This window comes from Podarcis liolepis, assembly GCF_965112155.1.
Source record: "Podarcis liolepis genome assembly, chromosome: 2".
Taxonomy (NCBI): Eukaryota; Metazoa; Chordata; class Lepidosauria; order Squamata; family Lacertidae; genus Podarcis; species Podarcis liolepis.
Window position 1 is genome coordinate 2,885,857 of NC_139555.1, and position 59,123 is coordinate 2,944,979.

A 59,123-nucleotide genomic window follows, 5' to 3' on the forward strand; every position below is an offset into this window, starting at 1 on the left:
ATCTTGCTTCACCACCAAGTCAGGTCTGCTGATGAAGAATCTACAACAGCCTCCTCCAACCTGGTGCCCTCCAGAGGTTCTGGACAGCAACTACCTTCCGTCACAGCCAGCATGGTCAATGGTTGGGGATGATGGGAGTTGTAATAATAACAACAATAATAATAATTTTTATTTTTACCCCGCCCTCCCCAGCCAAGGCCGGGCTCAGGGCTGCTAACAAGCAATAATAAAAACAAGTTGAATGAATGCAACTTAAAAACAAGATTAAAATACAAAAATTAAAATATTGAAACATTAAAATATTAAAATGTAGCCTCATCGCAGGAGGAGAAAGGAAAAGAAAAAAGAAAGAGGGGGAGGGAATCAAATTGGCTCCAAGCCAAAGGCCAGGCAGAACAACTCTGTCTTAAAGGCCCCTGTGAAAAGAAATCAGATCCTGCAGGGCCCTGGTCTCATGAGGCAGAGTGTTCCACCAGGCTGGAGCCAGAGCTGAAAAGGCCCTGGCTCTGGTTGAAGCTAATCTGACTTCCTTAGGGCCTGGGACCACTAGGTATTTATGGACCTTGAGGCTCTCTGTGGGGCATACCCGGAGAGGTGGTCCCGTAGGCACAAGGGTCCTAGGCCGTGAAGGGCTTTAAAGGTCAAAACCAGCACCTTAAATCTGACCCTGTACTGCACCGGGAGCACTGGGTGAATCTGCTCTCATGGCAGAGACCCCATGAGGAGCCTCGCTGCAGCATTCTGCACCCGCTGGAGTTTCTGGGACAGCTTCAAGGGCAGCCCCGCGTAGAGCGAATTACAGTAGTCAAGCCTGGAGGTGACCATCACATGGATCACTGTTGTAGAACAAACAGCTGAAGACCACTCAGTGAGAAAGCCTTTGGGAGGACACCAGGTGGCAGGTCTGGTGGTTTAATGCTAAAGAAACCAACACAGGAGAGCACAGGGTGTTTCTGGGCAGAAACGCCCTTACAAAGTCCAACGTAGCTTGAAGGTTATGAAATCCATGCTGCCTCGTGGGGCTCTGATAATGCTGGAGGAAGCAGCCAGACCTCGCCCCACCCTCACCCACAGCAAAGGCTTTTACAGGATTGTGAAATGTTGCCACAAGGTATCACCACAGATCCTTCCAAACAGCAATTCCTCCCTTTAAGGGTCATGGATCAGCCGTAGAGCACCTGTCTTGTGTGCAGAAGGCCCCTGGTTCAAGCCCCAGCGCCTCTGGGTGGGGCTGGGGGTGACCTGGGGGTGAAACCCTGGAGAGCTGCTGCCAGTCAGTGCAGATAGTACTAAGCTAGATAGACCAAAGGAGCTTTTTGTGTGTGCGTATGGCTTAGTTGAGATTCCTGCTTTGCAGGGGGTTGGACTAGATGACCCTCAGGGTCCCTTCCCATTGTATGATCCTATGTTCCTTCCATCCTTCTTTTCTTCCCTGCCTACCCTGATGTGGCCCAAAGGAAAGCAGAGCCAGATGTTGGGCACCAGCTTGGCAGAAGGAGCTGCTGGAAAGAGGTGAACAAGGCGCCTTCCAGCCGCCTTAGGGACTCCCCTCTGGATTCGGGTAGGGTTTACTCCTTAGCTGCAGATACCTAACCAGGTCTACTCAGAAGCATGTCCTACTGCATTTAATGAGGCTTACTCCCCGGTAAGCAAGGCTAAACCAGGAGCTGAATCTGAGGAGACACATTCGGACCACCAAATAAATGCAGCTCCATTAACTATGAACCCTGAACTTTGGGACCCCCTCCAAACCTTTTGTAGGGCAAATCCCATGTTTTGTAGGGCCCCCCATATGGGTAATTGACACTCAGACTGGGGGTCATAGGTATCCCCCAGAAACCCAACATTGTCCCATTCACTCCAAACTTGTGTCAAAGTTTTGTAGCAAAAACCCTGCACTCTGCAGGTCGGAGCCAACTTCTGGGGCTGAGGGGTCTTCAGTCCCCCAATAAAACATTTGAGGGGGCAGGGCCCCCCAAAGTTGATGGGCATTACCGTTCAAATGGTGTGCGTGCAGCGTGGCATGTGATATGCCCCCCTCCAATATTTTATTCAGGTTGGCACCCGTGGTAGATCCTCCCCCCCCCAAAAAAAACCCCTGAGTAATTGATACTACGTCCCCCCGGTTTGATGGATCAATTATTCAGTGGGTGGTCCTACAAAACGCGGTCTTCGCCCTACGAGAGGTTTGGAGGGTGTCCCAAATTTCGGGCTTCGTAAGTTTTGGAGCGGGAGTAAGGAGGCGGAGGAGTAAGGGACGCTTCTTAACACCTTGCAAAACGCATTCGGCTTGCAGCAAGAAGCCCTTGGATGCGATGGCCGAAGCCTTTCGAAGGCGCGGACACACCTCGGCGCCTTCCTGAGAAACCCGGCGTGGTCGCGCCGTCGCTCCTTCTTGGAAGCGAGTTGGGGGCGTCGGTTCCCGGCCGCCCCTTCGCGCGGCGCCCGGCGGAGGTGGGGCGTGTGGGCGCCGGCCAGGCCCGCCCTCGCGGCGGCCGGCACTATAAAGCGCGACGGGAGGCGAGCGCCGCCGTTCGCCCCTTGCAGCTCGCAGCGCAGTCGGCCTCCTCTTGCCCCGCCGCCGCCATGAGTTACTCCAAGTCCAGCGTCTACTCCAGCTCGTACCGGCCCGTCGGGGGCTCGGTGCGATTCGGGCCGGTGGCCAGCGCGGCCAGCGTCTACGCCGGGGCCGGCGGCTCGGGCTCGAGGATCTCCGTCTCGCGGTCGTCCAGCCTGGGCTCCAGCTACGTCGGGGGCGGCGGGGGCGGCGGCTATGGAGGCAGCGGCTTCTCGCTCTCCCTCTCGGGCTCCGGCGTGGTCCACAACGAGAAGGAGACCATGCAAGACCTGAACGACCGCCTGGCCAGCTACCTGGAGAAGGTGCGCAGCCTGGAGGCCGAGAACCGCCGGCTGGAGATCCAGATCCGAGAGCACCTGGAGAAGAAAGGGCCCAGCACCCGCGACTGGAGCCGCTACTTCGAGCTCATCGAGGACCTGAAGAATCAGGTGAGCGGGGGGGGGGCGCCCAGAGCAGCCTGCCTCCGGTACCGGAGAGGCCGGGGGCTCCGAGCGTACGTGCAGGCTGAGAACCCCTCGCCGCCCTTAATCCCCGCCAAGGCCGCAGCCCTTGAGCCAAGTTTACAGCGAGGAGTTTTGCAAAACTAAAAGATGCAAGCTTAGTAGCTCAGTAGAAAACAGCAATGAAGGAGTAGTTAAAAGTAGCCGGAACTGTTCCGGGGGTGGGAGGCACCTTGCACATGCCCCGATGCACTTTCTTCTCCGTCCATAACATAACTTTATATGTTCCAGAGCTGAGCTCCAACCTTGAAAAGAATGTAGGGTTTCAACCCAGTCGGTGTCAGGTTCAGAGAAGGTCAAGGAGACGAAGTCAGTGCCTCTCCAGAAGTGACATCGTTTGATCCCCATTAGAATTTGCCCTTTGCACATGCATCTTCCCGCCCATACAGTAATGGATCATTGCTCCATGGAATATAGAAGCTCCGCTTTGTCTGATGTGGCCAGAGGCCATTAGCTTTCGGCTTCAGCTCCCTCCCACTAGCTTACGGTGTTTTCTTTAGACAGCCACTAAGAGGCTGCCTAGTGTTAACCACAAACTGTGTTGCCAGATTTTCAAACCATCCCTGAAACTCAGCTTTTAACAGTGGTTTGATATACCAAGAGAGAGCAAACCGCAGAGAGAAACCATATCCCCTGCTAATTCGTGCATATCAAGCCACTGTTAAAGGCATAGCTACAGAAACTATTTGAAAAGTTGGCAACCCAAACGGCAAAAAAAACCCACATTGGCACAGATTGATAGTGGAGAAGAGAGAATGCCTGGAACTTAGCCGATAGTTTTTGCTCTGGGTTCAGCAAGTCTGAAATGATAATCACGAATTTGCTTCCGTTCATGAGGTCAGCAGTGCTATTCAGGATTTCATAAGCATCCACCAAAGTATTTATTTTCTACTAATTCAACTGGTAGCTTCCCTTGAAACCTCTCTGTATCCCAAGCCCCACCTTCTTGTTCATATACCAGGTATGCTAGGTGCAAAAACAGTTAACCATTTTGGGTTTTTTCTTTTAAAAAAATTGAGAATATTATTGTATGGAATATATAGGGAAGCTATACCAGTCTTGGTATGAACCAGAGCTCAGCAGCCCTTGAAACCAGGTTGTCATAATAGCAGAAAGGGTGCTTTGGGGCATGTGAGGATTGCCCTTCTTGCCCCCAAGTATACTCAGTCAATATGTGTAGGTCTTTGGATAGGATTTAAGATTCCAATAACTTGAGTGTGGTACCATGGAAGTGTGAGTTCCAGTGATTTTAATTTTTGAAATTAATCCTTGGATAGGAGAACACACCTCTACATCAGGAAAGCACTCCATTCCCAGTGGTATCCTGTTACGGGTCTAGATTTGCTGCTCTTGTATTCTGTTTAACTGCTTCCTGACAGTTCCAACAGGTGAAGTGTTTCCAATAATGTAGCTTCACATTTTGAATTTCTGCACAGGACCCATATGGAAGCAGGAGGTCCGGGGAAGGTAGCAGAGAACCCATACAAAGAGGCAGAAAACCACTCCACTTGCTCCTATCATAAACCTAGCTCTTGTTCCTTCCTAAGAGTTTCATGACCAGGAGTGATTCCTGGTTCAGTAGCTGCATGTGCATACACAGGTCAATCATGAACCAGACTATGGGCTAATCATTGCCACGTTAGCGATTGCAGGCAGCTGCAGCCCCTCCTTTCCAAGAAGGTTGGGTGTGCGGGATTCACTCTCCCCCCCTAATTCATTCCTGTAAACCCCATTGTCTTTCTGTCTTTGGGGCTAGAGTTATCCACTTCTTTTCCTCTGCCTATACTCCCTTGCACTGAGATCAGTCGTGCACTACATAGAAAGCAACTGAAGCTTTTCTTCTAACATGGAGAAGCAAGAACAGAGGGACAGGGAAAGTCTGCAGAAATCCAGGCGGTTGTGCATCTGTAAAGGCACAAAAAGCTTATTAAGGAGGGAGGAAAGAAACAGGTAGCCAATAATAAGAGTCAGTCTGGCTTACTCAGGAGGAAAAGACACTCTAACCTCCCCCCCCTCCAATACAAGTCAATCAATTTATATTTAGTCATAGGTCATAACAAGGAAGTACTATGCTGCCAAAGAAGATGGCTCAATAAAAAATACCAGGGGAGGGGAACTTGTGACCCTCCAGCTGTTGCCAGAATACAGATCCCATCATCGCTTGCCATTGGCCATGCTGGCTGGCTGGGAGTCCAGCAACAGCATCCGGACGAGACAGTGCTGTACAAAGTGAACAAGTAATTAATATCTCATGTTTTACTGCCACTGCGAGAAAAGGCATCGAATCCTAGAATTGTAATGTTGGAAGGGACCATGAGGGTCATCTAGTCCAACCCCCTGCAGTGCAGGAACCTTTTTGCCCAACCTGGGGCTGGAACCCACAACCCTGAAATCAAGAGTCTCATGCTTGACTGACTAAGCTACCAAGGTCGATACACATTTTTCAAACACGAAACAGGTTTAGGGTCTAAGGCTCTAGTTAAAACTGCCCTGGTTCTAGTTAAAACTGAGAGCTGAGGCTCCACTCCAAAAATGAGGACTTGAATGTGACATGGACAAGAAGCCACCTCAGTCGGTTTCTGTGCCTTTTACAGGGGTGGCCAAATGCAATAGAGGACAGAGCTCCTGTGCCTTTTAAAACACCAGTTAGAAGAAGGAATTGCTTGTGCCCCATATAGTTAAAGCATGTTGTTTCCCCCAGAGAATCCTTCACAGAGTTAACGATTCCCAGCCCCCTTAAGCTACAATTTCCAGGATTTTTTGGGGGGAGCTTTAAATGCATGGTGTCTACACAGCCTTAGTAGGTGTAGTTTGTCATGCAGTCAATACACCATCTGAAATTCCCATTTTAAACTACAGCTTGGGAGCAGTTTACTTGCCCACCCGCCCCATATGCCTGCCTTGCCTCTTCAATGTGCAAAGCGTGCCCTCCTGCTAGTACCACGCATAGGATATACACTCCAAGTCTGTGGGGAGTGGCACTTTCAGTGTGGCAGCACCTGTTTGTGCTGTGTTGTCTAGCACTTGCGGATCCTTTGAATAAGCAGTTTATAGATAAGGGGAGCACTGAAATGTACAGATCTTGTTCTGGTCCCCACCGCTGCATGAATGTGCAAAATCCACATGCAAAGCTTCATCCTAACATGCACATGTAGCAGTGGGTGAAAAGGCTTCTGAACCTTTCAATTTCCTTCATGCCCTGTGACTTCTGGGAAACTGGAACCTTGTGAGGCGGGAAACCAACACCCAGAGGCTATAGCAGTTGGGTTCAAAGGACAATTGTGTGCTGGGAAGAATGACTGAGGGTAGATTAATTATAAAAAAATATGTTTGTTCTCGTGAGTCATGTATAGTCAATCAGCAAACAAAAGGATAACAGTGGAAACTACTTTAGCACCTGGAGAGAGCAGGTGAATGGGACAAAAGGGAAAGGGGCTGGGTTAGAGGCCACAGGTGCAGAAGATGAAAGAGGTGCAGGGAAGGTCTCCTGGGAAAGCTCAAGGAGGAGGGATGCATTTCCAGAAGCAATGCCCCTTCCCCAAAACACAAGGAGAGAGCAAGTTTCCTTAAAAAAACAAAAAAAAACAAAATCAAAACCAGGCTTCTATGCCAGGCATGGGCAGCATTTGCATTTGTGAGGCCACCATGGGACATTTGCAGCCTTACATGTTCTCCAGGCAGCTGCTGACAGGATGGTGGTGAAACCAGAGCACATTTAAGTCCCTCATAGTTTACACCTCAAGGTATGGTTGCCTGGAGCACACCCAATGGCCAGAGAGCTTATCCTCACAACCTTCCCTGTTACCTGTTCCTGCTAAGAACAAAGGGCTTCTTTAAACAAGCAGGATTTCCTACAGAGAAGAAGCAGGGCCCTTTTCACATGAGAGGCAGAGAGGGAAAGGCCAAGAGTCACTGAATTTAAAGAATCAGTCACAGAACTGCAGTGAAGTAGAATCTATGCTTTGGGGATCCATCAACATCCAAGATTACAGGTGGGGTACGATGCATCGTGTTGGGAAGGCAAGGAAACCGTTTTGTCCTTGTGCTTCTACTTGCAAAGGAAAGAAGGTGATAGTCTCACCCACTTTCTTAACTTGAGAGGTGTCCCTTTAAGAATCTCTCCTCCTCTTGTTGCCTTGGGAACTGGGAAGGTGAATTGCACCTGTGTTGGCTTAAGCAAACAATAGGATCTGTGTAGGCTGGCAGGAAATCAGTAGATTCAGGTTGCATTAGCCTTCACTAGACCAGAAACAAAGAGGAAGTTGGCAGTCCTTGGCATAAGGCTGGGAAAATAATTTTTGAGTGACACCAACTTACTCCAAGATCAGTTGGCTTAAGGATGAGGGTTGCCAACTTTTATTTCAGCCCCTGCTCCTCTTCCTTTGAACAGCACCCCAGTTTGCAGATGTTAGCAGGTGATGCTTGCCTTGATGATGAAACTTGAAAGTTTATTCGGCTCAAGCTGCTGTTGGAGGAGCAATGACTGGTTGTGCCCTTTTTTCTGGACAATTGACAACTCTTCTAAAGGCTGGTAAATGTCTTTCACACACTACATTAATTACTAAGTTTTGTGCTTCCTTTCTGTCCTCAGATCTTTGACCAGACAGTGGATAACGCTCGCATTGTTCTGCAGATTGACAATGCCAGGTTGGCTGCTGATGACTTCCGTGTAAAGTGAGTGGATTTTCTTCTTGTTGGTCCTGTTTGGTCCTGGGATCCCTCCAGAGGCCCATCTCTATAGAACATGAGACTCAGGGTTATGGGTTCAAGTCCCACATTGGGCATTGCAGGGAGTTGGACTAGATGACCCCCGTGTTCCCTTCCTTCCATGATTTTATCATTTTGGGACCTTAGGGCCGTCTTTCCCAACACCTTTCCCCAGATGTTGGTCTACAATTTTCATCATCCAAATTCAGTAAGGTCAATGGTCAGGGATAAGGTGAATTGTGGTCCCACATCTGGGGACCCAAGGCTGAGAAAGACTGCCTTGGGGTGTAAAGTATCACTATCTCTATATGTGTGTCATTTCATATTTTTATGTTGTAAACTGCCCTGTGATCTTTGGATGAAGGGCAGTATATTAATTTAATTAATGATGATGGTATCCATAGTTAGAGCAAAAGCAGCAGCCTCTAACTCTTCTTTTTCCATGGGGCGGTAGGCATGTATAAAGCCTACAGATATCAGAAAGGGAGGAACACAAAGGCCAGTGGGTCTCCTCCATCCCTGCCTACGTGATGTTGTGCAGGACTCTGGTTTGCTTCCAGAGCACCTTGCATCCTGGTTCCAGTGGTAATTTCTGTCTCCAGTGGAATGAGGCCATTTGAGTGGCAAGCAATATCAGGCAGATGGGGGTCACCTGCTAGGCCCTTTCTATGTGTTCCCTCTTAACCGTCCATAGCTGCCAAAAAACAGAGTGGAGGGCATTTAAGTGGGGAAGGCCTAAATCCATACAGTCGTTGGATGACACTGGGGTTTCAATGGCTAGCCATGCATCTGTCCAGACAAAGGAAGGCATAAACTCATTCACTGGGCTGAGAAGACTTTGGGTAATCCTGTAAAGTCAGGGTTTAAAGGAACCAGGCACTGAGTGGGTGGGAGAACTGTTGTTGGACTCCCACCCCGCCAGCCCCCCAAAGCATAACCAATGTTCTTGATGGGCACTGTAATCCAGCAATATCTGGAAGGCCCCACTCCTGACCCACAAGTATTCCAGAGTGCTTAAAAAAAAAATCTGTAAATTTTGTGCCAAGAATAGATTAATCCCCCAACCTGCATATGTTATGCACATTCAACAAATTTGCACAATTTCTCTCAATTCTGCAAAATTTGTTCACTATTTTATTTAGCATTTTGCATGCATGAATTTATTCTGGTTTTGCTAATCCCAGAAGAGGGACAAGGAGCAGTATAAAGCACCAAAGATCCACCCTTAACCAATGGAGATCTTACCCAGCAACCTCTTTGGCCTCTAAACTGTCAGCAGGCATTACATGTTTTCAAGCGTATGTTTAGAGTCAATAAGGGCTAGAAACTTCAAAATAAAAATCAAGAAGCCGAATTCTTCATTCACCTGCACTTTTTGTGCATTTACCTAGGATCATTCACGGCATGTGCACACCCCTGCTTCTTACACTCTGAATCCCCCCATCACCAGTGTGCACATCTGTTTGCAAACTGATTATTGTGAAGACCTCATTCCTTCTTCCCTGTCACCCAGGTTTGAGGCTGAGCTGGCCATTCGTCAGTCTGTGGAGAGTGACATTAATGGCCTCCGCAAAGTCATTGATGATACCAATATGAGCCGCCTTCAGCTGGAAGGTGACATTGAGGCCCTCAAAGAAGAACTGATCTTCCTGAAGAAGAACCACCAAGATGTAAGTCTCTACTGTGGTCACTGGGCAGAGACAAGATGGAGTTGGCAGGAGCAATAGTTTGATGGGAGATACTGACTGGGGCCTGTCATGAATGGAATCAATGGCTTTGCACATTTGGGACACACAGCAGCTTCAGAGTCTGTGCTCATTTTATGCCTCCTCTTCCCTTGCTAGGAAGTCAATGCGCTACAGTCCCAGATTGCCAACTCAGGACTGACAGTAGAAGTAGATGCTCCCAAGTCACAGGATCTGGGCAAGATAATGGCTGAAATCCGGGCACAGTATGACACCTTGGCTCAGAAGAACCTTGAGGATTTGGACAAGTACTGGAGCCAGCAGGTGAGCAGAATAACTTTTGCAGCTTGATCCTAACTTTTGCCCCCATAGCATTTCAGGGTTTTTACAATTAGAGAGAGGTTACTGTCCCCAGAACTATAACCCTGACTGTCCTCATGAAGAATAATGTTTCTTCCCACCTTTCCATTAGATCACTGAGAGCACCGTCATGATCACCCAGAATACCAAGGAGATTGAGACTGGCCGTGCTACTGTCACTGAGTTGCGCCGCAACGTCCAAACACTGGAAATTGAGCTGGAGTCTCTGCGCAACGTGGTATGATCTTCACCTATCATTCCAAATATTGCAGGGGTAGGGAGCCTCAGTCCAGGCAGCTATGTGGCCCTTTGGACATCTCTGCCTGGCTCTTGGGAATCTGCCCAGACCAAGCCCCCTCATCTTTCCCTCCTCTAGTGATATTTACCAGGCTGGAATGTGTGATAATAGCTGTTCCTTGCCTGGATGGCGGTGGGGGTGGGTGTCTGGCCAAACCCCCAGATGTGACCACCTTGGAAGGTTGCCCAGAAAGGAATATGGCCTTTGGGCTGAAAGGGGCCCCCGTTCCTGAGCATAGTAATATAGTAATGTAGCGCTTGTTTGTTTGTGGTGCCTTGTTAGTGTTTTAAGTTTGTATTGAGAGAGAGGCACTCTGCATGGAATTATTCGTAAAGCAAAGGTGCAGCCTGTTCCTGAAACGGAGGCAATATATGGAGTGTATGGGATGGAAATACCACCTAAGGACAATCAAAGTGTTGTTGGCTTAGCAAGCAATGACCCGGATCCCCAATCCTGTCCCCTTTTTTATTCTCTCTACAGAAAGCCAACCTGGAAGGAAACCTCCTTGAAGTGGAGAGCCGCTACGGCATGCAGATGGAGCACCTCAATGGGCTATTGATGCGGACCGAGGCCGAACTGGCACAGATGCGGAGCGATGTCCAGCGCCAGGCAGAGGAATATCAGGCTCTGCTGAACATCAAAGACAAGCTGGAGGCTGAGATCAATACCTACAGAACCCTGCTGGAGGGCGGAGATGAGTTCAAGTGAGCTTTTCATTCTTTCATCTTTCTGGGGCAAAAACACAGGACTGGTCATCTGGGCTCTCCCAAGCTAGACACAGATGTTCTATAGATGACCATAGCTCTGGTGTATGTGGCCCTTTCCCTGCTCTTTCTCTGTAAGCTCTGGAACGTCATTTCCCAATCTTGGAGGGGAAACTGCTTCTAGTCACAATGGCTATATGCTACCTTCGGGATCAGAAACCCCTCGATGCCTCCAGCTGCCAGGCATGGGGGAACAATGGCAGGAGAGGGCTATTGTACTCTGTCTTGCTTTTGGGCTTCCTGTAGGTACCTGGTTGGCCAATGAGGATGAGAGAGGATGCTGGACTTGATAAGCCTTGGGTCTGCTTCAGCAGGGCTCTTAATGTTCTTTTAAAGTGTGTGTCTTGACTGAATTAGGATAGAAGGTGTGATGCTCACTAATGCCAGAGGAGATTTACTTTTACAGTACTTAAGAGTAGACCTGTTAAGTGGAAGCCACAGGTCAGTCTTAGCAACTTGAGATGAACCTTGTGCACAGTTCTATTCTTAAGTTCTAGGACATCCTTTCATGATGGACAAATTCCAGACTCCCAAGTACACTTGCCGAAATGGATTGTCACTGGTCCTGGTCTTGCGACCCCTAGGCCCATGAGGCTTCAGGTTGGGCTGCTTAAACCACCTTAAGTTGGCTTAAGATGACTGGATTTCCCCAGGAGGTAACAAGGAACTGGCAGCAGTGTCTCATGTTCATTGTCGGTGTCTTCTGTCTCTCTTCAGCCTGAAAGATGCATTACTGGAAAGCACCATGCAAACTACTCAGAAGATCCACACCACCAAGATCATTGATGGCAAGGTGGTGTCGGAGACGAGCGAAAGCAAAGTGATGAAGCGTTGATCCCACCTGCTGTGTGGCAAGGATTGTCACCCGGTGCAGCTAACGTTGCGCACCTTTTGTTCCAGAGCTGGAGGGTTCCGGGGAGGGACTGGGGTGGGTCTTAATGGAATTCAATAAAGAAATGTTATTAAAAGAAGTGGTGTGGTTTGTATGCCTATTTGTCTACTTTGCAGAGCCCCCTCCCTCCCTCGGTCCTGACCCTGGGAATCCTCCTGCAAGTGGTTTCTGTATTCAGTGGCTTTGCACATGGTGTGCCTTGGAACAGGACACCCCTGTGCCTTGCAGTGGATACCGAGGCATGTTCTAAGATGCTCACTCTGATGCCTGTTGGGCTTTTTGCCACTTGTGAGACAGAAAATGCATCTTAACACAAATGGATTTTCTAGAATAAGGGGAAATCTGGTTTAAATGTTTAAAGAATGACCATGACAATGCATGGATGCACGCCATAAGTTTCTGCAGCCCATAAAAGCTTATGTTGTAATAAGCAATCTACAGCAGCTGCATTAAGTGACCCTTGGTTGCCAACACGCCCAGGAAGGCAGCGTCAGGCCCTCTGATGAATGGAATATCGGTTTACTTACTGGGAGCGAAACACTCCTTTGCAAATATTTGTTTGCAGGGAGAGGGCCATTTCCAGGAAAGGGATCCAGCCATAAAAGATTGCGCAACTTGCCTGCCAAGCCCCTACCTTTGAGGCTGCCCCACCCAAGGAAGCTGAAGTGTTACCCACCCCTGTTCATTACTAGGGGATTTCTATAGCAAGAGAGACGGGGACCAAAGTCCTGGGTCTTGTGCTGAACCTTGGCTCGCCTGTCCTTCACCCCTTATAAAAACCAACCACTATATAGTACTGCAAAGTGCAAGTGTTGAGACTCCAGACAACCACCATTTTAATTCCCAAACCTATGTTTTAAGAAACTCTTTCATGTCACAGGCCTGTGTCCCAAGTGCTTTAAGTACTGTTAGGAATTTGTGGGCTGGGGGGAAGTCCTGGGCACCAGAGACCACTTAGCAGTGTAAAAATGCAGGCTGAATCTGCTCCCTGCAAGGAACTGCTTGGGGAGAAGAACCACCATGTAGTACAAAGGAAGGTAATGGCCCATTGGCACAAACAGTACCTCCTCCCATGAGGGGCTGGTGAGCAGAGACAAAAGCCAGGTTTAGGCTTTCCGTGTTCCATAATGGAAGCTGGGAGGAGGGGGGGGCCAGGTTACAGGGGGTGTGATGTCACACAGGAAAAAGGTGTCCTTTTAAAACTGAAGTTTGGAGGAAAGTGCAGAGCTGCCTGGGAGAGGCTGCATGCAGAGACTGGGAGCATGGCTGGCTTCTGGTCTGGACCCAAGCTTGCTGAAGTTCAGGGAGAAGCAACAAGAGACACTCGGGGTGTAATGTTCTGCGCTTCCACCATCAAAAATCAGATGTAAATCAACCATATTTCTTAAAAACACTGCAGACTCTGCCATGCCTCATTCCAAACCCTGGTTTCCCAGATAATCCTTCAACATGCAAACCACTATACCAACACTGGCTCCTGGGTGTGTCATCTTCAGTCTTGGAAGAAATGGTACTTCACAAGTTCTCAGGTATTGGATTCTTACAGAAATCTACAATCTATAGGCAATCAATGCCCCAAGGCATAGAGCTGAATCATTTGCTAGGAATGGACAATATTGCTGTTAGTCAGCCCCTCTAACATTGCCCTTGTATTCCTCAGCATCAAGGGCAACAGCTTTTCCTGCATGAGTTCACTGTATGGAATGTTTTTGAAACAAGGTGGACTTTGAATTTTATTGTCGGGAATGGAGGGACTATCTGGAGAAATGTGTATGTTGGCAGAGTGTCCAATTACTGCGAAATGTGCAAGGCTCAGGCAGACTCTTGCCAAATAGGGAATTGGATGCCCTAAGCTTCCAAGGTAGAGGGAGGAGCTTGAAGCCAGTTGGACAGAACAGAGATCACCCTACAGCTGTGTGTGTGTGACAACAAAAGAAAATCACCTGGGAGATAGCCTTGAGTAGAGAAGATTAGTAACTCAGATTGCCATGGAAAATGCATATATAAGCAAAAGCCCCTTGTTGCTGCCTTATCTTTAAATACAAGCCTGGGGCTGTTTGCAACCCAGACACAGATAAGAGGAAGTCTGTGTGGAGAAATGGATTAACTCCCACCCCTTGGATGTCTTTGGGTAACTTGTTAGTTCATCTCACTACAAAAAACAGCCCAACCCAGAGATCTGAACCTGCAGCAGTGGAGCACATTGTGCAACTGTGCTTGCTTGGGGACCCAACAGGTGGCTAGCACTATCAGTGTGGCTCCACAAGTCACCTATTTTGTGACATGTTCTCCCTCTGTCCTCCAAGAGGTGACTGATGCTTACAGCAGCTCACTGGTGCTGCATGTCCAGTCCTGATTCAGTGATAAAAAGCTCAAAAAAACCTCATATAGTTCAGAAAAGCTAATAATAATAATAATAATAATAATAATAATAATAATAATAATAATTTATACCCCGCCCTCCCCGGCCAGGGCTGGGGAGCCTGTGGCCCTCCAGATACTGTTGGACTCTCATCAGCCCAACCAGCATGGCCAGTGGTTAGGGATGGTGGGAGTTGGACTCTGGCAACTGCTAGAGGGCCACAGCTTCCCCACAACTGGCTTTCACCATAATAAATGTGTTCCATAGCACTCTAATCGTTTTATCTTGCTCTGTAACAGACTAGGGCCTCACCCACACTTCCACTTGCCCTATCCTTTCTAGGTGTGGGTCCAAAAGGTTTTGCCTTTGCTCTACTGCTTTCTCCTGGAAAACCAACTTTTTAGCACTAAATTGGAGCAAACATTAATCCAGAGAAAACGCAATCGACCTTTGCTCCAACTCAGGCATAAAGGTCGGCTTTTCTGGGGGAAAGTAACGGGATAAACAGAAGTGAGGATCAGACCTAATATTGCCCACCCTACACTGAAGAATAATATTTGTTTGACTTAATGGCTTCTCTATGCTACAAAAGACACAAAGATCATTGCATCTGAGTGTGGGGGGAAATTATTGCCCTGGGAGCCCGCTAAATAATTTAACCTGGCTCTCTTGACGCCTTCCTTCTGAGTTCTGCATTTTTGGGAGGATAAATTTTGTAGAAGGGGCTGCTACCAGGCATACACATGCCAAGGGCCAAAGGATTACTTAAACAAAGCAATCTTTGTGGAGATACAACTAATATCCCTTAGATAAAGTTTCACCGCTCTTCACTGGCTCCAGGAACCTTTAGCAGTGCCCATTCTGGACACTATTTGGAGATTAGAATGACCCTGGAGGATAATGACACAACCCTTTAACAACCAACTCATACTTGGGGCCCATCCAGACTCTGGCTTTGTACAGCCCCGGGGCCAGCCCAGAGGCTTCAGGGAGCTAAGTAGTCGACCCCGGAAGCTTCAACAACTCACACCCACATGCTTCTTTTTCTCTGAAAATCTGTGTCAATATTTAAAAGGACGGGTCTACCATTATCACATATAATAGGGATGGGGAACCTGTGGCACTTCAGATGTTGTTCGACTACAACTACCATCATCCAGTGCCAGATTTAGGGTGGTGCAGGCACTTACCCCACACAGGGCTCTGAACCAAGGAGGCGCAAAACTGAGAAGATCCATAATTGAGAAGATCCATTTGGAAGTGCCAAATTTTGGCCTCGCACAGGGTGCCATGGTCATCCCTGGCCACTTGCCATCCTGGCTGCAGCTGATGGGAATGGAATTCAACAACATGTGGTGTCATATACCTTGGGCCCAAGCCTTTCTTATGAGCTATCTGACACATACATGAATGGCTGCAATACAGATTTAACAAGGCAGAAAATTAAGGCCCATGGAGGAAGACAGATTTGCAATTCTACTTCAATGGACACACACTTTTTCTGTCACCTGTGTGTTCTGTTTAAAGAACAACATTGTTTGGTTCTGCGTTGCCACAGGGTCTTGTATTCCTTACATTTGGCACACTGGAAAAAGTACAGTTGGTACCTCCCTGAGCAGTAGCTTTAGGAGGGGTTGCCGCACTAATGGGTCAGGTTAGTAAGCCCAACCCGATAGGCCAGTGACACCCTCCTGAAATTAATCTCTGCCACATCACCTGGAGAGGAGCAACCAACTCTCAATTCTATGACTCTTGCTGACCTTCACAGCAGCATAAGCCTCACTTTTGGAGAGAGTTAATGCTAATCAGCTCAGCCAGGTGACTGTCACAAATATTCTGATTGTAATTAACACAATTTCCAAGGGATGCCCGTGTGCCCTTGGGCTGGCCGAGAGGGAAGGGGAGAGCGCTGCTGCCACCCCCACCCCATCAGCCTTTCCGTTGGGCTCGGGAGAAGAAGGGAGCTGCAGAGGCAGCTTTCCTGGCAACAACCCAGCACCGCTTTGCCGGAGCTTCACTCCCAAGCCAAGCCTGACCTGGGGTGGGAGAGGAGGAGAAGTGGCGGCAGCATCGCCCTACCAATCAGCCCAATGGGATTGAGCGGAAGGGCGTTTGCCTGCCCTGCTGCATCTTGCTCATGTCGCCTTCTGTGCCTGCCCACCTGCGGCGCCAGGGAGACACACTCCACTGCTGTTGCCAGCACTGCTGAGAGTGCTTGTTTGTTTTTTAAGGGAAACCTGGGGCAGGTGTCATCTGTAGGCTCTGCTATAGTGCTGGTGCCCTAACAGCACTATAGCACCACATGAGCAGCTTGCAAATGAACACTGCTATGCCTCTGCATATGGAGGACATTTATATGGCTATAGGATCTGGGTGCCAGAGAACCCATAATTCTTGGATTTAGTAAGTTAGAATTAATCACGATTTGACTAAACTGGGCCACACATGGAAACCCCTGCATTTAGTTTATGGGTGGGGGTCATGGAAGAACAAAGGTGACCCACCATTAACCTTTTAAGTAGGCCATTGACAGAGACTTTTTGGGTTCACAGAAAATGGGAGAGCCCCACCCTGTGGTGGGAGATTGTGGAGAGAAAAGGCCAGAATTTAATTTCAGGAGGGACAGAATGGAAGTGGCTGATGTGGTAAGCAAGCAGGAAAAAAGTGTCACTTTTGCAAGCTGGAGAGGGGGGCCCAGAGGAGGAGGCAGACAGTCTGTTTTATGCTGCAGAGAGGATCAGACACATTTGGGTTTTCTTGGAATCTAAGGCTGCAGCAATGGGAGAAACAGGACACTCTTGGGATCTGAATGGCCTCTCCACCCAGACACAGGTTGTATATACAGTATGTGGTAGTAAATCATATAGGGACATGGGTGCCACAGAGCCTAGGGCTTGCCGATCAGAAGGTTGGTGGTTCGAATCCCCACAACGGGGTGAGCTCCCATTGTTCGGTCCCAACTCCTGCCAACCTAGCAGTTTGAAAGCACTGCTTTCAAAGTGCAAGTAGATAAATAGGTACCGCTCCGGGGGGAAGGTAAATGGTGTTTCTGTGCGCTGCTCTGGTTCGCCAGAAGCGGCTTAGTCATGCTGGCCACATGACCCGGAAGCTGTCTGCGGACAAATGCCGGCTCCCTTGGCCTATAGAACGAGATGAGCGCGCAACCCCAGAGTCGTCCACAACTGGACCAAATGGTCAGGGGTACCTTTACCTTTTAAGTAAATCATATACCATAAAGACAACACAGACTCCGCTGTGTTTCATTGTCCCAAAAGAGAACACACCTGGAAAGCATGCCTACAACTCATGGAATTTTGCCCTGCTTGTGGAGATTGGGGAGGTGTGTAACAATATGATGAATAAGGATCACGCCCCTCTGCTCAGGGAAGGGCACAGTGGTGGCGTATGTGCTTTGCACGCAGAAGGTCCCAGGTTCAACCCCTGGCGTCTGCAGGAAGGTCTCTGTCTGAAACCCTGGAGGGTCACAGACTTTGCTGAGCTAGATGGACCAATGGTCTAGCTTAGTATAAGGCATCTTCCTATGTTCCTAAAGATGCTTGACATTTGCAGAAGCTACAGAGTGTGTATGTAGATGGGAGTTCTTAAAAATGGGAGCGAGAACTGCAAATGTAATCCAACAGGGCAAAACTGGCAAAGGCAACCAGACAGGAGCAGCAACATGTTGCTGCCCTCTCGTGTCAGATTAAGATCAAGCACTGCAGTGGCCATTTCAGAACCAGGTGAGCACACAGACTTCTCTGTAGTCACTTTCTCCAGTTAGGAAAAGGGACCTGTCTGTGTCTCCTCTTAGTGCTAAAAGTACTGCTAGATTCAGCAGGGCTAGCACTATATTCTGCCCTAGACAATTGCCTAGGGTGGGGAGAAGGAAGCTTTGGCACAGGAGCGGAAGCAGGGCCGACCCACCCATAGGGCAAAGTGAGACAACTGCCTCAAACGACAGGATCTGCAGGGGCAGAAGATCTCAATGTAGATTTTCCCTGGTGCCATTTTGGGGTCCACCTGAGGTGTCAAAATGTCTTGGGCCAGCCCTGTGCAGGAGGATCTCTTTGCCATCGTGCCTTCTCCACCATGACAGCTATTGTGTACTCCTGTGTTGCAACGTTCTGGAAGAGAGAATGCAATCCTCTCCTTTGCTTCAGCTTTGTCACTGTCACTCCCTGATGCATGGCATTGTGGACAGTTCCGGAGTGACTCAGTAGGAAATGCCCAAACTGTGGAACAGCTCAGGATTAATCTGAAGTGCCATTCCAAGCAGCTGCAAGACCCACTGCAGGTATTCGTAGTTCTAAACTTCAGTGGGTAGACAGAGCATGACCAAATCTAACACTCTGTTTGTTTGACCAATACATCTTCCTGACCCGTAAAGAACCATTTCACAATAGTCTGGAGACCGAAGCACCGAGAGTTCCTATTGTTTTACACTGCTTCAATGTCAAAGTGACAGGATGACCTCAGATTGCAGAGCTATAAGCAGCCTCTGGGTGCAGCAGCTGGATCATGAAGTATGTGCTCTAGTTATTTATTATTTTCCAGCATAGTGCCCCACCCCCCCATCTCATAAAAACACTAACAATCTAAAAGCAGCGGCACAGATATGTAAAAGCACAATCCGCTTTAAATAAATAAAACAAATTAGAAATGCTGTTCACTCAGGAATAAGGGCAGTATCCAATGCTACTCCTACTCAGAGTAGGACCCATTGAAAGTCCAGAAAACAAACAAACAAAGTGAGTTTCCCTAGGAATATAATTCAACAACAGTATTAAATATAAATATAATATCTAAATAATACACAATGGAGGCCAAACACAAACAGGATATTTTTCAATGCTAGGTAAAGGTAAAGGTACCCCTGCCCGTACGGGCCAGTCGTGACCGACTCTAGGGTTGCGAGCTCATCTCGCTCAAGAGGCCGGGAGCCGTCGCCGTCCGAAGACACTTCCGGATCACGTGGCCAGCGTGACGAAGCTGCAACTGGCGAGCCAGCACCAGTGCCGCACACAGAAACGCTGTTTACCTTCCTGCTATAAAGCGGTACCTATTTATCTACTTGCACTTAGGGGTGCTTTCGAACTGCTAGGTGGGCAGGAGCTGGGACCGAACGACGGGAGCTCACCCCGCCGTGGGGATTCGAACCACCGACCTTACAATCATCAAGTCCTAGGCACTGAGGTTTTACCCACAGCGCCACCCGCGTCCCATTTTCCCCCCCAATGCTACTGTTTCCTAATTTGTTAGATAGATAATAATATGCTCACAATAAAATTAGAAACATGCATAATATTTTCTGTATTACCTTCCAGGTATTCAACACATTATTATATACATGGTTTTCAAATGCAATGCTAGACAGAGCTACAGAGTTCACAGCTTTATTTGGGTCCAGAAAACTGCCTTCAACAGGTTGGTTTTGTGTCTCTAATTTGTATTACACTGCTTATTCCTCAAGTATTTCAGAGTTGTAAGATGATGGGCCCCTGCCTTCTTTTCCTGTTTGAACACAAAATGAATTTGTGCCATGTGACCAAGGTGTTGCTTCTACATTGTCCTTTTATTAATTAATTTATTGCATCTATTCTCATGAAAATACCGAAGTGGTTTAACAACAGAGACATATATAAAAATCAACTTCAAATCCAGTACAGTTACAGATTGGGATAAAACTCTCCACTTAAAAAGCTTATTGAAAAAGGAAGGTCTTCGATAGGCACGGAAAAGACAATTGAGACAGCACCTGTCTTCAAAGAATAGGTACCACCACACAAACAGCTCAATTGGTATCTTCAGTAAACTGTCTCCTGCAGAGTATTGTGATCTGTAGAGTATATAAGAAGTGAGAGGATCTTTTCTGTGTGATCTTTTCGGTTAGCTCCTTTTAAACCCAGTTATGGTAATTGTTTAGTTATAGGAGTTTTGGTATGAACCCTATTAGCTCTTTACTTTTAAGTTCTTAGTTTTGTTTTTTGTATTAATTTGGCATCGTATTTTTCTACTTCTTGAAAATTGCTTCCCAAAATAAAATTACTGTTGGATATGCCCATCCTATAAACCACTGAGCCTTTGGGGCTTTCCGATTAGAAGGTTATCGCTTCGAATCTGTGCGACAGGGTGCGCTCCCATTGCTCTGTCCCAGCTCTTGCCAACCTAGCAGTTCGAAAGCATGCCAGTGCAAGTAGCTAAATAGGTACTGCTATGACGGGAAGGTAAACAGTGTTTCTGTGCACTCTGGCTTCCATCACGGTATCCCATTGCACCAAAAGCGGTTTAGTCATGCTGGCAACATGACCCCATAGTCGCCTGAACTGTTCAGGGGTCCTTTATCTTTACCTTACTATGCACCTTTATTGGTGCAGCTTCTACAGAAGAAAGGGGGTTGAGTTCCATTTATATAGGGTAACTTAACTGCTGTGTTATATCACCAGCAAACAAATTTTATTGAATTATTTCCACCTTTAGGAGGTTTTTTATACTTCATGTGATTTTGCATGTATTCATATCAATGTTCACATTTAAGATCAGAATCTCATACATTTTTGTTATGCCCACCTCCTAATCTATATTTCATGTAATTTTGATGTTTCTCCTTCAGATGTATTTGTTTCTTCTGTTATTATTTGCTGAAATAATGTCAGCTGCCTATTTGCCTGAACTCTGCTTTCTAAGCCCATGTACCAATTTTTTTCTCTAAGGGCAGACAATCACATCAGAAGGCAATGATTTCTATGGATGTATCACTTTCAGAAGCATATGTCCATTTCATTCATGCATTGATTAAACTATGATTTTTCTCCCCTCCACATGTATAAGAATTTCCTTAAGAATAATGAAGACTCCCATCAGACTTGCATAGCTTTGCCAGCTGCCACATAAGTGGAGTATAGGATTGCTCTACCCATTTAGGGACAACTGGCTTGTATTATGCTCAGCTCCAATTTAGAGGCCTTTCTGGAAGGCTGAACAAACTTCTACAGTTGTTAGCTTGTGATGAAGATAGTTGTGCTCGTTATGAATTTTATGCCTAGTGTTACATTGTTAGTACATAAACCCTACTCCAAGAACTGTGGGTGTCATTGCTGACACAGTTCCTGATTGGTGGGCTATGGCAGTGCTTCCAAAGGCACAGAGCAGGGTGTATGTGCCATTTTCACAGCATATTTTTATTTTCTGTTTCCCCCCACCCTTCCCAGGCTGAGCACTTACTGAATTCAGCATCCGTTCAGTGGCGTATCTCCAGCCCCAGTATAATGTCAATATCGGATTGCTTTTATCCTTGATCTGTTTTCTTATTACCTTGTTTTATATTCTATAGAATTGTTTTATGTTGTATTTCATCTTTCTGTTGTGTTTTATATTGTATTTTAACCACTTTGAATACCACTGTGTAGAAAGATGGCATAAAAATTAAATAATGCAACATTTTCCAGGAAGGGTTCGTGTTTTCTAGCTAGCACCTGTAACACATTGTCCCATTACTGCTTTGGGGGGAGATTAGGTTTCTAGAAGTGAAATAACTGGGACCGGGATGGGAGTCCTGTGCTACCCCAGATGTTGTTTGACTCCAATTCCCATAAGCCTCAGCCAAGAGTCAGTGATGATGGGAGTTGTTGTCCAACAACATCTGGAGGAGAACAGACTCCCCATCCCTTATCTTGTGGGTTCCTAGAGATACTGTATTGGCTGTAGCTGCACACATATGCAGAGACAGATACGCAGGTACAAAATGCAGATTCCCATCCGCTCTCACTAAGGTTGTCGGATCTTAAGACTTTGCTGGCCGAGAGCTGGAGCAGATCTTGATGAGGCAGAGATGAGGCACAGTAGCCTCTTGCAGGGGGAAAGAGGCTGACAGGCTGACTGTTTATCTGGGTGGACCCTGATAAAGCATGAGTATTATCCCTTGCTTCTGGACACCAACCTTAAGATCATTCAAAGTCATCCTTTCCAGCCTAGTGCCTTTCAGATATTCTGTACTACAATTCTCATTGGCCCCAGTCCGTACACTGCTTGAGAGAAGGCTCCTCTTCCCCTCCAGGTCTGTGGAGGCTGCTCTGCTTTTTTTTATCACTAGCAACACAGGGACAACCATCTTTTCCCCACCACATAGCTAATCTATTTAGCAGTTCTCATGCTGTTGATTAAAGCTGAAAGAACTGAGATAGTTGTGGTTCCTGCACTGCAGGGGGTTGGACTAGATGACCGTTGGTGTCCCTTCCAACCCTACAATCGTATGATTCTATGAAATTTATGTGGCACAAAATATGAAGTGGGCAACACAAATTACATAAAACAACATAAAAATTCAACATTTCCTCCACTTTTAAAAATAACTTTTCCAAATATGGCAGGGGAGGCTTGAGTTTTCAACAAGAGCCCTGAAACTTAGCAGAGAACTTTACAGAACATTAAAAAAAATTAAAAACCTCCCACTGGCACTGAAGACAAAATCATCACATCATCAGCGAGAAAGTTTTCCCCCGCCCTGCAGGCTAGTTTTCTACTTGCAAGGTGCCACTGCTACTTCCCTCATCTTGAATGTGGAAATTGCGGGGGTCGGGGGGGGTCACCAGCACCAACGAAGCATATCCTTTTTAATGTGCTTGTGGGAGGGGAGGGGTATTATGTACTTTGTTGTTTTTATGTTGTGAGCTGCTCTGAGATCTTTCGGTGAAAGGTGGTATACAAATTTAATAATAATAATTCAACAAGTAAAACAAACTAGATACGGGGATCCCAGAGGACCCCGAGGGTCGAGTCCGACCCCCTGCCCTGGTCGCGAGGCGCAGCAGAGGTGGGCCCGCAGGCCAGGAAAGCCCATCTGAAACTGGCCGAACTCGCCCCCCCCCCATCTCAAGGCGCCGCCGACGGCGGGGCTCGAACTTTCCGCCTCGCCTCCGCTCGCCGTGACTCCGCTTTCCCTCGCGCCTGCGCCGACCGCGCCGCCTCCCCGGCCCGCTCCGCCCGCCGGCTTCCCTTTTTCGGACCCGCCCCGCTCGGAAGGAGGCGGCGCCTCTCTCGCTATAATCACGTGACGGCCGCATCCGGGCCCTTTCGCCTTCTCTCCCTCTTCCCAACATGGCGGCCTCAGGTGAGCGGCGGTCGCGGGGCGCGTGGGCCTCCGGGTCCGGGCAGGCCGGTCGGCGGCGCCGGCGGGCTCGGCCTCCCTCCCGAGCCGGGAGCGGGGCGGCGGGAGCGGGGAGCGCGTCCCCCCCAAGGCGCCTCTCGCCCTCCAGGACCTGAGCGGGCGCGCGGCTTCCAACCAGGCGGCCTCGCGCAGCTCCCGCGCCGGCCTGTGGGGGGGGGGCGGGGGGGGCGCGGGCGGGCGGCACTCGGAGCTCCGTCAGGGAGGGGGCGGGGGCGGCAGATGGCACCTTCTTGGGCCGCGTCCCAGTGCGCAGGCGTGGCGGCGGCGCGCGGGCGAGGTGGGGCAGGGCGGACCTGGGCGGCGCCCACGTGGGTGCTGCTTGGCTGACTCGCCGCCGCCGCCCGGGCTGGCGGGGCGGGGCGGGCGGGCGGAGGCTGCGGGGAGCTCGTTGGCCGGCGCTTGCCCGCCCCGCTCCGCCGCCCCCGCCGCGGGTGGCATTCAGGGCCCACCTTCCCCACGCACCCACCCCCTTTCTCCCCGCCTGCCTGCCCGCCTTCTCCCCCACCCGGGAAGGAATTAGCAAAGCCGAGACGCCAATCCGGAAGCCCTCCTGGACCCCGAGCTCCCCTGATGGCCTGGGCGGGTGGGGGAAGGACTGTCGTCTCACTCTCGGCCCTGCTTTGTAATACGGGGAGGGGGCCTCGGAGGGCTGCTGTAGCGGTTGCTGAGACTCCTGTGGACGTGCAAAGGGCTGCGCTCTCTCCACGAGGGAGAGAAGTTTTCCATGCACGTTCACGGCCCCTGATCTTACTTGCCTAGTATGGTTGCCTTCTTGCCTCCTACCTTTCTGTTATCTGTCCCAAGATGGCCTTCCTATTTACGCCATTGCAGGATACTCTAGGGAAGTGTCCAGGCTGTTCTTTGTTATCTCTCTTATAACACCTGGTGTATTGGGCTGTGTACGCTTTGTGGGGGTTTGGGCCAGTCATTTTGCCACTTGGTTTCCTAGTTCCCTTCCTTCGCACGCCACCAGTCTTGAAAAGATTGACTTTGTCTATAGGTGCAGCAGGATGAGGTGGTAGAATGACCTTCATAATGGAAAGGGGATCATATAAAATTCCCCTCTATAAACAACACCCCCAAGTAGAAAATGAGCACAGTGTACAATCAGGCTGGACTAGAAACACTGACTGATATGCTAGTATCTTCCTTACATGGGGGAAGATTCAGAAATGGCTTTCCTTGTCTGTAGTCCGGAGCGATGCAGCCCAGTCTACCATTTAATTCTCCTGCATGTATGCTATGAGTTGCAGGCTATTTCTCAAATATAAAATTTACCCATCAAATGTCTGGAATGCTGGGTCTGTTGCGGCCTGACTCCTGCTGCTTGCATAGCTTTGTCTTTGCTGGAAGAAACAGAGGAACAGTTGGGTCTACAGGGTACTACTTACCATGCTTTCTGTATGCATTTCTGCTTTAACATAAAATGAGGCTTCTCTTCTTCTTTGCACACTACTTCCCTATTTTGATGGGGACATAGCACATTGCCATCTGTGTAGAAGATGCTTGTAATGGATCATGGCGTGTCTTCCTGTTGGAGAGTTAATTTTATTTCTGTGTGTTGATAGTCTGCCAAGCTCTAGTGTAACACTTCCAATTTGTGTCTTGGATAATGGAAAATACATCTGCCTAAGATCCACCTCAGAATGAAGTTGATGGGCTTTGGATAGGTTATTTATTTGACTCTGAAAGGCACCTCTTTGTTCCCTCCATCGCCAGCTAACAGGATTGCTGTTGGTGCTTTTCATAAGGTGCAACTCTTCCATATAAGGGATATGTGGTGACACTGATAGCTGTGTTCCATAGAACTGTGTTCTGCAGGCAGATCTCTCACCTGTACTATATTCCCTACATCTGCACATTAAAAAAGATTGTTTTCGGTTACATTTAGTAAATCCTTACAAGATGACAATGAAGCTGATTTTTAAATATATAATTTTATTTCTAAATTTCAAAGTTCACAAATCGATACATACTTTTAAAATATTATTGAGAATATTAGATTGTTCTGCCCCCAGACTGGTATTTGAAAAACAGAGTAGCTCTCAGTAATACATTCATTCCGCAGTATCCTGTCCCAAGAGTTCCCTAGGAGACAACATCCAGAGGGCAACAGGTTCCCCATCCTTGGTAATTAGGTTCTCATTACATGTTGAGCTTAGCTCCCACACTACACTTTTTGCAGCCCAGTTGCTTGACTTTGGCGGGGGGCATAGAGTATCCCTTGTTTACTTTATTCCAACATTCCACTTTCTTAGCTCCTGGAGTGGTTTCCGCTGCTGAAAATGGAAGCTCGAGGACTGCTCAAGGTGAGGATGATTTTTGTATTTCATGCTTTTCTTTTGACCTTCCTTTGGAGTGCCAAGATAATGTGGCATATTTTTAATCTCTGAATATGGTTCGCATAACAGCACAAGGGATCCCTAAGAATTAGGGAGGAGCACTGCAGCATCTTCCATACAAAACAAAGTGTGAAGGTTTCTTGTGTAAGTGTTCTTTGTGTCTGTCTGCTTGGGTGATAAGTTCTTTGTGTCTGTTTAGATGTTGTGGGTCGATCTCTGCCAGGCATGACTTTTTCCCAGTGGTTTAGTATGGTGGCTGACTTCCATATGCCTTTGAAATGCACCAGACTGCACCAAATAGCTGCACTAAAAATACTAAAGTGAAAAATGGGAGGGCACACCTTCTGTATCTTGTTAGCTGGATACTATAGTATTGCAGTTAACCAGACATAATTCCATTACAATTCTACTTTGAGACATTTGCTGCCAGAAATGAAACACCTCTGTCATAATGGATGGTCTTTGCAGAGATCAGGCATTCTGTTGTTTGACTCATAATGGTAGGACAAACCATTGCAAATACTTTGAGAAGCATATCCTAAATACTAGAGGGGTTTTTTCCTGTGGGCTGGATTCAGCAAACCTGGTGCACTTGTGAAAGCCAGCACTAGTGTAATGAGCTTTCCCCCGCTTGCCCCAAATCTGCTGGAGGGTTGGGAGAACTCCCAGAACAGCATGCGATGGGAAAAGAGGGGGGGATAATTCAGCCTGGCAAGCAAAAATGCTTGTATGAGCACGGCATTGAATTCTATTCTCTCCACTGTAAAACTGATTGGGGGTTTTAGCACTTAGGGGACTTAAAAGGGGGCTGAACCACATACACAATTTTTTAAAAAGTCTTAGCTGGAATGATGGCTTTAAATAATTTACCTTCTTGCCAAATTTTTGAAACTACTGTTTACACAACTGTGAATCTTTTGCATCTTGCGTAGACACAGTGGGCTGTGCAAGAAAACACAGCAGAGCTTGAAACCTGGTTGCATTTCTTTTTCATAGGTCAGTGCAGTGTATATTATTCAATCTAGTAAGTTTGGCAAGCTTCCTTCACTTGCAGTCTTCATTGAAAAGAGAGCTAACCCATTTCCTCTTTTTTTTAAAAAAGGTAGATATTCTTTTGTCATACTGCATTGGCATAGTGCATTTATTCATTAGATTTTTTAAAGTTTATAATTATTGTCAGGCCTTTGTATAAGGGTTGATTATATATCCTTGTGTTAGCCTTTGAACAAACCTGCAAATTGGGTTAGGCTGAGAGATGGTGACTTGCTCAAAGAATCCTTATGAGCATATATTTTGTGCCTCTGATGATAAACTTGATAAGCAGTTCCATAAAGCTGTGTTATGATAGGACAGGAAGATTGTATTTCAACAGCAGTTTCTCTGTGGCTGCTGCTGCCGCCTCAGCTAAGTTACAGGAATTGTATCTATTCTTGACAGTAGCTTTTAGGTCTTAATTTCTGACCCAGTTCTTTAGAACAAGAGATGCCATGAAAACAGCCTTGCAGGTTTGAACAATATGGGCATAATGGGGTCTTGTTTGGCAAAATGGGGGGGGGCGGCTGTAATATAGGCAGGGACTGGTGTTGGGTTATGGATACCCTATACCAGCAAGAAGAACTGTTTTCAGCCATGTGGGTGGGGGTTATTCAGTATTTTTCTTGATCTTTGACAGGGTTGGTGATATAAGATCAAGCAACGCTGTGTATCTTTGCGGTGTGACTTTGCTGTACTGCTTGCTCTCTCTGAGTTGTCAGCCATTTGATGCAAACTGAGCCTGCAGGTTTTGAGTCCAGGGCTTGCTTGTTATCATTGCATTTGTTGTCACTGAGAAAGTGATACAGATAGCCACTTTTAAGAGTGCCATGCCATGGGGGACAAAAGAAAGTGGAAATGGCTGCATGTGAAGGATCTAGTTTGTTAAAAATGCCGCTAGTAGGCCGCCTGCTTCTGACCAACTAAATTTTTAAATAATTCCTAAGCTGATTGATAGTTCAGTACTCTGTATGTGTTTGTCCTTACCAGCCTGAACTTCAACACTCCAAAAGGGCTTACTCTAATATTTTGTTAAGGAAACTGGTGGGTGATTGGTTTTTTTAAATGGCATTTTCATTGCATTCAGTTTTGTAAGTGACTGAGAATCTAAGGCTGCTAATTTTATATTTCAAATAGTTATGCCAATAAAAAAATACAACACTAAAAGGTTTGCAGCCTCATCATCTGTCCTCTTGAGTTTCAAAGCAAGGAGTCACCTTAAACCAGAAGATGTGCAACATGGATTGTTAACAGATAGTATTAACTGGAACCACACCACAGTTTGAAACATCATGAACTGGGCAAGTCTTAGTTGTATTTTGGATGTGCAAAAGTAAAAGTATTTTGGATGTGCAAAAGTAAACGTGAGCTGCTGATACAGATGGTAGTGACATTTGTCTAGGACAAAGGCTTCATATCTTATGCCCAGTAAACTTTATATGTTTGATCTTTGTAAGAAGGTAATTATTACACTTCAATTTATCTTTTTTAAATTATTGTACTGATATCATTAAGCTGCTGCAGGAGCCTCTGGGCATTGCTGGATAGAAATTTGCGTCAATAAAAACAAGCTTCTACTGATGCCCCATGACAGTTTACAGCAGGCATAGGCAAACTCGGCCCTCCAGATGTTTTGGGACTACAACTCCCACCATCCCTGACCACTGGTCCTGTTAGCTAGGGATGATGGGAGTTGTACAGTAGGCGCTCGGGTTGCGAATGTGATCTGTGCGGGATGCATGTCCGCAACCCGCAGTGGCGCATCTGCGCACGCGCAGGTTGCAATTCGGCGCTTCTGCGCATGCGCGACTGCCAAAACCTAGAAGTAACCCGTTCCGGTACTTCCGGGTTTCGGCAGTCCGCAATCCGAAAAAACGCAACATGAAGCGCCTGTAACCCGAAGTATGACTGTAGTCCCAAAACATCTGGAATGCCGAGTTTGCATATGCCTGGTTTACAAGTTGGGCTTTGAGATTATTACTGTGCAGTATGATGAGCAAAGCACAGTGGAAGGTCTTTCCTGCCTTTCACTGAAATAGATCTCGTCTGATCACATCATTTGGGGAGTGCCCCTAGGGCCCATGCAGCAGTTTTGGCTCCCATTTAAACTTGATTTATCTGCAGTGGATATGACAGTGCTTTATGTTAATTAGGGTAGGAGGAGAGTTGTGGGTGTGAAGGTTTTGTGGTTTAAATGTTAAAACGACTGGGAAATAAAGCCAAGAGAAAGGTGTATTGTTAACAAGATTAAGTTGGGGTCCTGTATGTGATTCCTTTTACATTGGCCTTTGGGGTTCCAGTCTCAAAAGAGCCTGGAGAAGATACTCTTATGAAGACTGTGAACTGAAAGGACCACAGTTGTATTTTTGAATATTCCTATCCCAAAGGTGGTGTGGAGGAGCTATATGTTGGAGCCTTTGGACAGCAATGCAGAAAGTCCTGTTTTTATTGCATCCTACAAAGAGGTTTCCAAGCTACACAGTTGACAGTACAGTGGTGCTTGTGTAGAAAAGTGACCAAGACTACATCATGAACTAGGATTGCCTATTTCAAATATTGCCTTTCTATGAGCAAGCGATTAATTTTGACCCTCCCTACCCCACCAGTTTTTGGAAAAATAGGAACATGCTTTACAAGATTGTTGTAAGGATGTGCTGTATTTGAACACTAAATGCATTTGTGTGTAAATATTGTGCATTAAACTGGAGTCCAGTTTTAGGATATAGGCTGTACAAGTCTCTCATACTGGACATGGATAATCTCCTTGTCCAGTACCTACTTGAAGGGTTAGCAACTTTCTAGGCTCTCATGAAGTCTTTCCCAGCCCTGCTGTTTGTGATACTTGATGACTGTGATTAAAACACATATGCACAGAGATGCACACAGCTTGCTTTTCCTCTTTCTAACGGGACCCTTTACAATGAGGTTTCCACTCACAGGCATGTTGATCTCATTGGAATACCAGTCTCTTCTAGTCACTGGGAAATGGAGAGTCTGTTTGGGAAGCTCAAAAAACATACTTCTCCAAAGCACAACGATGATGAGACTGAGATTCCCTCACTGTAAGTAGGCAAAGCAGCCTATGTTTGAAGGGTACTTTTCATATATTCTGACAACCTTGCCATGAAGTCACAATGTGATGACATAATTGAAATTATCACAATGTGGAGGCAGATAAACATGACCCTGTAACTTTACTGTAGGATTTGCACTCTTAATAAGAGAGGGGAGGGAGCAAATATTTTAAAACCATGCCGTTTATCTTTGGTCAAGTATTGGCCAATTACTATGCAGGTTGCAGAAGAAAGTAAGTAAATTAAATGGGTGTCCGTATCTCAAAAGCATTAGGTGTTTTCAGTCCATAGCACTGGGTCCATTTCCCATACCCATGCGCTTCACACAGGGAGTAGGATTCTCTGCTTGCTGGTGGTGTAGGAGACAGGATCCAGCCCTAGTCGAATCTGTAGTCTTCTTGAAACAGTATTGAATGTGGTATATAATGAATCACCCTATCAGCAGTGAATCATAATGCTTCAATGTTGCTTCTTCACCAATTACTGTTGGTAATTGCAGTGGAAATATCCAGCTTCTTGGTCTTCAGGGCTGCAGCTTTAACGCAACCATAAATGCAGAGTTGAAGATGCTTGTTTTCGTTCTCCATAATTCTTTCCAAGATAGACTGTTTCTGACAGGGGGGAGTTCATGAGTGCTATATAGACACACTTGTTTTACTCCAGGACAAAGGTTTAAGGAATGCAGAGCAGTCAGTGATAAGTTGCCAAGATGTGAGTAGTAAGTGGCTGTTCAGAACATCACTTGGCATTAGTATGAGTGAGGATAGACATCATAATAAGTCATGGAAATTCATATGCCAGGTTATGTCCTCCCAATTTTTTTTTTCAAATTATGCAGTATTATTTTGTTTTTATGGCTGATAAGTTTTAACAATATGTTCATTATTGTAAGCCACCCAGAGAACTTTGTTTTTGGACAGTATATAAATGTAAGTAAATGAAAGGACAGCGAAAATTGATGAATCAAGGGTTGTGCAAAATTTGCTTACATTGGTGCAATAGTAGCTGATAAAATAGAGCTGCTGTGTAAATATTAGGAGAGTTGTTTCAGTCTTCTGTTATTCATCCCCTCTCTCTCCTGCTAGCAGCCTGGGAATGTTATTGGGGCATGGTCCGATACAGCCTGCTGGAGCTTCTCAATTCGTTCTTGCTGGGACTGTTAAAGGTCTCTCCCCCCCCCCCCCAAGAGCTCCATACAGAACTGCCTGTATATAGACAATGATAGTAAAATTTAAAAGGCCTAAAGTTAGATGATCCACAAACCACAAGTGCTGTCACTGGAGAAGGGCTTTTGCTGGTGGGTCAGCTCCATGTAATAAACAAAATGTTGGGCTTGTTTATTAGAGACCCAAGTTCAAAACTTTACTCCTGTCAGTAAATATTGTGGCTGTTGCACACATCATGTTTTTTGGTATATAACACTGGTGTGAATATTACTGATAGCTGATGAAAAGACTGCAGTTTATAAATGTGACATTGCCCTCTAGTTTTCCTGCAGTGGAGGAGAGGTAGGAAGATGTGAGCAGAGATGTGAGTGGGCCACGCAGTCTCTCCCCACTTCCTCCCACCCAGCTCCATAGCAGATTGTTTCCTTTTGCAAACTGTAGGGGACTTGCCAACCTGGTCTACCCTTATTCAACCCTTATTCTGAATAGAGTCCCTGCCCTTCTCTAGTGCTGGGAGACAAATAGAAGCAGTGTACAAGGTCAGAGAGAATGTATGGCAGAGCCTTGTCTCCACCATCATCACCACCTACCTAGGAAAGGCAGGTGTAGGGGCTTGCTGTTGCAGTAGTACTAAGCTCCAGGTGTCCTTGGAGCATAAGATCACAGGCAAGAATCCCCCCTTTGGGGTGGGTAGGAAAGGCTTCTGGCAAGCAAGGGTTGTTGCATGGCCACCAAGGCCAGCTAAAGCTTGCAAATCCTTGCTTATAAAGAATTAAAATGACTTTGCCCACCGTTCCTCCCTCTCCCCCAATTTTAGCTCCTTTCTCTTTCCCCCTCTCAGTATGTTTTATCCTCCAGCCAAGGACAGCATACTCCTACTACGGCCCAGTTAGTCACCTGTTCTAAGGGGGAGTTTGTGCTTCTAAGGAACAGAAAGTGCATTACTCTTCCAAGAAGTAGGAAACACTGTGTGCCCCTTTTACATTGGAAAGGATGTTCCCTAAAGACATTTCTGTGGCCTCAATAGTATCAGTTATTTCAGATCCTCCTTTCTTCTAGAGGCTGTTCTTTGCTTACAAGTGTGCTTTCTAGCAGCACTGTATGAGCCAACAATTTTGGTATGTAATATTTAACAGCATTTCAGATAGGATAATCAAGCTCAAAAACAAGACTTTCTTCCCTAATAATAATAATAATTTTTAAAAGCATTTAGGGTAGCATTCTTCTCTGTTTCAAATTCTGACAGCTCATAGTAAATACCCTCCCATTCTGTCTGTCTGACACATAAGATAAAGGGTAGACTTCCAAGAATAAAGAATTGTGTGCTTCTAGGATAGAAGGTTATCTGCTCTGTGTGTAGGCTGTTTTCTACCATTGTTAGGAAGCGCTGGTTCCTTTGCCAGGGCTTTTAAGGTTTCCACCTAAGATCTAGAAATAGGTTGAATTCTTGCGTTCCTTTTTGACATGGTAAAAGCCCAAAGGCGTTCTGTAGAATTTTAGTTTTTATTAGTCTTCATGACATTTCAAAACTGGAATTTTCTGTGGAGCACATTTGACACAAATAGTGATCCTGTGATAGATGTTGACTCATGGTGATTATTCCACATATAAAAATTGGTGTGGCCATACAATCTGAGAAATGAGATTTTTATTCATCTATGAAAGTACATGATAAAACTCTTGTGTTACACTTCCTTACCTTTAACAGGAAGGATTTGCTTAATGCTACATTTAAGGTCCATTTAAACCACGTAGGTTGGATAGCAAGCTTCTAAGGGTTCCTACTGTTTTTTTAAACCCTCAGCTGGCATCTTTGAATGTTAATTCCAGCATTCTGTGTATTGAGTAGACGACTTTTGCTAGATTCCCTTGTAAGCAAAACCACAATATAATTTTTGCTGTGCCATCAAAATATATAACAATTAAGGTGAACAAAGTGGCAGTTGTGTTCTTTGTGTTTAGGATTTTAACATTTGGTGCTGACTGTTTTTCTATTATAAGTTCTATTATGCAGCATTCTTTATCATTGGGGATCCCCAGTAACTAGGGCAGTTCTCTTGAGTTTTACTGGAGGCAGAAACTCCCCCAGTGTGGAATAAGAGACCTCCCACAAGTTAAGTACAATTGACAGAGAACTATGAAGAGGAGTCTTATATAGAGCTCTGAGTATTATCACTGGCCAACAGTTCTCTTTTCTGGTTTGTGGATTCGTGGAGGCTTGTTGGGTATACAGAGTTCTCCCTGATGTTTACCTCATTTGTAAAGCCCATTTGTGTGACTTGGCTTAAGCTGAGTAGGGAGTGAGCTTCTGGCTCAGCAGGTCTTCTGGACCCAAGATGACTTCTCTCTGTCCTGATCCCGTTTCTGGGCCATGCTGCTAGCTTCTTTCTTTTGTTAAATGTTGCTCCTCTGAACCCCAAAAAGGAAGCAGTGGTGTCCTGCCTATGAAATTCTCTCCTAATGAAATGCCTCTCTGCAAACACTTTCCTTTTTTTACAATGCAGAATACCAATATTTTCTTGGCTTACCAAGAACTCATTACAAACTGCTATCTATGGATAGAATAACTTAGAACACTGTCACAACAGGAAAATGATGGGGAATGAAGCTGTACAACACTTTATTTTCTACTGATTTTGAAATTGAATCTGTTTGAATTCAAGTGTATGTTTTGGCTGTGCTGAAATGTGTGATTGGGTGTTGCTGTGGAAAAGTGGATTTGTAACACAATGTCTTCCTGTCTTAATGGCAGTTCCTACTGTCTTTTAAGATTGGTTGGTTTGGTTGCTTGTGTTCAAATCAGTAGTAATAGACTGATCGGCATTGTGTATGCAAGTGAGCGGTAAAGGACAATAGCAGTTTCCAACGTTTTGAAGTGGCTTTTGTATCACTTTTTCTGTTTCTTACAGCTAAGAAGAAGAACAAGAAGGGGAAGACCCTGACTCTGACAGACTTTCTAGCAGAGGATGGCGGTGGTGCTCCCACCTTTGTTCCAAAACCAGTTAGCTGGGCAGATGAGACAGACGATCTGGAAGGAGATGGTAAGATAAGACATAATAATGGTGTTTGGTTCGGGGGGGGGGGGGTTGCTTTGCTTCTGCTGAACAGTTTCTAGGTGTCAGTGAGAAAACATCCTGGAGTTTCTTCTAATCTTGACTTTTCATCTATTATCTCTTTCCTCCAAACTGGTGTCATACACTTGTTGTTGGACTGCAGTCAGTCCCAGTCAGCATTGTTAATAGTCAAGGATGATGGTGGGTTGCTGTCCTATATCTGAAGGGTACCATATTGGGGAAGGCCAATACTAGCAGTTTCTTGTTCTCTGCTGCATTTTTATAATGAATTTTGGGTAAGTAGTTATTTTGTTTTATTAGAGAAAACAAAATAAGTGTCAACTAGGACAGCTATGGAAATCTCCAGCCATGGTAAGAAGCCAGAATTTATGTCCAAAGGGTGGGGTCTTATCTCTGCTGTCATGCTTAGCTTTGGGGGTGCTTGGAGCACAATGAAGCTAATACAATTTCAGAGCTAAGGTACCATATTCCTCCCCAGTACTGAGTCCTTCTGAAGCTATCACAAGCCCCTCCCCATTTCTAATTTGGTGGGCTTTTGGTGTGTATGCAATGACATTAAGCAGTGTATCTTCCTAAGAAATACAGCCCATGGAATCTTTATGAGCATGCAGGACTGTCACTTGGCTTCAGTCACATAGAGAGTGGCATTCAGGGTGGGCCCTGTATTATGTAGCCTGAGGTTGCAAAAGACTGAAGTGTTGCTGCAGCATCTTTCCCTGCACATGGAGGCACTGGTTCATTTATAATACCTCTTTGTGATCACCTCTCCAAGGTGTTGGAGAGTCATCACAGCCCTCAGCTACACACCTTGAAGTGAACATTTGTCAGCAGTCATTGCAAGTGCTACTAATATGGAGTTGTTCTTTAGGACAGTTGGCTGCTTTTTTGCAGCCATTTCCCCTACATTCTCTTTGAGTGGATGGTTTGGAACCAATTCCTTGTGTTTCTGTGAGTTAGAATGTGGGAAATTGCTTATGAAGTGGCATGGCATTTTTATTAGGCTGTTGTTTGCTTGGAAAAATGAATCCCATTTGGGGTGGTTTGTGGAGGTGGTGCTCTTGTCTAATAGTGACCAGTCCCTATAAGTCTCCAATACTTTCCTCGCTGCCCAGAAGTCAAATGGAGGCTGAACATTCTTTGCTGTTCATTGTAAATGCTCTGTGTGTTTGCTAATGTGTAACGCTTTTCCCTCCTAGTTTCTACCACCTGGCATAGCAACGATGACGATGTGTACCGAGCCCCTCCAATTGACCGTTCCATCCTGCCTACTGCACCTCGGGCAGCTCGGGAGCCCAATATTGACAGAAGCCGTCTCCCAAAGTCACCCCCCTACACTGCCTTTCTGGGAAACCTGCCCTATGATGTATCAGAAGAGTCCATCAAGGACTTCTTCAGAGGGCTTAATGTGAGTATTTCACGGGTAGCTTTAAGGTTCACGGTCTGGTAGTGCCACGTGGAATCCAGCAGAAAGCATTCAGTAAGAATCCAGGTATTTTTGTGTCACCTTGAGAGGATAGCAGCATTATCTTAAGCTGTGTGAAAATGGTAATGTCAAGAGAAATTCCGCACATGCCTTGTCTTTAAAGATGATGTTTCTGATATGAAACTCCACAGGAGTTTCCCTAGCAGCTGGTAGAAATCCCAGGCCTCTTTGATGAAGTGAAGAGCGCTTTATAAAGTGAGAAGAATGATCTGGATTTTTATATTGTTTCTAGCTTCTCAATACCTTGCAGTTTGGAAGGCAGCAACAGACCCAACTCTACTATTTTCAAATAGCTTTATGCTACATAAACCTATCAATTGTAAAGAGTAGTTTTCTGCTTCTGGTTAGCCCAAAGCAGGCAGCCACCCCTTAAAATAGTTTCATGCAGTTTGCTGAGTGGGTGATTGGTCAGGGGTCTTGTGTCCAAACATCTGGCAGGTACAGGCATAGATCAGAAATATAGTGGGTTCGGTTCTAGGCCACCGCAATAAAGCAAGTCACACAATTTTTGGGATATCCCAGTACATACCAAAGTTATGTTTATAGTGTAGTCTATTAAGCCACCCCACCCCAGTTGCAGGGGCAGAAAGAGAAAAACCTGTCTCCAGCGTGCTCCACTCCCACGGCTAGAAGAGGAGGGGTGGTGGCGCCAGTACTGGGGGGTTTCCTTCCCCTGGAAGTCGCCAGGCTTCCTGCAGCTGCACCCACATTCTTGTAAGGAGCAATATCTGCAAAGTGCAATAAAGCAAAGGCATGCCTGACTAAACCACAGAGCCTAAGGCTTGCTGATCAGAAGGTTGGCGGTTTGAATCCCTGTGATGGGGTGAGCTCCCGTTGTTCGGTCCCAGCTCCTGCCCACCTAGCAGTTTGAAAGCACATCAAAGTGCAAGTAGATAAATAGGTACCGCTCCGGCAGGAAGGTAAATGGCGTTTCCGTGCGCTGCTCTGGTTCCCCAGAAGCGGCTTACTCATGCTGGCCACATGACCCGGAAGCTGTACACCGGCTCCTTCGGCCAGTAAAGTGAGATGAGCGCCACAACCCCAGAGTCGTCCACGACTGGACCTAATGGTCAGGGGTACCTTTAAAAAAAATTATGGAGATAGATATCATTTGTGCACCTGAGGATGTACCAGCAAGAACCACTCTACCTTCAAGGAACTTTGTGTGTTTATTTTTCTGTCCTGATGCCAAGAGTAGTAGTGACACTGTGCTTCAAGAGTCTGGTTCTCCTCTCTTCCCCACTTGAACAGAATTAGATTGGAAGGAGGCAAGGCCAGAACAGTAAATTGTGAAGAGATGCAACAGGCAGCTCTTGTGAGATGTGCTCAGGACTCATGTGAACTGCTATTTCACACAGTACATGAGGGTTTGTCACATGGTTTGGGAATTGTACCTCTAGTGATTTAGCATGCTGGAAGGACAGATCACAATTCCCAGCAGACAAGCCTCTTGTTATGAAATGCTGTACATAGCTTGGGGCTTAAAAAGAAACAAGACAGGTGTGATGAAACTGCATTTGATGTTGGAAGGAACTTCCTGTACAATAAAGGAAAGCATCATTGATCTTCTTTGTTGTTACACCTATCTTGAGTCAAGCTCCAAGAAAGATCTAACTGTCCTGTGGTGGTCAAAAACTGAAGAAGATTCTTCCCTGCTAACCATTAATCTAAATATATATTTGGTAGCTTTGATAGCAATGAATGTGCAGTGTAAATAGAAATGTATAAGCTTCAAGTGATCTGCTGGTTGGTTCCAATCTACCTTCTGAGTACTCCTGACCTAGAATAAAGTTAGCATCTTTTTAAGCAGTCTTTATTGAAATCAGGATGGTTAAGACTGCAGTCCTGTATACACTTAGCTGGGGTTAAGGCCCATTTAACTTGATGGGAGGAGCCTTAGGAGGCATGCATAATAGTGTGCTGTAAAAGGTGTGTTCCTCCAGTGTTTCAATATCATCTTATAAGGGAAGCAGAAAGAATAATTGGTGTTAGTGATGCGTGTGTAGAATCAAAGAGTTAGGATAATCGTTCTGTTGGTGTGAAACACCAGAGTATATTATGTGGTCTGATTTAAGGAGTGAAAATCTATCACCTGCATCCACTCCTGCCTTTCTCTTTTCAAGTGCCCTTATTGCTATTACTAATTTTTTAAAGGTTTTTTTCTAACTGCTTTGAAGGGGTTTTCTTACTATCAGCAGTATATAAGTTTTATGAAACAACATTGTTTGTTTGTGTTTTTCCTTATATACAAGCACCATATAGTGGAAAGGTAGGATACACATTTAACAAACAAATGAGTAAAGCCCAAGGACATTTATCCTGGATTTCAATTGCTTGCGAGTTATGCAAGTTTGTATTTTATAAAGGCCACCCTAAGGGTGAAGGGTGGCATGAAAATGTATTTAAATAAGTGCAGTGGGTGGAGCACGGCACCTGGAGACAACAACTGCATCTTCTTTGTAGGAAGATGGTTACTTAAAATATTTCCCCCTCTCAACTGCAGATAAGTGCTGTTCGTTTACCACGGGAGCCTAGTAATCCAGAGAGGTTGAAAGGATTTGGATATGCTGAGTTTGAAGACCTGGACTCCATGCTCCGTGCTTTGAGCCTCAATGAAGAGGTGAGTTGAAATCTGCCAAGAAATGTAGTCATATCCCTTGGCTTGATGTAACCCAGCCTCTGGGGTGGAGAGAAAATTCAAAGGAGCAAAACTCTTGAAAACTTGATTGAAGTAACGATGCATAGAAAGTGCTTCACTTTGCAGGTATATCTATGTCTGGATTAGAGAGGAAAGAATCATTGAAAGAGGTAACCTGTAACAGGATCTGGTGCATTTCTGTCAGCTGATGTGAAACTCTCAGGGCACAAAAGGCAGTATGTTTCTAAAAATAACCAGAGGATGAAGGCAGATTATGCAGGCTGCCCAACCATGTTGCTGCTTGCAAACCTATCCACATACAATTAAGTACACTTCCAGTGTGTTTCCAAGCACAATTCAGAGTGCTGGTGCTGACCTTTAAAGCCCTAAATGGACTCAGTTCAGTGTACCTGAAGGAGCGTCTCCACCTGCATTGCTCAGCCCAGACACTGAGGTCCCCATCCGAGAGTCTTCTGCTGTTGTTTGATCATTAAACGCAATAATTTGAGCTAAAAGACTGTTTTCAGGGGATTAACCCTTTGCAGGAGTTGGCAAGGATCTGGATTGCCAGAGTAAGGTTTCTTAAGGCTCTACAGTTGCACTCCCTAGAAATTTTATTTTCCTAATAATGTTTGCAGACTGCAAGTTTAAGGGCAGGAAACCTGTTCATCTTAGGCAAATCCCAGTTACTCAGGATTTCCTCAGGATGCACAGAGGATTCCAACGTGTTTTTGGAATGTTGCATGCTTTATTTGGAAGCAGTGCTGGAAATAAAGTATCTTAATAGGGAGGTACCTTAGAGACACGGGTGGCCCTGTGTTCTATACCACTGAGCCCCTTGGGCTTGCCGATTGAAAGGTTGGTGGTTTGAATTCGCACAACAGTGGTGAGCTCCTGTTGCTCTGTCCCAGCTTCTGCCAACCTGGCAGTTCAAAAGCATACCAGTGCAAGTAGATAAATAGGCACCGCTGTGGCGGGAAGGGTAAACGGCATTTCCGTGCGCTCTGGCTTCCATCATGGTGTTCTGTTGCGCCAGAAGCTGTTTAGTCATGCTGGCCACATGATCCAGAAAGCTGTCTAGACAAATGCTGGCTCCCTTGGCCTGAAGCGAGATGAGTGCCACAACCCCATAGCCTTTGACTGGACTCTACCATCCATGGGTCCTTTACCTTACCTTACGCTACCTCATGTATTATTATATATTTATTTTGGTAAAAATTGACTGCTTCAGAAGATGCATGGTGTACATCTGAAATGGACTGCCTTTTATTATCTCCAATTGGCTTCTGAGAAGTTGGATGGAGCCAAATGCAGCCACATTGATTCTGAACATATTGATATCCAGCAGTTCAAGTTGGGCACTTTTAGAATAGTAACCTTTCATAATTTTAGAAGCTGGGACAGTGCCTGTTAACCTCAATCTCCAACAATGGGCTCAGTAATCCCCCCCCCCTTCTATCTCCCTCCTAGTGACATGAAAACAATTTATAGTAAAATGGCAAAGATCACAGTGCAATGAATGGAAGCAAAATCAGATAAAATTAGCCATGTTTTAGAAGTTGGGTCGTCGTCCCCATTTTGTATCTTCAGGGCAGTTTGTTGAAGTACTTAAGGTCAGCAGTGATCTGTCCTGTTCTGATTGGCATGGCTCAAGTCTCAAGCAACTTGGGTCAAGGAACTGGACTCCGTTTTCTCAGACAAGCCAGATAAAAAGTGTTAACTATCGTGCAGCAAAAAGCATTTTCAGATGGTTGTTCTCCTGCCTTAGCTATTTTAAGTAGATTATTCTGGCCATCTCAGATACTTGGCAAGTGATCCTGCTTCTGAAGTCTAGACAATGCCACCTGAAGGCATCCAAACCATTTTTCTGCCTCAACAATTTTTTTTGCAAAGGACAAAGCTATAATAGGTACAGGAAAGTAAATCTGTAAACTGTTAAGGGAGTTTGTGACAGCTTGGAAGCTTAAAATAAGCAATTATATTTGTTGCTGCAGATATTGAGGGAGAGGAAGTTGCACTGTACAAGCAGAAATCTGGTATACAAACAGAAGCACCGGATACACTCTTTGATGAAGAAGCTCTTGATACCGTGTGTCAACCTATTTCTAACCCTGGAGACTTTTTGTGGGCCATAAACATAATATTCTCTAGTCGTGTGAAAGACAGAGTGAAAGGTCCGGGCCTTGGTTTGATTGAGTTTAGCTCCATCAGGCATCTTAAAACTCCATGACCCTTCACATTAGAGAGAACACATGAACGATGTTACTCTTAGATGCACCCTGTTTCCATGTTGATTCCCAGTGCATTGGCACAAGTGAAGTTCTACAATTGTACATCGGGAACCTGAGTGATAAGAGTCCAGGGGGCATTGGTTTTTTATTTGCTGGAATGCTCTCCCCAGGAAGGCATCCCTGCTTCCATCATTACATACCTGGGGATGCCAGGCGAAAACATTTCTTTTCTGCCAGGTCTTTGGCTTTTAGTAATCTGTGGCCTCTTTTAGTGGGTGGGGTGTTTTAATCTTACCTTTTAAAAATATGAATGTCTCAGAAGTTTCTTTTTTATGCTAAGTCACTTTTAGTCAGTTTAATAAATAACAATTCTGCTAGCATCCTTTTTTCCATGTGTTAAAGTGATTGGCGCATCCATTTACAAAGCAATTCTACATGCGTTGGTCAGATATAACCTTGAACTTGCTACAGATAGGTAGCCGTGTTGGTCTGCCATAGTCAAAATAAAAAAATTCCTTCCAGTAGCACCTTAAAGACCAACTAAGTTAGTTCTTGGTATGAGCTTTCGTGTGCATGCACACTTCTTCAGTGTGTATCTGAAGAAGTGTGCATGCACACGAAAGCTCATACCAAGAACTAACTTAGTTGGTCTTTAAGGTGCTACTGGAAGGAATTTTTTTACTTGAACTTGCTGTACATCTTCTAAAAAATTTGGGCTTTAAAATGCTAATGTTCCACTGTATGTTCAGTCTCTAGGGAACAGGAGAATACGAGTGGATATTGCTGATCAAGCTCAGGATAAAGGTAAGTGCTGTGGCTTTGTGAAAAGAGATCATCTTGTACCAGTTAAATTTTATACACAAAGGCTGGAAAATAAAGCTGTGGAACGACCAAGTTCGCCCCATTTTACTAGCAAGTCTTTTCTGTGTAAGGATGAAATTGACGAGGAGAGCTAAAGGCCTTATGAACTTTACCTTCACGGTACTGGACCTGCTTTTGACTTGATCTTGTTGGGTTCAACAGTGCAAATGGCAAAAGGTACCTAGTAAATTCAGAACTAGCACTGTGGGTTTCCATTTCCTTAAGTGCCTCTCCTGCCCAGTGGCTGAGGGTACAGAAGGTGTGAGCTACAGGATTCCACAGAGCGCATTGAACCAGCATTCTGCTCCCTCTTACCTACACACTGTGATCTTGCCAGAGGTCATGTTTATTGCTCCAGCAGAGAAATTATTAGTGTATCTTTTTTTTCTTTAATAACATTTATATGCCACTTGGTTGTAATAAAACCTCAAAGTGGTTGACAAAAAAATCTCATTACAATTACCCATAAAAGACAGTTAAAAAACAGGTATTTTAAAACTAAAATCAACAATAAACTAAAAACAGATTAAAACACATGTAACTTCTAGGTGTCTGGAGAGGCTTGCCTAAGCAAAAATGTTTTAAGGAGGTGCTGGAAAGAATACAGCAAAGGCACCTGCCTGATCTCAATAAGGGAGTTCCAAAGTTTAGGTGCTTTTACTTTCCTCTGTCCGGACGTCTGAATCCATGAAACTGGATGTGCCATTTAACTGTTGGATTGCTTTTCCTTTCTTTTGCAGATAGGGATGATCGCTCTTTTGGTAGAGATCGTGATCGCAACCGGGATTCAGAGAGATTTGAAACTGACTGGAGGGCCCGTCCTGCTACGGATAACTTTGATGACCCCCCTCCCCGCAGGGGCGAGGATAGCTTTGGAGACAGTGAGTTCATCACCAGTTGCCTGCTGTGCTAACTACCATTTTCCTTGCCCTCTTCTAATTTTCCTGCACGCTCCTGAGTTGCTGAAGCCCTTCCTTTATATTCTGTTCATACAAGAGTAGCTTTCCTCCCTATGCTCCCTACACATGATTCTAGACTGAATACTAGCCAGTTACTACAAAAAGGTAGCAGGGAATTACGCACACTGAGGAAGGGCTGTGGCTCCAGGGCAAAGCCTCTGCTTTCCACGCAGAAGGTCCCAGGTTCATTCCCTTGTATCTCTAGGTAGTGCTGGCTGTGTCCCGAGTCGGAAGCCTTGGGAGAGCCACTACCAGTCAGGCAGACAATACTGAGCTGGATGGACCAGTGGTTTGACAGTGTAAGCAGCTTCCTATGTTCTGGGCTTCTGGAGTCTTATCCCGTACCTATGTTCCCATCGATGCCAAATACACAACGGAAGATTTCTAGCAGTTATTTCATTGTACAGTGGTACCTTGCTTCTCAAATTCAATCCGTTCTGGAAGTCCGTTTCAAAACCAAAGTGTTCCAAAACCAAGGCACGCTTTCCCATAGAAAGTAATGCAGAACAGATTAATCTGTTCCAGACTTTTTTAAACAACCCCTAAAACAGCAATTTAACATGATTTTTACTATCTTAACGAGACCATTGATCCATAAAATGAAAGCAATAATCAATAAAATAAATAAGAAAGTATTGTAGATTATAAAAAAAAATTAAAAACAATCTTACCTGCACTGATGATAGTCATTGTTTGGATGGGGGGCTTTTATCCATTTCTGCAGTCACAGTCAGTCAGTCAGTAGCTGAACTGGGTTCCACACAGTCACAAAAACAAAAACGCAAAATAAATAGTAAAAACAAAAGCGTCAAACTTAATCCATTCTGGAAGTCTGTTTGACTTCCGAAATGTTTGAAAACCAAGGTGCAGCTTCTGATTGGTGCAGGTGCCCCGGAAACAATAGCCGACAGCCGCATCAGACATTTGGTTTCCGAAAAATGTTCGAAAACTGGAACACCAAAGAAAACCGGCTGCGCTGAAAACAATGGAAGGAGGGGGTCAGGGCAGCTCAGATGCTGAAATTATGGAATTTTCGTACCAATGGAAAAGAGAATTTATGTAAAGTATGGCTAAGATATCAGAGACCATCAGTACCAGATTGGATCACTATAAGAACACGGCGGAAGAACTGGAAACAAGAAGAATAGATGCAGGAGAGACCCTCTGGCAACGACAGGAGGGAATGTTTGTAAGCCCCGGGGGGGGGGGTAACTGAAAATCCAGAAGGAAAGAGCAGGGGAATATGAAGGGAATACACAGAAAATATTTGAGGAAGTACTGTATTGGTAAAATCACCAATGTTAAGACAGGAGGAGCTGAAACTGGAAATTGGTAGCAGCTTCTTGGCCTTAATTGGTAGCAGCTTCTTGAGAAGCTTTAAATATGAGTACAGACAGGAATTAGAGAAATTTGGGTGAAATCACAACTGTGGAGACAGAGAGAAATTTGGAAGGAAGGAGGGCTGAAATGGGGAATTGTCCTAACGGGAAGCCTCTTTCGGAGGAGATTTAAATATGCCAAAGTAAGAAAAAAAAAGAATGGGTAACAGTCTGGAAAATGGTTTTTATTTAGGGGCCAGCAGTTGTAAATAAATTGGGACATCAGCAGACATGTATTAAATCAGGCACAGGCAAACTCCGGCCCTCCAGATGTCAGGGACTACAATTCCCATCATCCCTGACCACTGGTCCTGTTAGCTAGGGATGATGGGAATTGTAGTCCCAAACATCTGGAGGGCCGGAGTTTGCCTGTGCCTTGATTAAATGCTTGCAAAAAGCAACAGTTAGGATAATTTTAAAAGGGGAAATAGCATGAAAGCATAGGTGTGTAATGTATAAAGTGGTCTGAATGTTTAAAATATCTGTGCTGTATACCACAAGTTTAATTGTTTAGTAGTTGGAAATTTGGGTAAAGGGATCTGGAATGTAAGATGATTTGGTTTATTTGAAGAACCAGAAGAGGGGGTGGAGGAAAGTCTGGGGATTTGGGGGGCAGGGTAAAAATGTGTTCTTTTAAATTATTTTTAAATGTTAATGAGAAATGTGTGGGGTAATCTGGTATTGATACAATGTGGCATATATTTGATTTTTTTAAAAAATTTGAAAACTAATAAAAATTATTATTATTATTATTATTATTATTATTATTATTATTATTATTATTATTATTTATTATTATTATAAAAAAGAAAACCGGAACACTTACTTCGGGCTTTTTGGCGTTTGGGAACCAAGGTACAACTGTACATGTCTTGTGTTAGTCAACCAAGCTGGCTTGGTTTTCAAAATGCAGTCATTTGTTGCTCCAAATGTTGCATGATTTCTGTTCATGTTTTTACAGCATAACAGAGACTGTAAAATGGAGTCCTAGCTGCACAAGTGCATTGAAGGCTAATCCCTGTTTTCCTTGTTCTCTTTCAGACTGAAATGCGGAAGACCCATTTCAGTCTGAAATGGGGATGAACTCAGCAGGTTCATATCATGAGCTGAAGACATGGAGGCATGTCAGACATTTATGCTTCATGACTGTAAAGCATGCATTCTACAGGCTACTTTTTTGAGAAAGGAATGCCTTACTCAGAAGACAAATACATCTGAAATCTTCTTGTCTAACAGTCTGGAGAATTAGAGTATGGCAGCTGTGAAATTGCAATCAGTGTTTTCACTGCTATTTTTTTGAAGCAAAAAAACTTGAGTTATATGTAATTCTGTGATTGCCTAACCTCATGTACACCTAGGAGGTAGCTTTATAAACAGTTTGCTTATAGTTCAGAAGATACATAGTTCATGTATGTTGAGATTCCTGCATTTCAGGGGGTTAGACTAGAGGACCCTTGGGTTCCTTTCCAGTTCTACAGTTCTGTGATTTCCTGTGAATTGCCCGCCTCCTTTTGAGAAAAGCACATTTTCTCTACTATTCTCCTGCTTAGAACAAAGACTTTTTATGATGGTGGTGATAATTTTCTAGGGGTACTTCAATACCTGCTTTTTCGTCACATTTTCTACTGTGAACCTTCTGGGTGCAGTGGAATATATATGTAAATACTTCTTTACAGTACAAGGCAATACAATGTTTCAATAATAAATAGTTCTGTGACCCAGCACTATGGTAGTCACGTGCTGGAAGATGCCTAAAGCCTGCCCCCTGAATCTCCCCCAGCTGTGTCAAACGTTTTCTGAAAGTCATTGCTCTGTGTCTATCTTGTACATGCTATAGCCTTTTCCCCCTGCTTTAGGGTATCGAGACCGTGATCGCTACGATTCGGATCGGTACCGTGATGCTCCCCGAAGAGAGATGGATCGGTTTGGGGGCAGAGATCGTTACGATGACCGTAGAGACTACGATAGAGGAGGTACTGTGGGTCACAGACTTCGTTGTGGGTCTGGGGTTTGAGATGCTTACAGGAGGCATCACTTAATATAAACATTTGCAGCATCGGCTAGGTAATACAGCTCCCACATTCCCCTGCTATCGATGCAGCATTTTAGGCACACAATCCATTTTATGTATAGTCATTGTGGTCTGAATGGCTTTTCTCTCTTGAAGGTGAAAATACTTGGAAGTTGGGATACGGAATATAGAGCACTGCTGCAGTTTCTTTTCTCAAAGGCTTAAAAAGATTTTGCTTTTGTGTTTCAAGATTAGTGATTGCTCTAGTGGAAAGACATTTTGATTGTCCTCCCTGCTTGGTCTACAAATACCTCTTGCATCTTGCACACACCTTGATACCTGCAGCACTCTCATTATTTGTGCAGTTTTTAACTATTATATTGGTTGTGGAGATGTAGTAAATGAGGCGAAGTTACAGTTTTGGGTTCCTTTCCAACCAGTCATTCTTCTCTGGTTTCTTTTGTTGCTGTGGTCTGTTTTCCTTCCAGGCTGAGTGATCTTGTAATTAGGAGTGGTGCTTTTGTACAATTGTGCATGACTTGAGTCCCTACTAGTTAGCATTTTCCAGCTGTGTTAATTAAGCATTTTTTGGCCATGTTTTGAACTGAAGTGGGAGGTATTTTCTTCAGATGCCAAATAGGACTTTAGAGCGTGCCCTTGAAACTGTACATGAAATCCTCCTGAAACTGGCTTGATCTAACATTGTGTGCCATGCTTGGAGACTACTTAATCAGGGACTGTGTGCCTCTGTATATGTAACCTCAGGGAAACATTTTAATAGCTGCATATGTTGGAGGGGTAGGGGTGTGTGAATGTACATACAGACTCTGAGGTCTGCTCTCTGTTCTGACTCGCCTGTGAGCCCTCTGGGGTGCTGTCCTCAGAAATAATGGTCTCCATGTTGTGCAAGATTAAACCACTGAACTTCCTTTTCCTGTAGGTTTCGACTCTAGGTCAGGCAGTGGTAGAAGAGCCTTTGGCAGCGGATACCGTCGGGACGATGATTATAGGGGTGGTGGTGACCGCTATGAGGACCGTTACGAGAGGCGAGATGATCGAATGGATAGGTGGAGCAGCTCGCGGGATGACTATAGCAGGGATGACAGCCGGCGGGATGATAGAGGTATGCTCGGTGTTTGCTCAGAAGCAAAGAAATGAGGAACTGTTGGCTTTGCTGTCATTGTTTGTTGTGTATTGCTGCAGATTATTCTGTTCTCCCTTATTCCTTGTGGTATTCTGAATTTGACCCTAGGCCATGGTGGTGATTGCCTCTTGCCCTATCCCAGTGCATATGGTATGTTGCCAGATCCATCTTAAGAAAGATTTATTATGTAGCCTAGCCATTTCTGAGAACTGGGTGACCCACCTTTTGTAGGAGGTTTGTCTAATGATTCATTGTCCCCTGTTGGGCATGGGTCCTTTTCTGACTCTTCCTTGTTTCCAAGATCTCCTTATGTGGCCTAAATGCCACATACCATTCAGCCTTTAATCCCCACCTCCTTATCTAAATAAGACAACCATATGAATTTTTCACAATTCTCCTGCTTCTTGGTTTTTGCCTAATCCTGAATCCAGTGGCTTTGCTTTTTTCATTTTGCTTTTTCTGAACTGTTCTGCTTTTTTCAACCTCCTGTTCTTTTTCTCTTAGGTCCCACTCAGAGGCCTAAACTGAACCTGAAGCCTCGGAGCGCACCCAAGGAGGAAGATACATCTGTAGCTCCTGCTACCCAGTCTAGCCGTGCAGCCTCCATCTTTGGGGGGGCCAAGCCTGTGGACACAGCTGCAAGAGAGCGTGAGGTAGAAGAGAGGCTACAGAAGGAGCAAGAGAAGCTGCAGCGCCAGCTGGAAGATGATAAGCCCAGGCTAGAGCGACGGCCCCGGGAGCGGTAAGTGACAGAAAAGGAGCAGGAGCTGAACGCAATCCAGTAGAGAAACTGCTTGGGTTAATCTGCAAAACACCACTTGGTGTGTCACAGGCTCAAGCTGGTGATCTGTGCAAAAGGTGCCATAGATATGCCTGCAGCTCCTCTGATGCTGCAGAACACTCCTAGAGTTGCTTCATGCTGAAGATGGTGAATGGTGACATTCCATTAGCTGCCTTGGTAGGTAGGTTCATGGCATTACAGAGCACTTTTTGGGAGGCAGCTATCTGCGTAAGCCCAGAGAATGAATGCTAGGCTAGCACCAGGCTTGCCCGAGTTGCTGTATCCCAAACTGTGTCACTGCCGCAGGACAAGCAGCCACACTAGCCTAATGACAGGTGGCTGCAAGGCCAAATCACATTACGTATAATCCCCTAGCAAAAAAAAGGTCTTAAGTTTTATTTAACACATATAATTTGAGCAGTTAAGAAACATCTCTAACTGCTTCTGAGCTTTGTTTCAAACCTGAACATAGGAATGCATCATGTTGAGGGTTGCTTCCTATTCCCATTGTCCAGAACCTTTTCACTTCCGGGGTCCAGGGATTGAAACTGGGCCTCCACAGGCAAAGCCTTGCACTCTGTAGTTGTCATAGCTCAGTTGTAAAGTCTCTTCCCTGTGGACAGTGTGATCCAATGCTCCACTTCTCCAAAGAGTCCCTTTTCTTCTCCCCAAAATGAGTTCCTTTAGGAATCTTCCTCTGAAAGGATATCTCTTTGAAATTGTGATGTATTCCATCTCGGAAAACTTGAGGAGGGTATCTTCTTGTGGTCTTTCATCTGGGCATTGATCAACTCTACATTTGCTTAAGTTCTACAGTACTGCAGCGTCAGCTGCTCCCTGACCAGTGACTGAATCAGTAAGCTCAACATCAGAAGACTCAAACCCCAGACAAACTTAGCAGACCACCCCACCTGGTCTCCACTAAAGGGCTGATTTGAGCAGTACTGTGGATTGAAAGGTGCTAATGGCACAATTGTCTCAGTTTGATTTAACCACCTTGTTTTTATTTATTTTTTGTAGAGTTGTGTATACTTGTTTATTATCCAGTGCCCCACATTTACAGTTCGTGAGCCTTGCTTCTCTGTATATGTTCTAGACACCCCAGCTGGCGTAGCGAAGATAACCAAGAGCGGTCACGGACAGGGAGTGAGTCTTCACAGACTGGCAGTACAACTCCTTCTGTGGGGACAGGCCCAACAGGAAGAAGTAAGTTGTATTTGGGATATCATTCACTTAACCCTGAGGTGTATCATTCTATTTCTGGAAAGCCCCATAACTTTCCTGCATTATAGCACGGATTTCAGTTGGGAAGCTTCAGTTGAGTCACATGGCAAGCCTTTGTGTATAGATTTGAGAATATGGGGCTTCTTAGTTCTTCGTAATGGAAGTTGTCCATAACCTACCAACAGATCCACTAAATAGCTGATCAGGGAAGCTAGCAGCTTAAGTAGCTGTCGATCAGTGGTGGTACCATATTGGCCCGAATATAAGCCACACCTGCAAAATTGAGGGGGGGAGAGACAATACCCCAATATAAGCCACTCCCTTCAAATTCCGCAGGCACTTACACCCGTTCCGTTTTACCATATGTCTGTTTCAGCAGTGCTATCATAAAAGCCAATTTTTGTAAGGTCATGAATTTAAGCCGCACTTAAAATTTGGAAAAAACTGAGGCTTATATTCAGACCAATATGGTATTTACAAGTTAGTACTGTGCAGTCAACTCTGTTGGGACAAATATTTGCCCCTCTGGTTGTTGGTAAGCAGTTGGATTGCATGTGGTTGGTGTTGCTAGTCATGTAAATTGTCTGTTACCAATAGGTAGAGTTTATACAATAGACTTCCTAACAGAGTCTACAATGACTGGGTGGAAGGGGCTGGCAGGGAGTGGACTAGCTTGGACACAGCTGCTTGACTGTGTCTCCGGGGGCAGCATCCACTGCCTCCTGCTCTGGCCTTAGATTTTCCCTAGGGAAGGGTCAGTGGGGAAGGAAGGATGCAGGCTTGGGCTCCACTGTGCAACAGCACTTGGAATGCCCTCACAGCTGTGCAGTGTGAGCAGCAGGGGACCATTGGATTTCACAGCTGCCAAACAATCCCCAACCGCCCTCTCAGCTTTGGAGATGGTTGGGATCACTGCACAACTGAGAGCAGTCCCTGCCCACCTCTGCAGTTGGGAGTAACTCTCATCATTATCATGCCATTTGGAAGGCAGTGCCACACTTTGCACAGAGAGACTTGTTGAAGCCATCTTTTTAGGTTTTGGTTTGTTGTTGGGGTTTTTTAAAAAAAAGAACCTTAGATGCTCACTACCCAGATTCCTATTTGGCGGGAATTTTCATTCAACTCTTTGCTAAGGGAAAACACAATGCTTCTACTTGCATGTACAATTGACAAATGCTGGCTTTGGTCTGAGCCTATGGGCCAATTTGACTAGATTGGGCTCTGCTGTAAACTGAGATGTATTTTAACAATTGTTTGTTTTCCTAGCCAAAGCAGCCATCAAAAGGTGTTGACAGTGTTGGGGGAGTTGCATGTTAAAAACCTTAAGGCCCAAACTAAATATTTTTTTGTAGGGATAGCACAGTCGTGGGTGGGTGGGTGAGAGAGAGAGCTCAATCATAGCAATGGTACTGGGGGAAGATGATGTAACTCATTCCCATGAAACATTTTTCACTATCAGAATCACTTCCCTGCTTGCTTTCTCTCATGTAGGCAAAACAAGGGGATTTCAGCTGGTGGGAGGGGTGCTGTGTTGGTGTGTGTGTGTGTGTAGGAGAGAGAGAGAGAGATTCCTCAGCCTGCATATAGACTGGAGATAGCAACACTGGACTAAACTGCAAGATTGTCATGCCTCACGCACACACCTCATGCATGCCCACTTGCACTCACACACGATAGAGCATAAAACTTTAACTGGGCAATAGCATATCCACCCCCAATCAGTTACATTAGAAACCTGGGTGTTTCTGTTGCTTCCTATGAGCAATTGATCACTTCTGCCCCAGGAAAGACAAAAAGACTGACATGCAACCAACCAGGAAGTCTCTTCATCAAACAATGGAATTGTCAGCCCAGATCCTTTTCACAGGTCTGTGATTGTATTGTGGATTAAGCACATGGCCCAGTTTAGGCTTGTTCTGTGATCTTCTGCTCTGTAAACTCACTGGGTGTTTTTGGTGGTTTGTATTGGTAAAGCATGCCAAAAGTGCTTTCCATCATACAGCCGGGGTGTGTGTGCATATCTTCTTAGCCCATGTTGTATTGTATCCTGCGCTTCCAGCCTCACGAAGGAGGGAGAGTGAGAAATCATTGGAAAATGAAAGCAGCAGCAAAGAGGATGAAGGTCTGTCTCCCACTTCCAAGACTCCCAGGGAAGAGAAGCTTCCTCTGAAGGTGATGCCAGCGCCTCCGCCAAAAGAAAATGCCTGGGTGAAGCGCAGCAGCAACTCTCACCCGGCCTGCTCACAGAGCTCCGACTCAGACCAGCATTCCCCTACAAGGTGAAGGCCTCTGGCAGGGCTGCCCTTTTCAGCCAAGGCCTTAATTTGCAGGAGGGCTGGGAAGCATGTAGGCTGCATGGTACTACGCTAAGGCGTAATAGAATCCCAAATTATGTTGTTTTAAAATGCATAAAACGTGACAGCAAAATGTTAGGGATGTGGGCAAGGTGGGTGCAATGGAAACTAAAGTCAGCTTTGGTTCACTAGGGTAGGTTTTATTCGGAACTCATGATTTTGAAGTGGGGATTTATTTTCTTTCCTGTTGTGTTGCTGGGGGTTGAAAGAGCTGTGGTTCTGTAACGCTGGGCAGTGGGTGACCCTGCTGCTCACCTGTCAGGATTAAGGGAGATGAATACCTGGTCCTCTAGCCCCAGCTTAAAAGCTAGCTTCATTATAGATAGGAAACATTAAAATGCAACAATGCTAAATAAATAAGTAAAATTACTAAATAATATAGCTGCAGGTTCTTGGCAATCATTTTTAATGATTTCTATACAATTTCACACACATTTTACTTACCAAGCGAAACTAAATTATATTAATTTAAACAAAATAACAGAATTCCCAAGTCATGTTACAACTTTTTGGCACCCCTCATTTTAAGGAATTTGAAAGTTGAAAAATTCAACACACCTGAATGTGACGTGGAGTTACAGTAGCAACTTCCATGGAGTGTACAGTATGCACAAAGCATCAACGCTGCTTTCCTGTGTTCTTTGTTGCAGCGGCAGCCAGGCTATGCCACCCCTGCCTTCAGAAGATGGAGTGCCCTCCAAGAACGCCCCAAGGAAAGGTAAGGCTCGGGTGTGGAAACTTACCTGTGGCCCTTTGGGGCAAAGAGAGAGAGCCCTGGGGATTGAGGATTGGTTGTGTGCAGCTGTTGCGCCTGGCAATACACATGCATTCTTTGTTTCTTCCTGTCTGTTGGATGTACACTGCTTTGAGGAAATGGCTCTTGTGGCTGGCAGCTGCGTTTATTTTTATTATTTTATTATTAATTGCAGATATGGAGCAGGGCTCAAAATTCAAAATATCTACTTCGTAGCTATTCCAAGAAAAAGATATATCTGCTCCCTGTTCACTAAGAAGTCGTGAAAGTTCCCAGTGTCATGGCTTATTGCTTGCAGGTGTACTTTGTAGATTTATTTTCTAGCTTGCCAGGAGAGGGCAGCAGAGTCCAGTGAGGAGACACCTTAAATTCAGTCTGGGGAACTTCTCTGTCTGGATCCTGGTTTCAGTAATCTGCCACATGTTCAGTTGTTGATGGTTTGACTGGCGAATGACAAGCGGCATCTTCCCACTTGACTTCTCCTGCCCAATGTAATAGAAACTTGTAATACTGTCCTTAGGTGTGTTTACTTGGAAGTAAGTCCCGCTGTGTTCAGTGGGGCTTACATCCAGGTAAATGTGTTTATATTCCCTTCTTGCTGAAGGCAAGGTAGGGTCTGGTCAGGATGATCACAAGTTGATAAGAAAATTGGCACAGTATACTTGGAAGTTCAACTTAATAATGGAGTAACACAGAAAACTATGATGACCCTAAAATTCAGGGAGGCAACCCAAGTCAAGAGGACTCACATTTCCTAATTACAGAGTAGGGAAATCCACACAATCTTCCACAGTTTTAGGAGGAGAAAAAATGAAGAGCAAGAGGGTGGAAAACAAACCTTAAAGCTGGTACTTTGTTGCAAGCAGTAGTAAATTTCATTGAAATTAAACTTGCTTAGTGTTAGGTAGGGCTGGGCGAGATCTGGTTTTCAACATCACAATATTTTGATATATCACAATGTCTGAAATAAGGCTGGAGCTATGCAGAGGAGAAGCGTGGTAATGTCCCGGCAATTCCTAATACTTAAGGGTCTTACTCTAAAACTGATAATTTTTTACTTACCTTTAATTTATTATTGTTAAAACTTATGAAATTTTACTTCTTGATAGCATGCTTCAATGAAACCATTTAAGATTTCTGGAGACTATATTATTGCAGTTTTGTGGGCATATTTAAAATTTATGAAAGTGGTAGATCATCTGATTCCTTACTCAGAGGTCCCAGTGGAATTCTAAGCATGTGTAAGCCTCATTGAGTTCAACTAAACCTCCTTTCCTGGGAGTGAGCCCCATTGAATTCAGTAGGGCTTGCTTGTGAGTAGACACACATTTGCTTGCACTGCTTACCAACAACACCCTCCCCATCATTCTCACCCCACACAACAACTACCCAATCTCCCATTTCAGCATAAGGAGGCCACTGATAAATCTTCCCCCCTCTGTTCCCCACAGAAAGGCCCCCCAAAAGCCCCCACCCACCTCTGAGAACCTCATGGCATCTGGGAGAAAATGCACATGGAGCAGGCCCCCCCCCCCCGGGGCTTTGCTGTTTCAGAGAATACGGGAAAGTGAAGTTTTAAGCTTCCCTGGCAGGACACATCACACAGAATACTTGCATCACCTGTAGGATGATCACAGAATTGGAAGGGACCTCTGAGGGCCGGCCAACCTCTCCCATAGGAGAGCATAAGGCAGCAGAGGCCTCATGTCTGTGAGCTACTACGACAGGCAACATGTAGCTCACAGACAGAGAAGGAAAGAAAGAGCTGGGCCTGGCTTTAAGGGCTATGCGCTTTTTTTTATTCTTGAGCTAGAACCTCATGTCTCAGAAAAGCAAGGGAAGGCATCATCGCACACACCTTGACACACACACATTGAGGTGGGGAAAGGGACAGGGCACGACCCCCCCCCCCCCCACTCTGAAGTAAATAACCCCCGTTAATGGGAGAAAGGAACTCAGAGCAAGAAGCTACCTACCAGCCTGGCACCTTTTATTACACACTTTGAGCAAGAGCCTCATAGCATCTGAGGAGCTTTCTGCTTTGCAGGCTGTTCAGTGCTGCCTGCTCTTGCGATTGGCTGTGGCTACAGGATTAGGGGAAGAGCTGAAGCAGAGACTGTTTTGCACAGCGGAGCTGAGGCAGAGACTGTTCTGCAGGGATTGTGATATTTGCATTAGCCAGCCAGACGCCTGCTCTTGTGGTTGGCTGTGGCTGCAGGAGGTAGGGGAGAATTAAGGAGGGCTTTGCAGAGGAGCATGCAACGCAGTGCTTTAAAATCACAGGCAGGGAGGTCATTCCCAGCGATCGCCCCTCACAGCGGCTTGGCTGTGGAGTGATGATGTGGGCAGGTGGGGCAACCGGGAGGAGGGAGGCAGCCCATCTGCAAAGGAAGCAAGGTGCAAGCAGGCAGGTGAGCACCTTACCAGGCTTCCTCTGGAACTAGTGCAGGCTCAAAAATGTTACCGCAATAAGCTCTTCAAACCAGTTTCAAATTATTTATTGATGTATCACACAGCCCTAGCCCTAGTGTTAGGGTACTAGTAACCTGGGTGAGCTAACTTGACATCTCATTGCTGAAATTATTTCAAGATGGAATAACAGGAGATTTGTCTCAACTTACTTTAGGTGATGAAAACCGACCTGATGAAGGGAAGGAGAGTGTTCCAAAGGGCCGAAGTGGAAATTCTGGGTGTGGTCCTGGAGATGGAGGCAGCAGAGACCATTGGCAAGACTCAGATAGGTATAGTTGTCTTCACATCCTCATGCTCTGACTCTGGAAACCTTGTGCCGGGGGCAGGCAGTGAGCAGCTAAGGGTGTGCTGGAGATCCACTCTAAGCTGATACAAAACAGCTGGAGGCTGGAACACCCGACTGCAGTTTGCTGTCTGTGGCACACAGAGCTCTGGGTTGTCCAGACTCATCTGCATAGGGCTGGAGTGTGGGTTGCACCTGATGGGTTGAGTATGGAGCAAATGGCTCTCACTGCCGTTATTCTGTGTGTGTAAACCTTGTACTTTGGTCACCTTATTAATGTGGTAGCCGTTTTCTTTTTCAGGAAAGAGAGTAGTGAGCATGACTCAAGACCTGCATCTGAGCCAAAGAAATTTGAAGAGAACCCTACCCCCGTAAGTGCTGAATCTGCTGCTTGCAGCAATGATTGTCAAATGCTGGTGTAATTAGACAGCAGCTCTCTGTCATTCAGTGTGCCAGAATGTATCAGGATTCTCTTAGGACTTTACTCAGTTAATTGTGGATTCAACTAACTGATTATAATTCTGTAACTAAAATATCCTTGTGCTACATTCAGACTTCTTGCTGAGAAGCTTTTACAGCACTGGTACCCATAGTTACTTCCTATTACTGGCTCTGAAAAGTGGGGAGAAGGGAATATAGGCTTCACCAATTGATAGAGGATAGAGGATATTCTGCTGATAGAAGAGGAGGCACACGAATGTCACAGGAAGCCAAGCATCTGTTTTCTGAATCCTCAGCTGGAAGTAGAAGTGCCAAAATCCCAAGTTTGTACTCTTGTAAAGCAGATAGTTGTGTTTTGTTTATATTCTCAAATTGTGCTCATTGATTATTGAATTCTTGGTTTTTTGTTTGTTAATTGGAGGATGGACTAATAATAAAAAATAAAGTTTGCCACAGGCAGAACAAAGACCAGATCAAGAAATTAGCCCTGGAAGTGCACGCAAAGAATCTTGGCCACAAAGCCCACTTCACAAGGGGAGCATGGAGCTTGTTTTTCCTTTTTCCTTCATTGCAGCCTTGAGAAACAGTGATCAGCCCAAAGGTTGCCCAGTGTGGTTTCAAAGTCAGGTCCCCCAGTCTGTCATTTTTATCCGCCATGCCTTGGTGGTACACCTCTAGGTTGTGGTCTGAATTTAGTCAGGCTGTTTTCCTCAAACCACACCCACCTGGCTGGTCCAGCTGCTTCTGCAACCTGATCCCTGCAGAGAGCAGGAATGAACTCTTCCTGCATTGGCTGATTTCATTCCTGATTGGTCACTGTGTTCTCCCACTCTGACAGCCCAGCTTTGACAGGTGGGCGATCTCGTCCACCTGCAAAAGCTGGCTCTCAAGGTGGGGGAAATAAAGATCTGGGCCAAAAAGATTTCCCACCCTGCATTCTGCCTTTTATCTGCCCAGAATGTAGCCATTCCACCCTTCTCTAATGTCTGTGTTACTCCATCCCAGGAACACCTGATACCCACAGCCCTATGTATAAAACTTGTCACAGGATGGCTTTCAGTGTCTCAGTGTCCAGTTTTGAGTGCTGTTTTAACACCCACTTCCCTACCTCTCTTGCAGAAATTTAGCTGTGCTAGCAAGTATGCTGCTTTGTCAGTGGATGGTGACGATGAAGCAGAGGGGGATGAGTACGCTGATTAAATTCTCCAGTCCCTCCATGCCGTCTCCTTACCGGTTGCCACCCAGGAATATTCGGCAAGCAAAACCAAACCTTTATTCAGACAAGACAGAAAAATAAAAGCCTACAAGTCAACATCTCCTTGGAGAGACCTTTCTTAAACCTTTCTTTAAAAAAATATATGAAAAAGTGATACAGTTTCTCTTGCATGCTGCTGCAGCCTTTAAAGTATTGAACTAACTGGAGAAATCCTTGCAAAAAAAGGTATAGCAAGAGAGAAAATGGCAGGTGTCTTTTTAAAAAAAGGAATAGGCCCAGTGTGTGTCTTGAGTGTGACTTCATGCAGCTTCCAATCACGTCCAGAGCCCCAGGTCCTTCCCATTAAAAGAGAGGTTAGCACTTGAGCAGGCCAGGTGCGTATTAGTTGAGCACAGTGGGGACATGGACAGCTAAGACCTGTCTCCTCCTTTTGCCAGGTTGGTTGACTTCTGCAGTGTAAGCTTCAAACGAACTTGACAGCATTTTAGTGCATTGGGAAAAGGAGGAGAGCAGTCTTGCCTTGATGGCTGGGGGAAGAGATGAGAGATGGCTTTTCAAGGCAGAGAGTTGGCATCTCTACACAAGTAATCCCTGAGGTTTAAGTTAGAAACCTCGCCCTGGTGGTGGTGGTGTCCCCCTCTGAAATCCATCAGGTTTGGGGAAGCCCCAGGCAACACTAAGGCTGAGTAGCAAACCTTTGCTACCAAAGGAATCTTCTCAGACGCCTCAGAGCTGATCCTGGGGTTGTGCCCTTGCCTGTCCCCAACAATAAAGGCTGCTGACAGTTGGCTTCTATGTTGAAAGCCACTTTCCACATAGTTTGGCCAAATGGTGCAAAGACTCTCTGTGTTAGTGGTCACCAGGACCATGCAGTGCTGATGTGGAAAGTGTGCCTTGCATATGAACCATGCAGAAAGTAACTTTTTGTGTGTCAAGGTGCTCCACCATATGGAATCAGTTTTTGGTAACCTCCCTGAAGGAGGTTGCAATATATATGAAGGAGCCATTGGATTTATGGGAATCATTAGGTGAAAGAGCAATTTCTGGAGACTATAAAGTTTTCTTGAATTCCCCCCTTCCTATCCCTTCCTCTTCTGCCCCCTTTTAATCACGGAGGTACCACCACAACCACTCAACCACTCTCACAAATTTAAATAGCACCCGTTTTAAACTTGGGCACTGTTTAAAGGTAGCAAGAGTCATTGAAAGTTTGACTGAGCATCATGTGACTGTTCCAAGTTCCTTCCTCACTTTTGGGCAAGTAGGTACACAACATGACTGGCAAACTTCCTTCAGCCCTTACAAAAAGGGTTTACTTTTAGTCCCCTAAATTTCTTTTTAAAGCTTCCTTCGCCAACACCCAGCACCATCAGACACAGAGACAAGCAATCTCTTCCATTTCTTCCAGTAGTCTTGGTCCTTTCATTCTTCTTCCTTGAACTAATTAATGGGTAGGGCAAGTGGGAATTAAATCCACACAGTGGAACTGAAGCAGCACAAGGTTTTACTAGCCAACTCTCAGCAGCCTGATTTACATGGTGGCTGCAGAGGAGGATCTGGCTAGCTTTTGGGAGGTGTGCGCGTGCTCACCAGGGAGCTGCCAGTTTTTACCTAGTTGGGGAGGAGAACAGTGTGATTTTCCTCTTGAAGCAATTCTGGCTGAGTCAAATACAGGATTTGGCGTGTTGTAAAGCCTGCCGTGGTTGGTGTCTTGTTTCAGTAAATTTTAGCTACAATTTAAAGCAGTCCTTTGAAATATACAGAGTAGTGGCACATCCTATGGGCAGGATATAAAGGAATGGGAGGGGAGACCCTGCTGAGTGCAGATAATTGATTTGAAATGCAATATTGCTTTGACTGTGTGAAATGCTGGGGGGAGGGGCTATATTTGAGGTAAAGTGCTAATTTGCATACCCCAGAAGCATTTTCTACCCTCCCTTCTCTCTCTCTCTCTCTCCTATTCTCTCTCTTTATCTCTCTCTGCGCTATCAGGACAGGTTCACGAATGGATTGAGGTGCATTTTACACATTCTGAAGACATGTAAAATTTGTACAAAATATCTTCTATGAAAATGATTTGTAATCTGTGTGGACTTACTGGGAGATGTCTTTTATTATGTAAAATTTTCCCTCCTCCCCCCTTCTTGGTTTTTTGTTTTTCTCCAAATAAAACTAATCTTTAAAATAATGCTTCAGCACTAGATTACTTTGCCAGTGGTGTCTCTTCTCCATCAGGACATGGATGTCCTCAATGTCTCAAATACATAGAACTAGTAGGGAGTGCCATCTTGATTCAAAATGGTGGACACCAACGTGCCCCCAGAATCTGCTCAATCTTCTGGGGCACACAGGGGGCTCCAGGGGAGCAAAGCCCCACTAAGGCTGGTAGTGCCTTCTGTCTGCACACACAGGATCTGACACAACCCAGAGACTTGCTGATGCAGAGAGATGTAATTGTAGATTTCATAAGTTATGTCACTGATTCTCCTTCTAAGATCTCTAGAGGGTAGGCTATATCCTTTCATAAATACAATACAAATAATTTGGGAAGGGTGAGTGAAGCCAAGGCCCGTGATCTCTGCAGCCCTTAAAAGTGGCCCCTGTTGAGATCTCATTGCTGCCCACATTTCTGGCTCAATGGTTAACTACAGAAAACTGGATCTGTCAATATTCAAGTTCTCTGGCTTCCCAAGTCCTTTGGTTTGGACTAAAAGCAATTGACTTGTTCACTTACTTGACAGGAGGGCTGGGGACGGGGAGAGGAACTGAGCCTTGGTTCTTTTCCGTCTATTTCTGAAATCAAAATTATCTTTCTTCACTTTCACAATTGCGTCTCTGTGCCTGCTTCCCTGCGCTTGGATTGGTAGTGCAATGCTTTAGCCAATTCCAGTTCCC

General features: G+C 45.4%; 2 protein-coding genes across 3 annotated transcripts; both read left to right on the forward strand.

Moving 5' to 3' along the window:
• The first annotated feature begins 1,496 nt into the window (after positions 1-1,496).
• KRT18 (keratin 18) lies at positions 1,497-11,863 on the forward strand. Its single transcript, XM_083486685.1, has 7 exons — positions 1,497-3,006; positions 7,670-7,752; positions 9,299-9,455; positions 9,630-9,794; positions 9,943-10,068; positions 10,609-10,832; positions 11,610-11,863. The coding sequence occupies exons 1-7, from the start codon at positions 2,311-2,313 to the stop codon at positions 11,725-11,727; spliced, it is 1,569 nt and encodes a 522-aa protein (XP_083342811.1). The 5' UTR covers positions 1,497-2,310; the 3' UTR covers positions 11,728-11,863.
• An 8,263-nt stretch (positions 11,864-20,126) lies between these two features.
• EIF4B (eukaryotic translation initiation factor 4B) lies at positions 20,127-58,416 on the forward strand. Of its 2 annotated transcripts, XM_083486669.1 has the most exons (16): positions 20,127-23,252; positions 25,568-25,618; positions 33,833-33,964; positions 35,194-35,402; positions 37,984-38,100; positions 41,099-41,153; positions 41,951-42,091; positions 45,405-45,521; positions 46,500-46,682; positions 47,208-47,445; positions 48,581-48,690; positions 50,768-50,987; positions 51,713-51,780; positions 54,443-54,557; positions 54,873-54,942; positions 56,132-58,416. In XM_083486669.1, exons 1-16 carry the CDS (start codon positions 23,240-23,242, stop codon positions 56,210-56,212), a joined length of 1,920 nt encoding a protein of 639 aa, XP_083342795.1. In that variant the 5' UTR covers positions 20,127-23,239; the 3' UTR covers positions 56,213-58,416. The 2 variants fall into 2 exon arrangements, with proteins under 2 accessions (XP_083342795.1, XP_083342796.1); XM_083486670.1 differs by lacking the exons at positions 20,127-23,252; positions 25,568-25,618 and adding an exon at positions 29,850-29,990.
• The last annotated feature ends 707 nt before the right edge of the window (positions 58,417-59,123 follow it).

Excerpts from the sequence above, each read along its gene's own strand:
- KRT18 (XM_083486685.1), top strand. The coding sequence starts at position 2,311 with ATGCGATGGCCGAAGCCTTTCGAAGGCGCGGACACACCTCGGCGCCTT. Across the intron at positions 9,795-9,942 it reads ACAAGTACTGGAGCCAGCAG|ATCACTGAGAGCACCGTCAT; the intron begins GTGAGCAGAATA and ends CCTTTCCATTAG. Across the intron at positions 10,833-11,609 it reads GAGGGCGGAGATGAGTTCAA|CCTGAAAGATGCATTACTGG; the intron begins GTGAGCTTTTCA and ends GTCTCTCTTCAG.
- EIF4B (XM_083486669.1), top strand. Across the intron at positions 38,101-41,098 it reads CTTTGAGCCTCAATGAAGAG|TCTCTAGGGAACAGGAGAAT; the intron begins GTGAGTTGAAAT and ends CTGTATGTTCAG. Across the intron at positions 42,092-45,404 it reads CGAGGATAGCTTTGGAGACA|GGTATCGAGACCGTGATCGC; the intron begins GTGAGTTCATCA and ends CCCCTGCTTTAG.